The sequence below is a fragment of the Adelges cooleyi genome, unplaced genomic scaffold (genome assembly GCF_023614345.1).
Source record: "Adelges cooleyi isolate 19-005CV unplaced genomic scaffold, UGA_ACOO_1.1 ACOO_flye_CR_arks_rails_tigmint_CR_PRNA_651, whole genome shotgun sequence".
Lineage (NCBI taxonomy): Eukaryota > Metazoa > Arthropoda > Insecta > Hemiptera > Adelgidae > Adelges > Adelges cooleyi.
Window position 1 is genome coordinate 15242188 of NW_026096352.1, and position 72089 is coordinate 15314276.

At 32.4% G+C, this 72089-nt stretch overlaps 5 protein-coding genes across 10 annotated transcripts; 2 read left to right on the forward strand and 3 right to left on the reverse strand.

Annotated features, from left to right (window-relative positions):
- Nucleotides 1-464: 464 nt before the first annotated feature.
- On the reverse strand, nt 465-10061 carry LOC126844660 (COP9 signalosome complex subunit 5-like). 4 transcript variants are annotated; one of them, XM_050583014.1, is made up of 7 exons: nt 9765-10061; nt 6465-6565; nt 4219-4258; nt 3948-4119; nt 3099-3333; nt 2748-2942; nt 465-2470 (listed from the first exon to the last, which is right to left on the reverse strand). In XM_050583014.1, the coding sequence occupies exons 4-7, from the start codon at nt 4100-4102 to the stop codon at nt 2045-2047; spliced, it is 1011 nt and encodes a 336-aa protein (XP_050438971.1). In that variant the 5' UTR covers nt 4103-4119; nt 4219-4258; nt 6465-6565; nt 9765-10061; the 3' UTR covers nt 465-2044. The 4 variants fall into 4 exon arrangements, with proteins under 4 accessions (XP_050438971.1, XP_050438969.1, XP_050438970.1 ...); XM_050583012.1 differs by lacking the exon at nt 6465-6565 and having other exon boundaries at nt 9759-10061; XM_050583013.1 differs by lacking the exon at nt 6465-6565 and having other exon boundaries at nt 9745-10061.
- A 273-nt stretch (nt 10062-10334) lies between these two features.
- Nucleotides 10335-13246, forward strand: LOC126844750 (putative esophageal gland cell secretory protein 6). The gene is made up of 4 exons (XM_050583145.1): nt 10335-10856; nt 11410-11542; nt 11728-12016; nt 12547-13246. The coding sequence occupies exons 1-4, from the start codon at nt 10726-10728 to the stop codon at nt 12645-12647; spliced, it is 654 nt and encodes a 217-aa protein (XP_050439102.1). The 5' UTR covers nt 10335-10725; the 3' UTR covers nt 12648-13246.
- Nucleotides 13247-14271: 1025 nt separating this feature from the next.
- On the reverse strand, nt 14272-15425 carry LOC126844751 (small nuclear ribonucleoprotein F-like). Its single transcript, XM_050583146.1, has 2 exons — nt 15052-15425; nt 14272-14751 (listed from the first exon to the last, which is right to left on the reverse strand). The coding sequence occupies exons 1-2, from the start codon at nt 15255-15257 to the stop codon at nt 14676-14678; spliced, it is 282 nt and encodes a 93-aa protein (XP_050439103.1). The 5' UTR covers nt 15258-15425; the 3' UTR covers nt 14272-14675.
- Nucleotides 15426-41071: 25646 nt separating this feature from the next.
- On the forward strand, nt 41072-49827 carry LOC126844786 (histone deacetylase complex subunit SAP130). 3 transcript variants are annotated; one of them, XM_050583195.1, is made up of 13 exons: nt 41072-41865; nt 43190-43298; nt 43363-43457; nt 43849-44049; nt 44254-44305; nt 45231-45401; nt 46110-46227; nt 47014-47277; nt 47432-47688; nt 48138-48309; nt 48406-48532; nt 49032-49130; nt 49487-49827. In XM_050583195.1, the coding sequence occupies exons 1-13, from the start codon at nt 41734-41736 to the stop codon at nt 49646-49648; spliced, it is 1959 nt and encodes a 652-aa protein (XP_050439152.1). In that variant the 5' UTR covers nt 41072-41733; the 3' UTR covers nt 49649-49827. The 3 variants fall into 3 exon arrangements, with proteins under 3 accessions (XP_050439152.1, XP_050439153.1, XP_050439155.1); XM_050583196.1 differs by having other exon boundaries at nt 48150-48309; XM_050583198.1 differs by lacking the exon at nt 45231-45401 and having other exon boundaries at nt 41074-41865.
- A 7921-nt stretch (nt 49828-57748) lies between these two features.
- On the reverse strand, nt 57749-59422 carry LOC126844580 (snRNA-activating protein complex subunit 3-like). Its single transcript, XM_050582870.1, has 2 exons — nt 58717-59422; nt 57749-58579 (listed from the first exon to the last, which is right to left on the reverse strand). Exons 1-2 carry the CDS (start codon nt 59324-59326, stop codon nt 58071-58073), a joined length of 1119 nt encoding a protein of 372 aa, XP_050438827.1. The 5' UTR covers nt 59327-59422; the 3' UTR covers nt 57749-58070.
- Nucleotides 59423-72089: the final 12667 nt, after the last annotated feature.

Sequence of the window (72089 nt, forward strand, 5' to 3'; positions counted from 1 at the left end):
TACATTATAACAACCGTGCAGTAATTATAAAATATTGTCATTTTTGCCTAATTGTAACATAAACACAAATTAACATATTATCAACTTACAAAAACAAAAATTAACATTATGTGGTTTTTACCATTGTCAACTATTGTAATATTAAATCTTGACTGTGAACGCAGTGTGCATAAATCTGTTAAAATAATAAATATTCCGGCTTTGATCTTTATTTTATTGACTTTTTTATCAATTGTTTACTATAATTACAGCGCGATGATGATTTTAGTTATTATTGGTGTTTGATTTTACTGGAAAATCAAAAGCAAGCTATAATACTATATAATATAAAAAAAATAATAGGTACAGTGTTGTGCAGGGGGGCGGGGGAGGTCGTGAATCTATATGAATTATTACAACCGAATGGATGAGATAAAAGGCAAACAGGTGGATACACATAGTAAAAAAAAATGTTGACTTCAGTATTTTGAAAACATTTTATACTTTATTACTATTATAACATGTGGCAGATAGCATTTATTCGTGCAACAACCAATGTAACAATCTACTAAGAAGTTTTTTTCATTTTAATCGACAACATTCGAGGGTGATACTAGGTTTATTTTTTTTACAACATAATCAGCAACATTTAATTGTACACTAATTATTATATAGTAGTAGGTTTTTATTTTAGTTTTATTACATGATTTTTTGTTTACATACTTAACAGGCTAGTTCCCGCTTACAAGTACAAACCAGTTTCCGGTTTAGGCAAGATAGGTACTAATCTAAATGGATTTTAAATAATTTATTTGATAAAAAAAAAAAAAAAAGAATTCTCAATACAAACAACAATCAAATAGCAAAAAGTATAATAAACAACATTTATAAATTCAAGATGACACCACACTTAGGTTAGGATGACAACCGAACTTGGGTGTAAGAGATTTAGATATACGAGTATTACTTATATAAGACAACTTGGGTCAATTTAAAAACGGTCAAATTTAATTCATAACAGTTTTAGATCGAACAAGTATATATATAAAAAAAAAAGTTGTAGGACGGATTGTTTGTTGCTTGTTTTATTGATACGTTAAATCTGATTTAGTTTCTAGCTACAATGCAAAATAATGATTATTGTTAATTATTAATAGGTTCGGAGTCCTCACGGAGGTGACAACATTGCGTTGTATGCCTTATTTAAACGTAAGAGGCATAGAATATATATATTGTTATTCATGTTTATATATCATTAAATTACATTTTACCTAAAAAAAAAAAAATTTTACCTCTAAAAACTATTTTCTACTAGGTAAGAGATAAATGTATACAATTATTTTTTCCAAATCGGTATCTAGTACATTTTGACAAACAGCAAAATCAATTTAAATACTAGTGTAAAAAAAAAAAAAATGTAAACAATTCATAAAGCGAGCAAAAAACATATATGTGAATTATTTGATTTGAATATTCTTTAAGCCAAAAACGTTTGTATTGTGTAATAGCCGAGAGTTGGTCTTAAATGAATCTTTGAAAATGACGCCATCATTATCAAAATGCATTGTACATCGACGACAAGCGTTTTAGGAAACAAATAATACGTTTTTTTTTTTTTAACAGGTATCGTGTTACTACAAATTTTATATTATATACAATTATTATAGTTTACCATTTAACGAATAGACAAATTTTTCATCATAAATGATTATTGCATAATAAAAAATTAATTTATATTATGTGTTGCGCTTAAAAAACGTAATTTGTTAGATTTGATATTTTTGTAAAATGTTTCAATTTCTGACTTGAGAGTAATTAAATACTATACCGAATAAGAATTTCAGGAAACAAATGAAATATAAAAAAAAAAACCTTACCGAATGCACTACTTAAATACAAAAGCCATCTTTATGTTTAAAAATGTAAAGATATAATATTAGAATAGTACGCGTAGCGTTAAAATGATCGAATTCATTTTTGAAAAAAAAATGCTGTTGTTGTCGGTTATGAGAATTTTAAGTTGACCGCGACATAAATATCGGCAAATGGATTCTGTCGCGCTCTATTAGTTATTTTTCGGTATACTATTAAACAAGAATTCTTTTATAGTCTCCGACATGAGGCCGCACATTATTTCGATTGTGTTTTTATTGCTGTCCTTTGTGGCTTTGGCCATTTTGTCGTCGGCTTTGGGCCGGTCGACCGGGTCGAAGATCACGCGGCCTATGGACAAGGCGGCTTGTTCCAGCTTGTCGGACAGATCGTTGATCTGGCCCGTCAGGTAATCGGCGTTCGTTATCAGGCTGGACGAGCTGAGCGTGTTCACCCAGTACTTGTTCCACAACAAGTCCAACAGACGGCGGTCCAGCGACGACTTGAAATAGTTGACTTCCAACGAATAATACTGATTGCAGTGTACGCCGAAATCGTCGATTTTGTTCAACGGTATCGTCTGGTATTCCGTGGGTACGTCGTTTGCCGGTTTGTAGCCCTGCGACAAAAATATAAATATATAGTAGGTATATATAGTAAATAGTAGTAGCATTGAGTATATATATTGTGTGGTACACTCAAAAGGTGGTGGTAGTGATTAATACAATATGTAATCATCACTATATATATATATATATATATATATATATATTGTGTGGTACACTCAAAGGGTGGTGGTAGTGATTAATACAATATGTAATCATCACTATGTGTTGTTGAAAACGACCACCCCACACGACAATGCGTAAAAACGACAACGACGACAAAAAACGTACCTTGGGGTATGTTCGGAATGCGCCCAAACAAACTTTGCCGGCCGATATGGTTCGCACCGGATCGATGACTATGGCCACAAATGGGTCTTGGAAGTTTTGATTCAACATTTGAGTGGAAACGTCAATGCCCGACAACCAACACCCGTAGCCGGGGTGACTGTGATACCAGCCGATTGCGTTTTCCAGTCGTCCGACCTGATACACCACATTTATTCAATTAAAAACACTTTAACTAGTACCACTAAACACTGTTATATAATTGTATTCAAAATAGTCATATATTTATTTATGACTATTTTGAATTTTTTATATCGGATAATCCGAATTTAATTGATTTCAACACAAACGTACAACTTTGGCCGATTCTATATAGGCAGTCATGTATTCGTAGGCTTGTGCCTGAGCATTGACCCGGGTTTCGGTTCCTTCGACGGGAAGCGCAAACGAATCCATCACGATCATTGTGTTGCCTTCTACTTTGCCGAGAAGAAGGCCCATTATTTCCAAAATGCCGCCGGACCGGGCGTGCATGACCATTTTGAGCAGAGCCAACGCGGATATTTTGATGTCTTTAAAGTAACACGGACTGTAAAAAAAAAAAAAAAACCAAAACAATCGGTATTAGCATAAAACAACTGTGGTGCCAGGTAGTAATACAAAATTCTGTGTATTTTACTATGCTATCGTGCTGCTTATTCATAGTAATAATATATCGATGCCGCTTATGAGAGATTATCAATATGTTTACAGTTCCGCATAAGAACACGTTTGGATTTTTACCGTCAAAAACCCACAAATCAATTCCCTCCCACACACCCCACAACGACTATAAGTTTAATTTTTTTAGCTTTCATTAGACAATTGGAAAAAAAAAACAAGTGTTATTCTAGAAAAAAAAAACCGAGTAACTGCACTTGTGTGTTTCAGTGGCAACGCATAGCATCGTCAGACGATAGACTACTAGAATTGTTTGTGGTGAAACAAACTTTACATTTTTAAATCATTTAGTTGATTTTCTACTATGAAAATTATCCAATATATATATAATATATAATTTCTGTATGCTATGACGGTATGATGGGAGGTTGGTTGTTTGTCTGCAATCAATCTCAGCCCGTTGTATACCAGTATTCTTTACATAAGTTGCTGCGCAACAAAAAGTAGGTTCAGAGATCACACACACAAAGATCAAGCACATACTCTTTTTCCCACGGTTTGGTTCTCAAAATGTCCTGTTGCTGTTGTTTGTCGTATTTGTAAATTTCATCGACCGTGTTCACAGTTTTTATGTTATTTTCCAATTCCCACGTCTTCTTCGCTATAGTCGCCTGAGAGTCCTTCGATGTGGACGCCATTTTAGGAAATGTGTACACTGTAAAGAAAGAAGAACAATAATATTATTATTATTATATTAACGTCGAAGGAGCATACGACGAGTATTTATGTTTTGCAACAAATGTGTATAACTCACAGCGTATTTTTAAACGTTTTGTCAGTCCAGTCAGCGCGTTCTATATGGAATAAAATTTAAAAAAAAAATTAAAAACATGAAAGTGAAAAAGCATAGTATGTTAGTTTATAACTACAATTTATGCATTGTATTTTAAAAAACACACATAAACATGTATACATACATTATATATATATATATATATATATATATATTTATATATTTAGATTGTTTATAATAATAGTAACACCCCATAAAATAGACTAATTTAATCTATTCTTGTGATAATACAATAATGATAATGGAAAATATATATTGTTTATCATACTGGTGGACTGATCGACCTTGTCGTGCACATTTGAGAAAATTGTGTGGACTGTGAATCCGTTGTAATTTGTAATATTTTTTTTTAATTGTCGGTATTGGATTTTAAGATAGCAATTTGTATTTATTAATTTATTTTATTATTATTTGTACATCACACAGCTGGTTACCTAACCGCGTGAGTCGGCGTTTGAAACGATACCGCACAAAATTGCCGATGCCCTAACTTGTTTTATGTTGAACTAACAAATGGGTAAATTACACTATTTACACACCTATTATTGTACTGAATAAATAAGAACAGTCCAGACACAAGTGGGTAGTTTTCATACAACGTGAAAAGTTTTGCCATCGAATATAATAATATTATATTGTACGATATACTCGATGGTGTTGCCAAAGACAGATAGGGTGGTCACAACAAATTAGCCTTCGGAATAGGGCAAAAAAAAAAAAAAATTAAATGGCAAATACACAATGTTTAATAATAATATATTTATACATTATACTATTTTGTACAGTACAAAATATGTACATATTAAATCGCCATCGACACGAAAAAATGTCCTACGTGCCCAACCCATAGTTGTTGGGGCTTTGAAACAACCCCGGATTAACAAAAAAAAAAAACAAATGATCTATACCAAAATATTATTTTAATCTCCTACGTGCTTTTTAGCATAAATTAAAAATAAAGCCTGTCAAGTGTTACCCACAACGAATGTTTAAAACTAAATAAATTTTCCATTTTTCCCCCTACATTTTCCTATGTGATAAAAAATAGGGTGCGAATATTTTTTTTAAAAAAATACTACTTAAATATTTATCACAGATATTCTGTTTTCAAAAAAAGTGGTACAACCACTGTGGTTGTATATTTTTTTTGTTAAATTGTTAATTTTTTTGTTTTTTTAATCGTGTTTTCTGAAAAATCGAATGATTAGCCAACACGAGAGGCTGCTTCGAGAACAAAGAAATCGAGGGGATTCTTCTGTACACCCCGCGGGGTAGTCATGGTAAGTGGTGTAAGTGGTGGTGGTGACACTGTGAACTACAACAACACAATGGCGCGTCTCCAGCTGGTTCGGGGAGGGGTTGGTATTTTAACCCTGGCATTGGCTAAACGACGACCTTTGCGTACACCACCACCCCACAAGCCTGATCAGCTGTTAGCAACTGCTGTCCAGTGCCAACCCTTTTGTTTAATAAAAGTGAGAATTTCCAGTGTGAACCGGAATTGATTTGGTAACTATATACCTATATACACTAGTAGTACTAATGTATAGATTCATCTCGACAGATGCTGTCAAGGTCAAAGAAATATTTTCCAGTCATTCCTCCTGTACTCTCAATACTTTAAGGGAGTAAAATAATATTAAAAATCTTTGTCGAGCCGTACAATTTTTGCACGATGGGCTGCAGCGTTTGGAGCAAAGAAAATTCACTGTCGTCGTTTGAAGTCGGTCGATTATTTTTTTTATTATGCGAATGGTACCCAAATGTATATATATATATATACATATTATATCCCTTCACTGCATGAATTTTTTTTTTAACCAGATGCTATAAATGTACTTAATACTACTTTAAAAAAATAAAAATACATTTTTTTGAGTTTTGGTTTCATGGAAAACGCTAATTAAAGAATTGTTCCAAATATGGAACATTGTGCAGTTAAGGGATATACTAAATTTGGGCATCATATTATTATTACCTATTATTATTAGTATACTAGCCCCATCATGTTGATATTTTATTTTATTACTATTATTATTATACTTAGGTTATCAACATAGACGTCAAGGGCAATGAGCGCTTTTACGGCCGGATGGAAATAACGCCATACAACATGGTGTTCAACCGTGACGACAGCGGACGACAGATCGTGTGGCCGTTGTGTACGATCAAAAAGTATGGCCACGAATATTCAATATTCTACTTACAAGCGGGACGCGTATCTCCCAGCGGCCAAGGGGTGTTTGCGTTCAAAACTAAAAACGCCAGGGGTTTGTTTGACGCCGTCAAACGACAAACGGAGGTACACCTATAGAGCATAGCAAATAACAAATTAACAACACTGATGGTTAGGACGTTATTATGATAATAATGTAATTTAATCCGCTCTAGTAAATCATCCGTCATCCATTTTGAATTAGAGACAGATGAAAGTTTTTAATTTTTTTTTAATTTTTTATTTGCAATAAACGCGGCCCCACCACCAGCCTTGCAACGCTGCTGTGTTATAATAATAATAATTATTGCGGTCGCTTTCTAACCACAAAACTAATATCACCTAACGGTTAGCGGCAACAATTTGTCTAATCTAATCATCTAATACATATATTTTTTTTTTTAGTCCGGCCAATTCGTTAAAAGACAAAAAAAACTGTTGTCTAAGGCTCGCGTCAGTTCAAAACGATCGCATACAACGAGCGGCGGCTCTACACAAAACGATTACGATGAGATTGCATTTGGCGGTTCAATAAGAAGTCTCGGAGAGTTCAACAACATCATCAACGACAACAATAATAATAATAGTAACAATGATAGTGGATCGTCGTCGTTTGACCTCAACATACAATCGCTTGGTGCGGAATCGCCAGAAATCTACATGAACACAAACGAAAATCTAGAAGTACCGTACACCGAAGTGGAAATTGTGGTTCGTGGTCCTCCTGCTGCTAAAAACAAAAGTCAATCGTCGTCGTCTACTCGCCCGAAGGACACACCGAATTATACGACTATCGACTTTGCTCGTACAATGCAGTTAAGCCGAAACATGTTGAAAAGCGTCGACGACACTGGAATAAGGAGAACCAGACACGATACGAACGGCAGCACGCTTAGTGTTGAAAATGAATAAAAGAAAAAACTTTGCATACAAACACACGCAAATCACGATGATTTGTTGTTAATGCAAAGTTATGATTAGTATAACACATAGGTGAACTAGTGAATTAATCGTTTTAGTCATAACATAGGTACTCTAGTGAATTAATCGTACTTAGTCGTAATAGTAGATTTGCCATTATGTCGGTAGTGACAAAATAAAAAAATGTATCCAATGATCTCAGCTTGTTACACACACACACCAAAGCATAGGTTAAATATATTTGTTTCGCTTATTAATTTATATAATATTGTTGTAATTTATATTATAATAAGATTGCTATGCGGTTAACTACAAAATTTTAGAACATCAAAACTATTCTATTCATTTAAGATTATTGTTATTGCTTGTATTATTATTAATAAGATTATAATAGCATGTTACAGAGAGAGCTTGTCGTGACTGAAACTGTGTTTGAGTAGTCAGATAAGAAATACAAATAAAAAGCTAGTTATTAATTATACGGGTTGCTTTATCATTTCATTCAGTTAAGTAACTTTGTATGCAAGTTAATGAGCAAAAAAAATTATAATTAATCACAAATAACCTTCTAGACTTTGCAACAAAATATACATAATATAAAATTGCATTTAGCTTTTATCAGGAATTTAGAAAATATTTATCAAGTTTTACAAAAAGTATCTCAATATTTTTTATCGAAGACGGTTAGCTTTTATTGTAGTGTGGTGGAGTAGTAGAGTATTGTAGTATTTATTGCATTTTACACGGCATACGAAATGCAACGGAAGACATTGCCGTACTTCATTTGAAAGCTAAACAACAATAAATGTTTTAAGAATATATATTTTTTTTATTAAAAGCTCAATAGCAGACTGCTAATGATTATATTAATGTTTGACACAATATTCGTTTCTGTTAGGCTTTCAGAGTTTCGCAAAACTGAAATTTGTACTAAAGTGGTATAGGTATGAACAGTATCGTTTCCAATTTCGATGTTTGTTTCTTTGACAAAATCGGCCATATAATTTTTATATGTCAAAACCAAGAGCGATGTAAATATGTTTTGTATAAAAAAAATACTGTTACTTGGTGCTCAAATATTTCCTCTCGACTTGGCGGAATAGGCGCAAAAAAAACCCCAATGTTCTAGCAATTAAGGGTGCCCTCGGATAAAATTGAGAAAGAAAAACATGGGCCTAGCAATTAACAACTTGCCTATAATCACAAAGTTGTTTTCGCGTCTTATGTACAATTTTTAATAAGCCCATTGACTGCGGTTATAATTAACATGGCATGTTTGTGCAGTACACTTAACCAGAACCAGTACCCAATGTTCAGAATCTCAATGCAAGAAGAAGACGATATTGTGCGAGCACAAAATTTAACATTTTCATACTATATTATTTTATACTGTTTAAGGCTGGTCATTCTGGTTTATTGCTGGGATTTGAGTTGTTATTATTTTAATTACTATGCTAGTAATATGTTTACTCGATAGTACCATGGTCCGGACACAATAAGACGAGGAGTATCATGGTGTGGTATTTGGTAAATTGATATGCCAATCGACCAAGAGAGTCGAACCATGGCCTGGAACGAGGTAAATTTACTAAATAAGAGGTCTGTAAAATAAATGGAAAAAAAAAAGACCTGTTTATTACCTATTGTCTTATTGGAAGGTACGGAGGAAATTTTATAGCTAAAAACGTTCAACAACATAATTGCCAACGTTTACACAGTGTTGAAACTTGATAGCGCTAAACAATGCTTTTTAAGCAACCTTTGATTATCGCATACATAGTGAATAATCACTGCAATTTAAGTAATTAAAAACTGTATCGGTATATTTTGACAAGCATCAGAGTTAAGTTTCGAACATGTCACATGTTCATACACATACACGTTGCGACTATTGAAAATGGTTAAACGTTTGCAAACTACTACTACTACTACTACCAAACTGCGTTTGGCTAACAAACTTCTACTATGTCATAATCAGCGAACGTAGCCAACGCTCGAATTTTTGTCATCTTACAGAACATCTAGAATACACAGCAGCTGGTGTGTGTGTGTGCAGTGTAGATGAACAAATAACATTTACATAATAATATAGACTTTAGTTTGTACGTACTAATGCGGCCGACTAAACGGCATAATAATGGATTAATGAATATCCCGAGACACAACACTCGTTGGCAAAACTGGTCGTTTTGAGGGCAACGTTAGCAGTGCCGTGTGTTTGTGTTTTTTTGGCTAAACTCTAATGACCCAAGGCCGATTGGCATTGTTCCTTAATCTGTTAAATCTGTTTACAATATTATGTATTTACAAACCCCATAAACATCAAATTAAACGAATATTATTAGGTATACTTGAATGTACACACACGTACACGAGTAGATGTCTATCTCATTATCATCGGTGTGGACAGTGGTTGTTTGCCGCAAATCAAATGCCGCCGTTCGCCGCAAAGCTGAAGCCAAAACACAAACGTTTGTCACGCGATAAACAGACACACTATAATATACGACGACGACAGTATCGAAATAGTAGTAATTACTAATTAGTCGGTATTTACACTGGATACAAAAAAATTATAATATATTTCACGCGTTATGAATCCGTTCAACACAATGAATATTGTTTTTTTAACAAAAATGTTTACCTCCACCGGTCACCCGACAATAATGGTTAATGTGGTCGTGTGCACTTGATCGGCTATCCGCTTTACCTTCATCGAACAGCAGCGGCTATACACAATGGTGGTTATCACGCGGGTTGGTGGACGTACCGCACAATGGATATTTTCGTCTATTGTGTGCATGTACCACAGCTTCATCCACCTCCTAACTTTGGTCACCAACCGCGGTTCATGAGTGGTAACCATGGTGCAAAGTTTAGCTGCACATTGCCCATAGCCGTGATAACGCGCATAGTATGTGATAACGTGCCAATAATCCCCCATTGATTGTTTTTGGTCACCTCGGTCAGAATCCGTCAAATGTGTGAATTATTGTGAATAGGTACGATAATATATTTTCGAATAATATTATAGTAATGCGACAAGTACCACCGACGAGTACCGTGTATTATTATTGTTTATAGTGTTGGCCGTTGTCGAGTATAGTTTATAGCGACGGTTAATGCGCGACCAAAAATCCAAAACGTTTTTTTGCCAACAAGACGCGTTGTAGTGTTACCTAGGCAGTGCGTTTGCGCTCTCGACCATTGGTTTTTGCCCATGACTGTCAATAACTGCGCGCTAGACAACGAGTAGAGACTTATCAAGCTATTTGTCAATATAATAATAATCCGTCAACCGAATCCGACCGTCAAAATCGAAAAAGATAACGATGGGAGCAGCGTCATTGGCGGTACTGGTCATCGTGTGCTGCGTGGTAGCGGCACAACTGCCGGAGGAACCGCAACAAGAGCTACTCCATCTGGACAAGGCGCCTCGTCACGAGTTACGCGTGCTCTACTGGTACGTTGCTGCAATTATGATTTCTATACTTCTGAAATATTGCAATACAGCTTTGGACAGAGCGAATGTGCTCATGCCCCAGGACGTACACACTTTAGGAAGGAACGTGCAAATGCTATATTTTATGCTTCATTGTCCATCGTGAACGATCGCTACTACACTGTAATACTGTACACCAGTGGTATTCAAACTTTTTCATCCCACTGTGTTGTATTCACACAGCTGTCAAATTATTGATTACCCACTACTATGGTGCACGACGTGAATCCATAACGTCCACGGGTCACGCGACGCACAGTTTGAATACCTCTGCTGCTATACACTGTATTATTAATATCCTGTATCATGTTCTATCGTTTGTATTGTTTTTCATTTGTTTGCCTTTTTACGAGGAAAATAATATTTCCAATACAAATCATCAAAAACCTTGTCATCATACCTAATTTATATAATCATCAATGAATACTTGGATAGGTATTTTTGTGTAATATCCTGCAATTGACTAACAAAACTTAATGAATTAATTGTTGTTTTTTTTTTCCATTTTACACAGCCGTTCTTGTGGATATCGGCAAGCGTTTGAACAATATGAAAAGATGTTGCACGACAAGTATCCGGGAGTTCTGAAAATCGTTGGTGAAGTACACGACTCTTCGATGATTTCCTTGTTGATAGCCCGACTGCTGGTAAATAAAGCGTTTATACCTATTGTGTTTTATTTACAAAAATATAGATTCGTTTTCCAGAAACGACTCGTTAATGTTGAAAACTGTGACATTAAAAATACTATATAATTTAGATAACAATATCATATGTTAGGCTATTGTTATTTTTTTATATTATGCTTAATGAAATAATGTTTTCGCCACAGGGTCTGATCAAAATGATGTTGGTAGTGGTGATTGGTAGCGGAAAATGGGATGCGATGATGGGATGGTTCAGGCGGCGTTTGCGTCAACACTTTGAAGGAACGGGCGCGGCCCAAAGAAGACGTCTGAGCGATCAGCCTGCCGAAGCGAATCCAGAACTGCAGCCCGCTACCGGATGGCGTCGATGGTGCAACAGTAACAGGTGGACAGCTTGCGTGGCTATTTACGCTGGATGCGCCGCCATTGAAACGGCTTGTGTGGCTACAGGGGCGTTCGAAATGTTTCTAGACGGTAAGTCCTGTGTGTAGACGACTAAACTAACTCGCAAAGACACTAACACGTTAGTAGTGTTTGTATTTGAAACTGAAATGGTAGCGGTAATGATGTTATTTTACGAGTGAGCAGACAAATGCGAACAGACAAGCTTAGGGTGGTCGTAGTAGTTGTGAAAGGTTATTATAATTTATTTATTTATATATTCTTAATATGTATGTAAATTAAAAAGGAATATAGCGGCTGCTGTTGTCTACATTAGAATTGTCGTGTTTTTCTATTCGCCTCTCATGTTTTTTTTTTTAAATTAGGCATTTATTATTGAAATACGATTATTATTCAAACGCCAATCTGTATATTATCCATAATAGTACACACAGATTGTAAAATATTATGATGAAATATGTTGTATACAATTTATTTTGTTGTATACAACATATATGGTACAATAATAATCATTACAATACACACACATTGCCATATTAAAATCTATGTGTAAACGACGTTTAAAATATATTCTAATATGTTTGCCGTTTGTTGTTGAACAGAGATGCCAGTGTGGTCGAAGCTGGAATCGGGCAGAGCACCACAGCCGGCCGAGCTCATAGCCATTATAGACTCTCACTTGGCCATGATACGGGCAAGGTAAACGCGGTCCGTGTAATACGATCGACGAACAACAATCGGGGTGGCCGGAGCAGCGCAGTAGCAATGCGACAAACGACAACAACTGCCAACGAGACGTTATTTTTATTGTTGTTATTTTGAACAACCTTTTGAATTCCTTCTTTGCTTATAAATCTTAATTTCTTGTGTGTCCATACTCTAGTTTATTTCAAGTATCCCGTATTTATACTTATTGTTTGTTTTTTTTTTTTTAATTGGCGTGTTTTCAAATATTTGCAACATTTTTTTTTTTATATATATATATGTATTAAACCATATCTCACCATTTGTAATTGTTAACGTTTTTCATCGATAGTCACCTGTATTATATGACGTACACATCCGGACGGTAGTTTACTCTGTTTGTAAAATAATTTCAAATTAGATTCGAGGAAAACTATTAATCGCACTAAAGCTTTTTTCTGTTTAAAATATGACCAATAGTAGTATAAAAAATAAAGCAATTGCTGTTATTAAATCCACAAAAATGTTTGTTTTAAACACGTGCAATTTGCAGTTTTACACATTATGTACTATTTAATTACGATAAATCCCACGAGTGACTGTAACTTTAATTTTTTTAAATAAACATTTGTCTATAAAAAAAAAAAAAATAGCCTATTACAAAACATTGAAACACTTATGGGTTACCTGACAATTTAATATTTTAAATGAAATGATACCACTAGAGACTAATTTTAGCCCAATTAAAACAGCTCTAAGTTCGCCGTTCATCTGCAAATTCGGCAAAACCGATTGTGTTTAATAAATCAAATTGTACTTGACGTATGTATTGCATCTATAATGCAGGGGAATTTCAGAATAGACTAAATTAATTTAATCTATTCTGTGGCGGGACCAAAATAACTAGGTCATAGTTTATTGTTTTAGCCAAGCTACTCGTTCTATATTCGTATTTACTATGATATACAGTACCAATGGGCAAATTATGGTTTAGTTGCGTTACACAATTGGAGTGTCTAATTGAAAGGGAAGGTTAAAATCATTAACAGCTGTTCTCACACTAGATTCACTTGGACGTTTAATTTCATAGTTCCGTTTTTCATTTTTAATCTAGTCAATTTGTTGTTGAATCCCAATTAAATAGATTAGATAGTTTTTAGGGAGCCGCTTTGCCACATCCTCTCTGTATAGTATAATATAATCTCATTCGGTATGATTTTCATTGAGCATACGACGATAATAATAATAATACAAATCTGTTTAATTATTTTTCTTATAAAGAAAGTGAGTCAAAGCATACTCCCTAAAAACTATCTTAATTTTTAGACAGGTATTCTTTTATTTAAAAGGTCTACCTACAGCGAACAAATTAAAGGGGGATAGTATTTCAAGCTGATCGTCAGCTTTCCAATGCGACATGTACAAAGTAGATAGCTTGAAAATTTAAGGAATTGTTCGTTTAATACTAAAACATAGAAATTTACTGAAGTACTGAACCACCTGTCAAATTTGTAAAAATACATCATACAACATTTTTAATGTTTTTTGAGTACTCTGTGGACATGCCCTAGGATGAAGAGCGCAAAAAAATAATGAATTGACACAAGCTATATATACAAAAAATTATATATTTTTACTGTTATGTAAGTTTTGTTAGTTCATTAGTCGTATACGCTCGAGTTTAAAATAGACGATAACAAGTGGTGTATAAGGACGATTATTTGTGCGTGACGAGACGATTACAAGAAATGTCCACACTCGATTAAATGTTGTGTATTATGTGTTATAAATTAATAATTATAAAGAACGACGCTCAAATAGTCGGTAAGAAAGTTACAAATTTTAAGATAAAAATTCACAGATTTTATATTGTATACTTGGCAAAAATGTTTACATTTAGTTAACACTACACAAACCAATGTTTGTATCTTATTCTTAGAATAAAAAATTACTTTAAACGTTATAAAGTTGTTTGTTATTAAAAATTTACTATTAACTACTAACTAGTGTAAAAAGAAAAACAACTTTTTTTCAAGTGTTGTTTTGATTAAGATTTTGCGTTATCCTCGTCCATGTCTTCATTTTCGTCGTCCACCATCCGAATGTAAAGTATGTTATTGCACCTGAAATCCAAGAAATATAATAACCGTTGCAATATGTTGAACCATATTGAACCATATTTAACAAAATAAATAAAAACCGTCCATTAGGAAGACCAAGGACCCGATGGGTGGATGTTATAGCTCAAGATATCAAAAACATAGAAGAAGAGTCATCTTTTGACGACGCATACGATAGAGAGAAATGGAGAGGTTTTGTGATGGCAGCGATGGCACTTAATGGGCCGATAAGCTGAGGAAGAAGAAGAAGAAGAAGAAGAAGAATATGTTGAACCAAGTAAGATTTGTGTATTGCAAACTTACCGGACCATGATTTCACCGAGAAGAGCCGGTTCACAACCGTCAACAAACTCTGTGGCACTGGCCAATTGTATGTTCATGTAGCTGTCGGTGGACACGAGGAAACCTTTATATTCGTGACCCCATTTCAATTTGACTATGACAGTTTTCCCCATTAACCCGTTTAAGTAGGGTTTGGGGTTAATTGGCATTGACATCATTTTGGACATCGAAACAGAAACAGATTGTGTTTATTAGATTATTAACTACAGCACAGAATATAATTTTATAAAATATAATATAGTTTATTCTGTGATTTAACCGTCACAATATTGTCAGTGGTCACTATTAAGATTTAAGAATAAAAATTAAAATAATAACAATTTTAAATTTACAAAGGCAATACAGATTACAGCCGGTCGGTCAGGCCGGTTAGTCACCATGACAACAATTGTTGACAACAACCGAGTTAAGCAGTAGGGCCAGATCAAATTAACAGTTTAACCATTTATGGTATCATCGTTATTCTACAGTCAGTGCTGCCATAAATATAAATGTAAAAATTCTTTATTTCGTCGTACTGTTGCACCTACTGTTTACCTCAGAAATCATGGCCGACTATCAGCTGTTATTGGCCCACCGCCCAGAAGACGCAGTGTCCACTCCAGCTGAAATAGCTATTATATTATAGAACAGCTACAACTATACCCATTGAGTATAATATATTGTATATTATAATACAATAAAACACACTCAATGCTATAAATATTTGTTAAAAAAATAAAAATAAAAAACGCCACTCGCCCGAACTATAAAGTACGCTGGTGAGATAAGACGCGATAAAATAAATCATTTTTCGTATAAATTGGTATTTTTCGAGCACATACTTCTATACTAGTAAGTAGTATTTAATATAGAAGTCTGTGATTTCGAGTGTATAACAAAACTGTAGAAATTTGGTTTATTTCACGTTTAGAACTATACTCAATATTATAGGCGTGATTGTCGAATAAATGAGATATTATGAATTATCAGTCTTGTTGAGTTTCCTTATCAAACCAAGCTTTTATTTTACCTATAATTGTATTTTATACATTTTTAGATCAGCTTAAAGTAAGTAATGATGGATTATAGAGGTGTGAAGACATATTAAATAACACATTTTCAGTTATACTTATACCTATTTAATATATATATATATATATATCAGTAAAATAATTTGTATCGAAAAATATACCGATATACCTATACATATGATATACGAATAATTTTAGTGTAAACTTTACTGACGCTTATCTACTAAACTTACATAAAAAATGTTGATATATTTTTTAATTGAAAATATACCAATATGTTATACGTATTTTATAAGAATATTTTTAGGTTAAATTTCTATTTAGTTTACACCAAAAATATAAGTACATAGCATTTTAACGGAAAATAAACCAATGTAAATCAATTATATAATATAATATTAGTAAAAATTCGTCAAGCCATTCAAATAATAGCCTATTAGGTTTATCTGGAAGTTCGTGTGTCAGTTCATCAGTAAAAATATCCAAATCACACAATGGTATAAATACTAAAGCAGTAGGTAATGAGTTTTTGAAGAAAAACAAAATTTTACTTATTATTGTAGTTTATACTTCGACAATAAATGTAACTCTAATTTCTTCAGAAAATTTTGGCATAGATGAAAATAACATCCAAAATATTTACATTTTTTAATTACTTTTTGTTTTGCTGTTATGCCACCAAGCTCGAAGTAACAACCAATTGGTGTTGGTTTAAGAATTCATTAATCATATTAAATAATTGTTCGTACGTTTGTTGTTTTTTGATGGTTAGGTGTTAGTGCATACATTGCAGGATTTACTTCCCCTGAAAATCGGCTAATATAATACAAACTTGACAAAATAGAATAGGGACAGCTTCGAATGTTCCATCCGTACACCAAACTGCCGAATCTTTTAATAACTTAAGACCAAATATAAGATTGGGGCCACTATCGGTCGATAAAAATGTTTCATTTATTAAATTGCCTAAACTATATTTAAAACTTACATGTGTATATAATTAATTAAAATTCTTTTATTTATCACCGAAACGGAAATAATCATTATTTATTTCAACGTCGGCGCCATAATGTCCCACCCACCAAAATAGTTTATACTATAAAAACAAATGACAAAGTTTGAACGTTGTTTTGTCGGTATAAAAATAAATTATTTTATTATGTAACTATCCTGCAGAGCCTCCGCCAATAAGGATTTTTTTGTTTTAAAGTAGCTCTTCGCTTTCCTCAAGTAGGTTAAGTAGGTAAGCAACCTTAAGCATATTATAAAGTTTGCTTTAAGTATTAAAGCATATTACAATAAACAATTTCTTCTTATTATTATTATTGTTGTTTTTTTTGAAAACTGGGCTTTGTCAGAGATATTTATTTAAAAATATTATTTGATTTGAATAATGAATTTATGTCAACATATTTAAACAGGAAATTAAAAAACAAAACTCTTTTATAAAATGAAATAAAAATCATAAATTATAACAAAAAAAAAAAACAAGTTCAGTGGGGTCGGGGCATAGTGGGGATGGAGAGGGCACGGGTGTACAGAAATTATTATAGCTGAAAGTGATAAGATCACTTTTAAATAAACACTTCGATGCGAATCTGTAGGTAGTACGTATAAACCACATATAGTAACCTAAAAACATACTACAGTCAAAGTGTAATTTTCCCTTATTTTTTGGTTTTTTCTAAATAAAAAAAAATGTTTGACTACAGATTAACGAAGAAATTGTATATGTTATAGCCCCATTCTAGATCTACCTTTGGTCTAACTTTCATACATAAACGGATAAACCCCTAAAACTTTGGATGAAAAAGCGAAAGAAAGAACATTATAATGGTTTAGGTTGTCAACGTTTGTTAGTAGTATCTTAAAAATATGAATCTGTGTCTTAAGAATGTTCTATACAAATTTGGAACTAATTAAACTATTTTGAAAAAAAGATATGGAGCGCCGTGATTTTAAGTTGGAAAAATGTAAAACTTTCGGTTATTTTTCTGGATTTTAACGGGAAAGAGATGAACTTTTTTTAATTTTTGGTCCAATAAAGTACCTTACAGGTACGATTTCTGATCTTAACAGCTGCTACACGAAGAAATCGGTTCGTTGTCTTAAAAGATATCGTAGGTACAGACACAAACACATCATTGTAAAAACAATAAAGTATCAGCTATCGCATCGAAGCCAAATCTCTAAAAACACATTTATTTAAAAAATAATAGCCCGCCATTATGCACGGACGGATTTTTTTTAAGTACAAAAGTGCTAAGTTTTTTTTTTGAATTCGACAAAAGAATCCGGTCGTGCGTACAGATTTATGGGAATTCCGTTAAATTGGATATCGTTCGGGTTTAATCCGTATTTGGCCGGCCCAAATTCACACCGAGCGGATTTATTTATAGTCAATGTGACTATAAATAAATCCTCGTGAATAAATAGCTATAGGTACGCTATAAATATTATGCACACATGTTATCTAAATCTAGAGTATAAATTATTCGAAATGGGTAGCAACCGAGAAAACCGCCGCGCACGGTTCAAATCCACGACGGTCATCAAACAAAATTCGCAACCCACAAGGCTCGAATGCAAATATCCCGTCGGCCGGGCAACGAGGCCGAAAAGTGCGTGCAAAGCCTACAGCAGCACAGCCCAGATCACCTTGAAGGTATTGATTTCCCCTCGTACTCGCCGCCGTCGTGCCCGTCGCCGACGCGCAAGTTGTGATGTTATAATTTAATATTATTATTACAACAGCGCCTGTCAGAATAAATTATAATTATTCGTGCCCGGAGAGTTCGCAGACTCTCGGCTCCCTCCCTAGTGCGGCGGTGCGCCGCCCGGTCCAAACCCCTACGTTCGACCGAACGCCATTTCAAGAGAATGTGATAATTATAATAATAATAATAATAATAATAATATTATAGTCACCGCCGGCAGTGATGCCAACGGCCGGGCATAACCGGAAAATCTTTATGAAAAAACATTAAATGCTGACTCGAGAACGGTTGGACCGATTTGGCTCATTTTTTTTTTTTTAAATGTTCATAATAACGTCCAAATAAGGTTTTGCGGTAAGAAAAATAGGAAAAAGTGCCCGGAAAAACTGAGTGCTTTTTTCCATGGGAATTTTTTATAACCTCCTACGACTGTATGCATGAATTTGAGTAATTCTGTTTTTATTTTGTTCGTTATGGCGCTGGAAATATTTTCAGCATATGAACTTTCGGAACAATTTTACAAAGGCAAGTCAGAAAATTCGGACAAGATGCAAAAATTCATAATTTTCTCGATCATAACCGCTGACGATAGGAACGACATATTTGGTTAATTATTTTTTATCATTTTCATGTCTTAGCTCGGGCACATAACCGAAAAACTGTCACGAAAGCCTTGTTCCATAAAAACCGATCACGAAAACTGTCACGCTGTTATCTGATAAGAGAAAAGAGATTAGAGATGAGGGATGAGGATGGGATTAATTAAGCGTAATGATAATTCTAGGAGAAGAAGATAGGGGGTAAGAGATAGGAGATACGATATAGGGGATAAGACATAATAGATAAGAGATTAGAGATGTGGGATGGGGATGAATTATGTGTTGTTCACAACGGTCCAACTATAACTAAAAAATAAAATCAATAATTTAACAGGTAATATTCCCTATGAATTGTTTTAGGTCAGATATTATGAAAACACTAAAATATTAGCCAGAAACTTGATATGTTTACTAGCCATCTTAGATACTAGCTTGTTACTGCTTGTTAATATACTATTTCATTATCTATAATTCCACTACTACTCTAAATTTATTCGGTACTTCAACGAGACGTGAAAATGCTTCGTGGTTGCGGACTCGTCTGAAAAATGTTATGTTTTGTTCGTTATGATGAAAAAAGAGAAATTTGGAAAACCTTAAAATTGGAATAATTAAAATAAAATTACAATTGTTTTTACATCGAGTGTCGTGATAAAGGTTTAGGTGTATAATTTGTGGGTACTTTGTTGCAATCGTATTTATTTAGCGGAGCCAAGTCGGGTACATGGGCAGCTAGTATTATTATAAATCCGCCTAACAACGTCGTGCTCCATTCGAGTTATTTTGGAAAATAACCGCAATTTAGAAAATTTTTATTTTTATGCCAAAACCGAAAAGTACATACCAACAATTGTTTTACCATATTTTACTATAGGACTCTTGGTAATTCGGTCAGATATCAGATATTATCAGGGTACCGCCAGATTAACAAAAACGCCGTATTAGGGGAGTTTCATTAAAAAAAAAACAAATTTTAATAGAAAAGCCAATGTTTATTATTTATTTGTTTGTTGTGTTGGTCAAGTTTTTGTTGCCTTTGAGCGCAAAATTACATTTTCATCTCTTTTTCTTGAAGTCGTGTTTGTATTTTTATTCAAAGGCTCGTGTCCGTAACACGTTAAAGACCAGGAGTCAATTTTAGAATTTTACCCTTGGACCAGGTTATTACTACCTGTATTTATTATACATTCGTGTGAGCCACATAGGGTCATATGGTCTGTGGAGAAAACAGTCTGTGCACATAGTCGTTTATGTGTTAACCATGCTGAAATACAGAGAAACTGATAATGCCTGGGAGATGTTAATTATAGGTGTTACTAACTATTACTTGTTACTAGACCGACAATAGTGGTTGTAGTTAATTAAACTTTACATTCTGCAAACATCATTGTTGTAAAGTTTTATCCCGAAACGGACCGACACAAACCCGGGGAAACTTGCGTACAAATAATTGCTTTTCTCGGAATTCGCATTAAAGTTTCTCCTTGTACTCTTAGCAATTATAACTTCTAGAACTTCGCTGTTCAAAACAATAAAACCAGTAATACGCCACAGCACGATAATACCACAATCATATATATAGTACCTACTATAATGCGATAACGCTGTATATAATAATATAATACTATAATACTACAATGCGATATACAGTATAATACCACAAAATACTATATATTGCGATTTAAGATGTATACACGATAATGCTATTGAAAATAGAATTATAGTATTATTATCTATTAGGTATTATACTTGTTGGTATTGTATGCTGTTTATTATGTTATTTGCGCTAAACAGCTTTTGTGACAAATAAATAATGATGATACCGATGAAAGTTTAAAACGGTAAGACGTAACGTACTTGGCTAAGATATAAAAACATACAAAACAATAAGGGTTTGACAAAAAAAAAAAAAAAGGCGTAGATTATGGCACAACAAAAATCGTTTGTACGTAATTGTGTTTGGCGTTAATTAGGGTTAACAAGCGGGCCATTGATTACGATAAAGATGGTGTAAGGATGATAGGGGGGAGGGGTAGTGCGCAACGGTCGAAAGTTGTCTTTATTACCTTTTAAAATTGCACCGATTAGCCAGAATTTATTATCCGAATAATTTTTTTTATTGGGTTGTTTCAATCGAGCATGGCGATTTTGAAGGGGAATGGGTGAACTTTTTAAATTTATTGACCAATAAAGTATGGTTCGGTTTACGGTTTATGGTCTCCACGGGGGACTTGCGGTGCTCGGCGGTATCGGTTCAGCGGTTCGGAAGATATCGTGCGTCAAGACGGAAAAACAACTGCACATTATATTGTAAAAACAATATACATTCTCAGCCACGCGTTGAAGCTAATAATACAAATATTTATTATTGTACCTACTCGTTTATTGGCAAACGTTCGGCTTTCCTCTGAAAATAAACGTGTTGCGTTTTTATTTACCCTCCGACCAAATCACGAGTGTTTCTCCAACCACATTGTCAGTGCAAACAAATTTTGGCAATATGACAAAAATACTCAAACCAACCCCATCTCCATCCCCATCCCTATCCCTTACAACAGCTTTCGTAGGAGTCCGCAACCACGGGAGAAATTTTTTCTCTAATCTCTTATCTCTCTTATCAGTTATTTTATCAGATAAATCATCAGAAATTTTTGTTATGATAAAAACTGTCGATTGTGTGCCAAAGTAAAGACATAAAATGTCAATAAATTACTCATCAAACTATCGGTCATTTTTTGTTGGGATCCATATGTGGAGGCGAGTGCTTTATTTTGCTTATATTGATATTGTCGACGAACAAATCTTTAACGACGTACGTCTACGTCTCAAAACGAAAAGATATAAACCGAAATACTATAAGTAATGTTGGCATGCCGAATTATGAATAGAAAGATGCCACAATTGATTATTATGTATTGGTCCGGGGAAAATGTGAGTATGAAAATTACAATTATCAGATTCTCGAATTCCATAGATCAAGACTTGGACGCTTTACTCGCAACATCAAGAAAAGACTGCGATTTGATTAAACTTAAGTGCTCTATTGCTGTGTAAAAAATATAACGCGCATTTTATTTTGAAAAAAATATATAGCAACTATTTACCAACCTAACCTACTAAATTTCAATACTTGCTATACTAATAAAATGTAGGTATGCTTTTAAATTACATACGAGGTTACGCTTTTTGATTAGTAATAAAATATCGTTTTGCATGTTGCACTAACCTAGGGCTGGCGGTACAACCAAAAATTAGGAAATAGCGGTATTTTGGTAATTACCGGAAATACGGTATTTATCGAAAATAATGTAATTACCAAAATTATGGTATTTAACGAACATTTTGGTGTTTTAATATTTAATACTTTATAAATATTTAATATACTTATAAAGGGATTTTCATTTTGCCATTCATAACTGAAGGTTTAATAATATTATTTCTATACATTATAATTATATTTTTAGAATTTAATTTAATTTAGGTATATACGTATACGTTGTAATGAATTTTGTTGGAGTATGTTAGACGTAAAGCATCTCAGGATTTGGAAATCTATGAACTATAATCGACAGTTAGATTTGATTAAATCTAGGGAAAAAATTACTTTGAATCACTTTGAGGAACGCTGTATGATATGTATCTATACTCTATACACTTTAAATATTATAATATAATAAGCGACCGTTACAAATATTACCACAAATACCAAAATTTTCGGTAAATACCGTATTTTCAGTAATTTACCGTATTTATCGTTGTTACCGGTAATATTTAAATACCGTATTACCGGTAATCAAATATCAAATACAGTTGGGCCAGTCCTACACTACCCCCATATGGATAGTATTAGTAGGTAATACGAATAATACACAGGAAATATTCTCAGGTCTTTTAATCGCCGAATTGTAAGTTTTGACACTGAAAATGGGTATTTTATTTTTTTTATTAATATATTGCGTCAAATATAGATCTATACTATTGGCAAAAAATCTCAGCTTCACATCGAGCCTAAACGTTATTGACAAAACATTGAAACATATATTAAACCGCCGCCGTATCATTGGCACATAACTTAAAATTACAATTTTATTTTGATTTTTGGTCTTCGTACCCTTTGAGGAAGAAATAACATTTTTGGTGTTATTTTAGTAGTTTTTATTTTTTTTTAAATATTAGAAATCGACTTAATACTATATTTTTACTGTAAACCTGAAATTATGTTTATAGGAGAAATGATTACATTAACCTAAAGTTTTCATTCCACAATGAAAAAAACGAAATTACAACGAAATGTATTAAAAAATGTTACCTACGTCTACTTACATTTTATTATGGCTTTAAAGCTCCGAGTTTTAAATACTACCTAGTATCTTCTCTTCTCTTTTCTTACAAATAAAGCCTTGCCTTGTCGTTGCAGAAGAGTTGCATCCTGGGGAATTTATTATGGTACGGTGGTTTCCCATTGCTATCCGCACTAGTCGGGTGACCATTTTTGACGCCAGATGGTTGCCTGCCCAGCTAAAAACACTGCCACAGTAGTAACCCTCTCGGCCAGGACACTGCCAAGCATACTTAGTTTACTACACTTTCGGTAGATAGTATAAAATATTGAAATTTTATGAATTTCACGTTGAGTGCGTTAAAGGTATACCGAGAAAAGAGACGAGAGAGAAGCGTGAGTCTTTAAATCCGAGAGACACTGCGCCCCTTTGGACTTCCTTGTCTATATTATTTGTTCAATACTGCAAACAAATATATGTTGTTAAACAGGAAACAAAATTGACATATATTAGAAATAAGTAAAAAAACTTTTTCAAACTAATTAAATGAAAAACAAAATAATAAAAACAAAAAAAGTAACGACATTTTTAAAAAGTTTTTTCCGTCTACAGTTGTTAAATTTAAAATGAGTGTCGGTCTTTAATTTTTTATCGCATATTATTTTCTTACGTACAAGTAATTTTGAATGTCAACTTTTAAAATCTGACTACTTAAATCATTATTATGCTCAATATTGTTTAGACTCATATTTAATTTATTTGTGGTAAAAACTTGAAGGATCTCGAAGTGCTAAATAACTAACCAGACATTTAGATATCTATCAGTAATAAACAAACCGTAGATTAGTATGAAACAAACCTCCAACTATAAGTTATAATTAGTTTAGTTTGCAGTGGTCGAAGCCGATATAACGACGTCGAACTCGAAATAAAACAAACAGTGGTAAAAATATGAAAATAGCTCGCCTTAACTAAATTTAAAAATTATTTCAAATACCACCAAAAATATTAATTTATTATTGACTATATGTTTACTGAAGACATTATGATATTAATGATAAAAAAAATACCATAAACATTGTCAAATTCCCAGATAAGCCTTTAAAATGTATAAAGCTGTTTTTATAATTTTTAAATAAACTATAGATATTGTAGAAAAAGGAGAGTGTATTATAATAAAGTTTGTTGTTAAGAGTTTTAAGAGTTTTTTTAATTTTGAATGTTAAAAATTCATGTTTTTTTTATACTTTTATGTATAAAAGGATATAACTAAACGTTTTTTTATTTTGCCAATATAACAAATAATAGTATAACAGATAACTAATGGGCTATTTAGAAGAAAAAAAAACAAAATTTGCGTCTCCGCTTAATAGTATTTTTTCTCTAAAAAATACTATTAATTCACGTAGAAAGCGTGATGAAAATTTTAAGTCTTGCGATTTATTTGAGGTTTTAAGGGGAAAAGGGTCATTAAATCCAACAAAATTCCAATTCAGACTATATTTATTCCAGTTTCTTTATAAAAAAAAAAAAGATCTTAAAGAACCGGCGATGAAATAAATAAAATAAAAACTAAACTAAAATGTGATGTATTATAATTCCTTTAAGGTAAAGCAATATATATTATAATGCATTGCGAATACCAACTTTTTCACCCTTCCCCTCCACCTCTCCCTACCACCCCTCGCATATTTTTTAATCTAACGCCTCTGCATACTTTTTATTTTTGTCCTAAAGCGTATTGGCGTGTCTCTGTCCTATGGAGAGAACCCTTCTCAACATAATATGCCAGTTTATCCATTAGTCATTATTATCGACTCCGTTTATTCAAAACACACCAAACTAGTAGTATTCGTCTACTTTTTTTTTTTTTTGACAGATCGCTTGTCCAAAGATTAACTGTTAAGACAGAGAAATAATGATTAACAAGGAATTTTCAATTTCACCAAGTCCATTTTACAATACTATCTCTCAACACACATAAAAGGAATTTAGCATCACCGTATAGGAAGCAACCAAGCTATGGTTTATAGCTCGAGATACTGCATCAGGCATTTTAACTAAAATATATGTTAAAAAAAAAGTATTAGTAATTATGCTGTGTCAATAGGGTATGTTGTGTTTCTCACTCTAAAACGCCAGGATGATTTTAAATATAAAAAACAAGGTCCGCAAATCTCCTATGTTTGTTATAGTCAACGACTCGGCCCATGTCGATTTCCCAAATGAAACCCAAACCGAGCAGGCAAAGTTTGTGAATATATTATCGTGTTTGCTTAGGGGACGTAATGTTTGCTTCTAGCAGTCGTTTACTTAGTAAATACCTTTTAAAACGAAAATCTCTAACCCAACTCGAGTGTCTGTGAGTTATCGTGCTAGATTATAGAGGCACTCCTGTGAGCACATAATATAGTATACTCTTGGGATTATGTAATACACTATGTAGCATAATATTATAATATCGATAATCGAGTACAGAACAGACATGTTTATACGCATAAAGTTTCGTTCATAATCGAACAATCCAACTAACGACTCCGGTAACGAATCACCAATACGGTAAATTACCCACATGAGATTTCCCTGAGGTTTAACGGTTAGGAAAAGAATCACGGTCAAATTTATTACACGGCATTGTTATCCGTTTTGCTCCAATAGATTACGCAAGTTTAAATACGTGCCAGTTGCTCGGTACGTGTCTTGTAGTCACGTAACTACTTTCCGCAAGTTTAACGTCTTCTGGTCACGTACCTGGTTTCCGAGTACAATGTATTTTAGTCACGTACCCGGTTTCCGAGTGTGTTTATTGCGGTAACGTACCTAGTTAACAAAAAGGAGTAGGCCTTTTTGAAGGGACGCGATACCCGTTCAAATGAGATAACGAGCAATTTCATCTGCTCGGTTTGAAAATAAAACAGCCTCATGGTAGGTGCACCAATTTTGAGATTCAGGACACTCAAACTGAAACTGTCCGTTCAGCGATTCCAGTGTTGAACACATACCTTTGTGCCGAGTCCATTACAACTGAGTTAAAAAAAAACCAAACACCACGTTTGAAAGTGAAACACTATCGGTATCGCTATAATGTGTAAATACCAACAGCTCTGTTGAATTTATATCGAATTAACTAAAAACAAGGTTCGTAATGTTTACTACTCCGCATTTCCACCCGTATAAGTGTATATAGTATACGCTATTGAAGCGTGAATGAGAAATTACTAGGTACCATTACTTTGATTGTCGTTGCTATCGTATATGGACATAGATAGAGTAAACTGAAAGACATAAAAATAAATCGTCAACGGTTTCAATAACATATAAACGACAATGTATAATTAATAGATTTTATCGTCACGAAAGACATTGTGCGGTGACATCAGCTGCCGACAGTGTCGTTATCGATCCGTCAACCGGGGTGGGATGTAGGGGACGGATAAAGGAGGATGCGGGTAAAAAGAAGTTTGGGGTGGTTAGGTTGATTTGTCGGCGATAAAGATTTTGCTTTCGTTTCGAGAGCCATTTGAAACAACCTTGGCGCTCTTCAACAATCCCGGCACGCACGCATACCCTCCACCGCCGCCGCCGCCGCCACCGCATCTCTTCCAGCCCGTTGTAGCCAGTCACCGACCGATGGCGGAGCTGGTCCAGTGCGCAGCGGCTGTTCGGTGCCTGGACAGAATTGTTTGTTTTTAGGGTAAAAAATCAATGTCGTATAATATACATAGGCATACACACACAAGTCGTTCACCGTAGCGCCGCCTCCACTCCGCCTCCCGACCACCGTCGTTTATTGCGTTGCTGCTGTTGCGTGTAGTGAAAGTGATCATTGCCGCGGACGTATTCTCTCGGTCATTGCGAGATTCGCGCGCGTCCCTGTAGGCCGGTGGTTGAGAACATTTCGCTCCGAACAATACCCGCTGCGAGTACAACCTGCCAACAGCAATCGCTCCGTCGACGACTGCCAAACTTGCTGCCACATAGGTAAGTATAATATTTTCTATTCAACAATAATATTTTAATTAATAATAATTGAAGGGGTGAGTGGATAAAGGTGTTAGATGAAAATTTCAACAACTGTTCAGGAGGCAACATTTTAGTCAATGTGTTATATTGAAATGCTTGGAACTTTTTTTCATTTTTAAGCTTAACACACGTTTAATTGTCATAATATTTTGCTAAATTGTGTAATTCAAACTAAAAACTTTTGTAGAAAAAAAGGTCAGTTAACACCTTTATCCACTTACCCCTTCAATTAACAACACTATTATGTCAATCCGTATAATAATATGCCGCGAGTACTTCGTTAACAACACAGTAGGCGTTAAAACACCAGCTCGTGCCAAAACGTCTGTAGCGTCGACAAACACTCGACCCTCCGAATTCCTTCATCTCAGCCCTGATAAAAGTTTTGTGGATGTAGTACGCGTTAATTAACTTCTCGGCAACTTGTTATTAAATATGTTATCAATACACCTTCTTCCTGAACAATATCTCACTAGTATTTGGGTGTTATTACACTGACGCGACGCTCACCCGTAGTAATTATTTTTTCAATTCTTTGTTATATTTAGATTTTTAGGCTTGCACGATGGTAGTCATTTATCATAATATGATGAGCATATTATATGTTTAACGTGTCAAACCCTAGATATTTCTACTAAGTATAATGTCGTAAATTAAACCAGTAAGATATCACCAGTTAATCAGTAATTATGTGTATTAGAATGTATAATATGTGTGTAAATATACACTATGTGTGTTAATGTTGCGCGAAATAATTAAATGTCAACACTGGAATATATATGGTAACGAGTATAATTTGTTATTAAATTCCCACGGTACCCCGTTATAGTAAAGTATTAAAGTAATTACCCACATAATACTATACAATATATATATATACTGTTTATTAGTTCGTGATAAATATTATTAAATAAATAAATTGACCTCGTATAATGAAATGCATTTTCAATTATTTAAACGTATCGTCTCGAAATGAACAATTATAATAATTACTACTGCGGACGCGTTATTAAATTATTATAGTATGATATTGTTTAACATACTTTCCGGCATATCGTCTCGTTAATTAGTTTTTAATTTTATAGTTATTTTTTAAATATAGTTAAATAAAATAATTGTTCGCTACATTAGATCATAATTAACCGCTTAATAGATGGTTGATTTTTTTCTCATTAACAATGACTGGACGAGTAGACGGCTTTTAAGCAAACACAAATGTATTTGTACAATGATACGAATACAAAACAAACAGTATAAATATTTATAACAATAATAGTTATTACATTATAATTTCCTATATTTGTTCAGCATAAAAACGGTTGAATACAGTGCAGACCAACAGGTTACCCCGCGTAGCACACATCTCCTTGCGATATATGATGATAGTGTATTCTTAATTATATAATATGGCCAAACGTTTTTTTAGTAGTCTTGTAATATCTGACCTTAATCCATTTACTGGCAACATTTATCAATATTTAACATTTTTCATAAATAAATTTCCGTGGTTCGCTATTAAGCAAGTGCCTACCTAACAAACTCATTTGTCTATCCTTATATGTATCGTTATATCCTAATATATACTTATATCCTTATATATCCTTATGTATTCTTATATATCCTTATATCCTTACATATCCTCATATATCCTTATATCCTTATATATCCTTATATATCCTTATATCCTTACATATCCTCATATAGCCTGTAACTTGATGTATCTGCATGAAGTGTGGATACTCTTAACTTAATTTTCAGAATGACCCTCCATATCCCTCCATAATCCTCCTCCATGACGTCAGCAATGTGACACTGTGACATGTCGAAATTTTCAGAATAACCCCCAGCCATAAGACATACCATGTCAATAAATCAACATCTATGGTCCCATTAAATGTGTACGCATTAACAGTGAACACGCTGTCGATTCAATAATATTATGCATGAATGGTCGCGTCGTCGCATGTTCGATGAATCGTTAACATAATCGTCGTTCGCGACGGTTCTTCGAATAATCGCGTTCCGCGTGCCGAATGGCCCGTTAATTAAGCGATTTAACGGGCCAATCGGCACGCGGAACAGCGAATCACCGATTTTGCCGGAATGCACCACATTAACCATTTCGAAGGCTCTATCAGATTTTATGTACCTACTCTACTGTGTAGTCTGTGCTCTATAATCTAGTTAACAGTTTCCACTACATAGATTTTAGGAGCCACGACAATAATAAAAGTTAACCAAGCCTAGACGCCTCCGAAAAAGCACAAAGGTCGCTTATAGCGGGAACTCCCCCCTCCTAATGACTATACAAATGTCTTGGATAGCAGGATCCCGGTGAGTTAGTTGAACTGTTCTAGATGGCAGATCTTGGGGAGTTTGTATTACTGTTCTGGATATCAGCTCTAGGAGAGTCGGAAATCGTTTGTCAGAGCTTGACTTGGTGTTCAAGTTAATTCTTAAATATTAAAATAGCCCTAAACTGTCATCGGCACACTACAACCCAGTATGGTGTGTTCCGTTAACTGGCGTACCCATCGCAAACCTCACATTACTCGATCGAACATTTTAGTGACATAGATCAGAGTTCTCTAACTTGGTTTTCAACACTTTAGAGAATGACGAAAACTTCCGGAACAAGTTAATTTTCAGCGATGAAGCCACCTTCCATACCAATGGGACTGTAAACGGCCATAACGTATATATATTTTGTTCTATTACATCTATCGTTTTCTGTAGTTCCTCTAAGGCATATTTTTTTTTTTTTATTGCGATACGACTCATTGCCTTATCTAGTATTCTAATAGTAATTGTTATTATCGTACATTTACCGACCGCACTGCATTTGTTTTTCCCCAATTTATACATTACATTGTTGACAACATTATCGGTACTAAAATTATTACGAATGTTCAACTATTTCAGCCGGCGCTCGCTGCCAATCAGTATTCTACGTCGACCAGAAGAAGAAAGCAACAACAGAAGAGCCATGGCAACTCCGACTGAGGTAAATTATTAACACCTATTATAAACGATACAGCTTATTAATGCACGTTTATTGCACATTGCTCATCATTGTTGAACATCATTTATACAATACTTGTTTTATTAAAACAACATACTTTCATCGTTAAACGTGTCCATACAACCACCAGACCTAATTTTTGCGCAAGTGCACACAATCGAAACCGCGGATCTTAATAATTTGTTTTATTATTTTTGTCGTTGTCGACATTGCCAACATATTCGATACCGCTAATTAGTTTTTTGCTTAGTGACTAGTGCATTTGTTTGATGCTCAACAACCACGCGTATCTATTGTTCAATTTTTTTTAAACACAAAATATCCACACGATATTTGTTTACAAGTATGTACAATCTGCACAGACATATGCAGATGCCAATAGATATTTGCCCTTTAACGACAAGACATAAGGATAACTGTCAGTATCGCTACACATGCAGGCGCAGCCTATACTACGCAGCCCATTATAAATTGTTTTTCATCGACATTCTCTCTCAATCAATTGTCTATATCAGGCAGGCCCAACTTGACTGATCGGACCGTATCTTTTATAATTTATTACTCTTATAGAACGTTTTATCCGTTCCAAGTAGCGTTACATCCGCCCTGAATCGCGTTACATACGCGTTACATCTCGTTTTGGTGGCTCACCGTTTTCGGTGCTCATGCTTTCTGCGTAATACGGCATTCTCAACTTCTTCTTCTCCGTCATATCCCATACAAAAGAGGTCAGTCAATAATCCTCTCTCTTCACCAACTCCGTCGGCATTAATTTCTTCACTCCACAAACCAACGCCATATCTTTATGTACCGCATCTATCCACTTCTACCGCTACTTCGAAAACTATCGACATTTCAATTCCTTCATTTATTCACTGAGAACTGTTAAACGGTCAACTAAGAGCTTTGAAAAGTTATTCGAACCGGTGCTTGTTCTGTTCATCGCGCATCACAGATAAATCTCAAATCCTAATAAGTAATAACCTACGTATGTACGTCATATCCAAAATGTCGGGTACCGCATCTAGGCAGAGTAACATTTAAACACCCAATAAACTCATTACAGGAACCGAAACCTCACTGGTATTAAGGTTGGTACCTAAGTGGTATTGACCATACATGTTATTGATTCTATAATTTTTCGTTTCTGGCTTAGGTTCCGGTTTCAAATTATTAGTTAACGAATTTTGTACTTTTGCGAATACCGGTTTTCCAGTTCCTTGAATACCGGCTTCGGTTCCAAAACCAGAATAAGTCGGTAACGGAAATAGTGCTGTAATAGTTATATTATCTAATCGTTCTTGTTTACTCCAAACCACACACACACTAATTAGCTTAATAGGTAGAGGGAGCGATGACACATAGATCCGCGCGACATCCCATTGTTTTAGTAACGACGACCTTGTAGTTATAATTTGCCGACTTTAATACCTTAACACCTTAATTATAAATCTGGAATTTTAAAGAATATTTGATTTAACTTAAACTGCATTATTTTCTATTTAATTCAAAATTTATTATGAGTATCACTCTACAAAAATTTTCGAGTCGATTCACCGAAGATACTAATGAATATCTGGAGACATATGATAGAATATCGGTTGCAAATGGCTGGAGTGGCAGTCAAAGATAAGTTATATTTCCACTGTATTTAAGAGAACAAGCAAATAAATTGTTTAAAAGGATAGAATGAAAAAAATCCTAAGTTGACTTGCGCAGAATTGAAAAAGGAATTTTTAGAGTATTATAATTTAGAGGAGCAACGTATATTGAAGAGACGGTACGTTACAGTAATAAACACCATTATAAATAAACTAACGGAATTGATAATTTGGTTCGTCTTTGATTTTGTCGACTAGTCAGACAAGTGAGACGAGATCTATTTAATGTTATATGGTGTTTTTCATTTATATGCATGTTAGTCTGAATTATTTGCAGATCTGCCAATGAAAATGTGGTTTTGTGACCGTCCTCTTAATTTAAATCGCGTCGTTCCGACGTGTTAAATTTAAATTATGTTTTTTTTTTGTTTTTAATGGTTTCTAGATGAAAATGAACCATCTCCGAGAACGTCTTGACTACATACACTACGAGAACTTTTACGATCGGCCCGAATCGATGCCCATATCGATGTACCAGTTGAAAATGATGATCGCTTACCGGTTATACGGTTCACCGTTTAATTTTCAGCCTGAAATGCCTAGACGTGCCTATTTGAGACGTTTGTACGACGGAGAAGGCGACATGTTCTTGGAATATCCGCTGCAGGCGCAGAAGAACGTCACGAACGCCGTCAACGTGATAAAAACGAAAATTCTGCGCGTCCGCTCGGACGATACCGAAGTGGACGTGGGATTAACGTTTGTGCACACGGTTTGCGCGGAAGCGTGTTCGGTTTGCGCCGATTTCCCCAACAACGACGTGCATCAATGGTTGATCTTACGCATACGCGTTGACAGGAGGCGCACCGTTTTCTACGACGTGCAACACGACGGCGTCTACGAAAAGTGGATCAACTTTTTGACGTGCAACAATCTGCCCAAGGGCCACATGTTCTACATGGATTCGGGCATGTATGTGACGGGCTGCAAGATCCGTCAGCGAGCCACTCCTGCGTTGATAATGGACATACTGAACGTGTCCGCGCTGATCACGACCAGCCTGATGGCGGCGTCCGTCAGCTTCCCGTGCATGTCGTTTATGAAGCAGCCCGCCGTCGTGTTGGCCTCGATATTGTCGGCTTGGTGCAAAGCCAGAGCAACGATCCATCCGAAGGACAGGAACAACAACAACCTGTCGTTGTACATCGACGACGAGCAACAGAGTTGGCAAAAACTGGCCCAGACGTTGATGACTATCGTCGGAGCACAGTTGGACATAGCCAACGAATGGAACCGCGATTCGGCCGTCACACTCGTGTACCAACAGCACATGAAGCAATTGTACTCGTTGGCCGAACTCAATGTCATGCACAACTTTTAAGCCAGCGCATTCGCGTGCTACACCCAATTATGGTACAAATACACAATTACATCAAGTTATTAACAATATATTATCTTATTAACCGTTATTATATACACACACACATACTACGTATACGCTATAAATAATAATATATTAATACACCATCATAGACATATTAACTAGATAGACTGCGCGTTCCCTATGATTACATCCTGTTTGTCATTAACCCCTAATAATTGGTAGTCAATAAAATGGAAACAAACATTTTTTTCCACCAAGCAAACTTCAGGACAATGGTTGTCAAGTTGTTTTTGTTGTTATTATTCCAAAGCAGTTTTGATTAATTATTATTAGTCCACAGAGCGCGCAGTCCATATATTATAATTTGTCTATGGTTTCTATAGGACCAGCGAAATTTTACCTCAAATAGCAAAACACAAATAATTATAAATAATAATTCAGCGCTTTCATACAATCTTCTTCTATTTCGTCGCTTAAGATGCAACACCTAATATCTCATTTTTTTCAACTTTACAGGAGAGCAAAAAAAATCAGTTTCAATTACCATTCAATAACATTATAAACCATGTAACCATTATTCGATTATAGCATTATTTATTTACTTTATTGTGCCCAATTCCTCGCGAAAATTTAAATTAAACAGTGTGGCCAACTTGATTTGGCCAAAAAATGAGATTGAGGTGTTGTATCAGCTTAAGCGACGATTTATCAAAAGAAAAGTTTGCTAGTTTGCTTGTTATATTTAGAAATTCGCGTTCCTTACTCTAAACAGCTTACAAAGACATGTCCCTTTTTTTTGGGTGGGGTGGGGCTATTTTGTAAGGGAACAAAAAAGTGATTTGGTTCCCGTTTCATATTATCAAATCACACTACAATTCCTGCGGTTGCGCCGATGCAACAACAATCAACATAATCCATATTAGAACATATTATATGGTTCTCAACAACAATATTAATAATAATAATAATCATGGAGTGTTTGAATATTTAACCCGCTATTATAATAATATAGTCTATTTGAATCGATATTTTAAATTATACTTATCCACTATAAAAATATTTAAGCGGCGTATATCATATATATGTATACTATCGAGTGAAATATCAAGGTTTCTTTTATTTTCAAAACTTATGGAAATCATTTTGGTATTAGATTAGATTATACACGCGCGCAAAGCATCATAGTCGCTGTCTTAGGTATACTCAACGGTAGACTGTAGGTAACTACCACTATTATAATGGTTTAATATATAAATGATCACAATATCTAATTATCTATATACTTAAACAAAATTACAAACTATTTTACCAACTATAAGTACCTGAGAGTATCGACACTTTGTTGTACACTACCTCACAACGTAATAATGAGTACAAATTTCGTTATAAACTTTAAATAATATAACAATACACGAATATAATACTTATATTGTTAAGGAGTGATATGTATACCTTACGTTGCACTACATCTAAATTCTAAGCTAGTCGCGTGTACAACATTTTTGTGTTTTAAACCGACACTTTTAGCACATTTTACTATTTACACTATACTATTCATATTTTATTATACACATTTTACTATTCACGTTTTACTATTCATATTTTATTATACACTTTTTAGCACGCACAATATTATTTAATTAGCACGCACAATATTATTAATAACATTTTACCTTAACTATTATTATAATAAATGTTACACTGACGTCGATGTGGTTTTTTTTCTTATAATATTATATTATTCGATTTCACTCTTTTAAGCACAACAATTAGGATTACCTAATAAATATTATGGTGGATCTAAATCATACAATGCACACACATACTCTACTTAGCTAACTTACTCGAGCATCTTTATTATTTATGTAACTCGGTCATAATAATATTATCTACTACATTTAGTCAATCGAGTCAACTATTAAATTTATTATCGTGTTATCGCCGCAAATGACAATTTAACACCAAATTCGGTCCCGAATTTTAAATATTTATTAACCACGAATTACATTTCAAAATATTTAAAAATTATATTATAAAGTTTATTATGCGTTTTTATAAGATTATATATCATATAATAATTATCAATAATATTATGTACGTTCTATGTCATTACAACGACAGTTTTTGTGTCTAAAATTGATGTTTTTAGCTTGTTGGGAAAAAATTGAAATGAACATATATTATGCTTATAATATACACTTATTATGATATTAAAGGCATCTAATAGTACAAATCGTAGTAAATCGTTATAACACTCACAGTGGACATAATAAAACGATGTAGATTGTAGCGTTTTCGATATACATTTTCATTATCTATTTTTGAATTTATAATATTAATCTAATATTTAATTGTACTTGAAATCTACGTTTTAAAATATTTATTCAACCAGTTAATTATATTCAAAATATACACTTGAATTATAATATTATATTAAATTGACTTAATCCATATGCACTTAAATAATAAACTGCACCGCATTATCGAGTGATACATGTTATATTTTTATCGTTTATTTTTTTCTCTACTAGAAAATTACTTCTTAAAATTCATCAACCTACCTCTCGACGATAACAACCAATATATTCCATACAACCATAACGTATTATTTACTATTATATAACAGTAATGTTATTGTCGTTTTCCAAAGTATACGCACTTTTAAGTAAAATTTAAAATTATTATATTATATCATAAACCATTATACCTGTCATAAAGCATATTATAATATTATTATGTATGTATACCAAACTCTATCTTTACTTTTACCATTTTGTTGATCATTTATCATGTATTATTATCTAGTCAAATATATTTTATAGTGTACCACGACTTATTGCCCATTGCATATTTTTATTGTATCTGCGTATTCATTTTTGGTTATACATTTTTTTTTTTTTTATTGTTATGGTCAAAATATAATTCTTATCAATACCTGACAATGGTTGCGTATACTTGTGAGACGAATTAAGTACAAATTCGTCGTCTGCGCACGTTTACCATATAGTTAAATCATTAAAATACCCATTATTATTACCACTTTAATGGTAACTGTTTAACCATTAATAATTACAATCTACTTTATCCTGCAGGTTTCGCGATAATGTCCCCCAATCGTCTAAATAATAATTATAACTACTATTACCGAGTGTTTCTTTGGAAATAATCTAATAATTATTATAATAACTTAATTATTTAAAAAATATATATAAAAATATTATTATAGTAGGTACACTCTCGTCTGTACTTATTAACTCTTAACTTATATAAAGATTTATTATAATAAAGTAGTTGATATATAATATTATTGTTAGCATACTTTTAATCGATATATTATTGGATTTTACTTAAAATATTATTAAAGTTTTCACCGTCAATATCATATAAGCACATACACACAAATCATAATATTATATTATTGTAATACTTATATTATGTCTTAATTATCGGTATCAACATTGTTCTAGTTATTGTATTCACTTAATATCATTACTATGTTATCATTGATTATACAATATCCAAATGAGCAAAAAATAAAACAGATAAGCGGTGACATTATCAAAAAGGGCGACCAATTTTATGCGGTTTTCCCGCCGTCAACAAGGGTACTTTCATCAAAGTTAATGGACAGGCGGTTCGTACCTCTGCCGATGACGGGAATTCCCAATAAAATCGGCTGCCATTCTTGTGTATAGAACCGCTCATCTGTACGTTTTAAAATCAACGGTATTATGTATAATACAATCATATCAACTATAATAATCATTATTGTAATTACACGCAGTATACTTAATCTGAATCAAATAATGTAATATTAACCTATCAACTTAAAAATGTTTAATAAAAAAATCTCATTTACAAATCTTCAATATATTCTGTTATTATTATTCTATTTCCATTCCTATAGTCCGCTGCTTAGGCATGAAATACATTTCAGGACACGAAGCCATGTTGAAAATTAACGTTTAAACGGTTTCTAATAACCGGGTAAGTAATAATTATTATCCGGGAAAAAGGAATAATATCATTCCCAAAAGGTGTGTTCAGCCCCCTGAAAAATGTCTTCAAGCACTTCGAAAAACTAGAACTTCCAAAAATTTACTTTTCGTTCGAGTGACAAACGAAAAAGTATACAACTACTTTTTGATTTTTGTATTATGCATTGTTTAATAAATTGACTTAACAATTAACTGTATATAAATTATCAAGAGGATTGAAAGTTGTCTGTTTTTTGATGTTTTAAACCAAAAAGCCTGACAAAACTTCGACTACTTAGGATGGTTAATGGCACTACTTCACTGGAAGTAGAACTCCACACATGTTTTGTATATATTATATATATATATATTACTCGTATGTATGTATTAAATATTAATACTCCTTTGGTTTATACTTATAACGATTTTTTTTATCGTTTAAATAAAAATGCCCTTAGACAATTAAAAAAACTTAGGTGGTCTGATTTCAATTCTCTTAACTGATGTGACTTTTTTGGCTATCACTTTACTAGGTCATGTGGGAAACGGATTGTTTGCTTTTTCTATGTAAAAAATTGTTTTTCAATATTAAACAAAATATGCAATTTTCAAGTACAACTAAAACTTTGGAACAAGAGGTGTCCGACGATTTATGACTTCATATTTGTAATCAACGTAAGAAACACTATTTTATGACAAAAATAAATGGTGTCCGGTAATTTGTTTCAACAATTTTTTTAATTTTAATTATTTAATTACAAGAAACTGAATTTTTTAAATAAAAATTGGTTTTCTACAAAACCTAGAAAAGGAATCATAAAATTCGATATTTTCACAGAATTGAAATCGGACTATCCTAAATAAATGTAATTTTATCAGGTTTTTAGGTCTAAACTCTAAAATACTACTAAAATGCCGCTTGCTCGTTGAACAAATTGTACTAGATAAAAATATTACCTCGAAAGTTATAAAAATTAATTTGTAAATAAATTGACACGGTCAAAATGTATTAAAACCCATTTTTTCTTAAATATTTCCTATATATTAAATTCCTTAAAACCCGTTCGCTTTCAATCCTTTTGAGCCCGTATCATGTAATAAGCAAACTATACCTACCGCTGGCAAGTCTGCAGATAAAAAAATAAAAATTCTAAAGCTAAAAAAAACCGACTTACCTATTATTATTAATATTATTATACAGGTAGATACACAATATTCCACTAAAAAACACAAATTTACAATAGTTATTAATTATCAGCTTTATTACAAGAAGAGCCACAACCGTGGTCCATGTCTTGTACGCGGTCAGCTGTTGTTTACACGCCAAAAGTCGGCATATACCCAGGTTATTTAATTGGTAATCGGCCATGTTTTACATAATAATATTGTCTACTAGGATATTATATTACTATAAAACTACTACGGAAAAATGTATTAATACTAATTATTTTGATTGATTAAAAAAACGGCTTTTTTAACCCAAGACAGCACTGTGATCCGACGTCGGCTGTGATCAGGCAAGTGTTTTGTTTTTGTTTATGGCCTGGCAGGTAAGATCGCTTTTTTAATCATTTATATTAACATACAGTTTCTAGATGTACAATCCATACCCGCGCAATCTTTAGTCATTAGGTATGCTCAGACGTCAAGTCTCGCGGTAGTCAACAAAAATATCTTGGTACTGTTAGTATTACAAAAAACTATATATTTTTTTTTACCGTAAACCGTTGGAATAATATATATTTACTATAATTTAATTATGTAAGTATCGGCTACGGGTAATAATGATAAGAAAAGCGCATAGCAGTATATGAAATCGAGTGCTGTGCATCCATATGTGTTGCCTAAACCGAACGCCGCGCTTTTTTTTTGCTATCAAATGTCTATTAACGCCGCCTTCAATGCCCAATTTTATAATATACAATTTGTTTTATAATAGATTCAATTTTCAGGAATTTGGGAAAAACATGTAAGCAATAATTTGTGTATCCAAAAAAAAAAAAATATGACGCAAATAACATCTGGTAAATAGCAATTACTTCAATACCTACGCATATGTAAACAATATAACCAAGCTTAAAACACAAAATTACACAAACATATTTATTAAATTATCACGCTGAATCCGAATTTGGCCTCAAAATTATTCTATAGACTTTTTTAAATCGTCTTTTAAGTAGTCAAAAACAAAGTTATTTTTATGTTCAAAATAAACTGCAATCAATTCTAAATTATTTCCAAGTTCAAAAATATAATTATTTTTTGTCAAATCTGTTAGTGGAAATGTTTTTTTTTAAAAATTACTTAAAAACGAAATCCAAGAAAATATACATTGCAATTTTGAATTCGAACAATTGAAAAGTTTGGCAAAAGGAAAGTAATTATGTTAAAATGAAAAAAAAAATTAAAATGCATATACACTTTTGTTTGTTCGAGCTGTAAATTTGGAAAAAATGTTTTTTTTTGCCAAATAAAAAAATTCTTTGGTAATTTCACATAGTTTTTGTCCCTAAAAAATGTTACAGCCGCTAGAACTAACAATGAATTTTTTACTTAAGAGCTCGAACAACAATGTGCCCCTTCAAATGTCTACTTATTTGAAAGGGATTCGCATAATTTCATATTTTTTTCCAGCCATTAGCTATGCGAGATAATAAAAACAAAAATGTATATACTATTAACTCCAGATACTAATAGATAATAACTCTAGAAGAAAAAAATCTGGAAAAAATTAGGAATTTTTTTTTGTTATTTTTTCTAACATGTTTTTCTTTTATTAAAAAAACTTAACTTCCACCAGACCCATAATAACAAACATCCTAATAAATAATATGTATATATTATACATATATATATTTTTAAAACATTTGTTTTGTGTTGGTTGTTTTTTTTTCATTTTAAAAATATGCATGAAACTACAATTTTTTAATACTTCAGTAATTTTTTTTTTTTTTTGGGAGGGGGGCGGAGGAATATTAAATTTTGAATGTTTTGTGTATCACATAGAGTAGTATAATATCTTATATATTAGTATCTTTACATATTTTTTACCCTAAATTGTTCATATTGTTTAAATTATTTTCACATAATAAATAATAATAACAATAATATTGTTTTTTGATATTTTGTTTTATCAATACGGAATATCGTGCGCTGTCTGCTTGTACAATCTGTGAAATAAAAATATAACTCGTCCGTTGTCCACCGACGGCGCTGGCGGTCATCCGCGCGGCGGCTGCGGTAGCGTAGGACGTAACCGCTCTGGCGGCCGTCGTCCCTCCTCCTCCTCCTCCTCCTCCTCCGACCATCGACCGTCGACGGTAGCAGCCGCTGCGGCCGCCGCTAGCGTTCTGGTCGCAGCTCGGTACATGTGATGATTACGGCCGCCAATCGCCGCCGTGTGTGTTTGTGCCGCCGTCGTAGTACGTCGTCCCTGATACGAATTATTCGAGTCGACGACAAACCGCAATTGATTCCGCCGCCGCCGCCGCTACAGCCGTCATCGTCGCAATTTCAACGTTTACCGGTTAAGTCGTAGCGTTTTTTTTTTTTTTTTACTAATTTTGTTGGCATTTTCGACTTGACGAACTGTACGTGTCACGGCACTCGATTGTGACAATACGTCCGAACGGTTAACGCGTTCTCGCTCGGCCTATTCGCGAACGCTGTCCGTTTTGTCCGCGTCCTCGTTCCAGTAACGATATTCCCGAAAACGCTCGGGCGTTCTGTCGCTGCCGCCGCCGCCGCCGCCGTCGCCGTGTACGCGTAAACAAAACCCGCCGGCCATAGGCGTTTTCGTTTTGGCGCCCACAATGTCCCGTCGTCCGACGTCCGCCGTCGTCGTCTGCGCGTCCCACCTTTCCGTTGTCCGTTGCGTCCGCCAAACGAACGCGCTCGGATTGCGTTAGGGCCGTTGGGTTCCGTTCGACAAAAACAAAACAATATTATCTGTTTGATTATTCCGCCGACGACAACTGTTCGGCGTTAACCGGTGTCGCATTCGCCCGCGTCAGAGCCGTTTTATACTATGAGCGATTTCGCGGAACGCGTCAAAGATAACAGAAACACTGCCGTGCTGAAACATCCGTACACAGGTGTAGGCGCCAAAAAATTGTTGCCGGACGCCTCGAAACACACCACCAAAGACCCGCCCTCCAAAGTGAGTAGAAAACCTTTTTTTGTATTCCGTTGTTTGTTGACCATTAATAATTAGCATACTATTGGGACTTGACGTGCCTTTCGGTAAGTGTGTACCGATATAAGATTAACCAACGACCTGTTTGGGCGTTGTCTTTCCTCTACCGCACCAACAACTAGTTACATCAACGCTACGTTCGTCCAGGCGATAGTAACAATGATTTTATTGTAACTCGCTTCCTGGTCGTCACCAAATGGAATATGTCGTAACTCGCTGTTGTCGATTAGCGTCTTGTTGTCGTTGATGTTAACGATTGGGCTCTAAAGCTTTGATGGGATTTGCGTTGGAAGGGTTTGTTTCGTTTCTTTAAGGTGTTGTTGCCATAACCATGGATAGTGTGTAGTCTAAAAACATTTGTATGATCTTTGTATTTCAAACAAATCCCTTTTTTTTTTTCTATGTATTTTCTACTGGTTTCGAGATAACGTTTTATTTGTGTTTTGTAATGACATGTTGAAATCAATTATTAAATATAAAAAAAAACCATCCATAATTTGTGCGTCAATTAATTAATGATTTTTTTTTTTCAACTACATCTTCCTACTTGGTTTACTGCCCTGTTTATATCGTGATAAAGTTTTATAATATTATGTTGTTGTTTTCTATTTTTTTCAAAACTCTGTCATGAAAAAAGCAATAGAGGTGCTTATGACTATTACCAATATTATCTATCTACGATTGTAATTAATTACTCCCGTTAACAAATTTTTATAAACATATATTATTATATTACCTCCTAATCTATCCGTTGTGATAATCAAATTTTGTTTTCATAGAAAAAAATCTTATGATGAAACTAGGTATGTTATTGTCTGAGAAAAAAATTGCACGCCTGATAATAATCAAATTGTTATCAGGCACTCAAGGTTTTTCACGAAGACTTCAACTTAAAACTTGAAATTGTTATGTCTCGTTTTAGTGTCATTCGCCCTAAGTTTGTTGAATTTAATGTGTAGAATGATTGTGTTAAAATGGTTTTCTACTGTGACAAATTTTACTCATTCGTAATGTAGGTGCGTTTTCTTTGTAGTTACGCATAAAATGTATGTTGTGTATCATTTGATTTTTGCTGTATAAAACTGTCGAGCTAAAACAACATTTATGCTTGGATGTACACAGTGTACAAATATATTATTATTTTCTAAGTATAATTTTACAATTACAACTGTGTAAAAAGTATGGTTTTGTTTAAATTTTGCAGTTGACCTACTAAGAAATTGGCTCTGTTAATCATATCATTATCGTTTTCATTGTTGTGTATTTGATCGATTTTTTGGTTTCACAGGGGTTCAGACGGTGTAATTCGCCGTCGCGTGTATTTGCGGCAGTGGCAGCAGCAGCAGCGGAAGCAGTACAGTTGTGCAACGCGCCGTCATCGAATTCAAAATCGTCCAGTGAGTATACTGATTATAGTTTAACCAGAATGTGTGCTAATTTTGTTAACGTTTTACATTACAGATGTACCAAAACTAGCGCTACGAGACCGTATAAGCGATGAAGTCAGCATTTACCCTGTTCTCCTGCAACAGAACAAGTCACTGAGCGCATCACAGGTACGTGTGTGTGATTGCATTATTGCAACAAAATTAAACAACAACATATTGTATATGTTATAATAATTTAATTACTATCCGAATTATTTATGCATAGCAAATTCATCAAGAAACCATCTCATGATGGCAACATTAGGCTTTCAAGGCCTGTTGGGCTATAAAAAAAAAATATATATATATATATATATAGATATATGTATGGATAGTAATTATTATTTAATGTAGACAAGCTGTGTGTATATTGAAATACCCGCTTAACTTTTTTTTCTAATGCTTCAACACGGACAATATAATAACAACGATATATCGCTGTGGTTATTGCTTTTGTGGACATTTTCCACAGACATTTCTGTTGCCCATATCTGTACGATGTTATTGTTTTGTTTTACAGTCGCATAGAAAAGGTGAAAACCTCATGAAAACTATAGGACTGGTACCAGCCCGATCACCGATGGCGGCTCAATCACATAGTCGTATAATCGCGTCCAACTCGCAACGCACGATCATGGAATCTCAGAGCACTCCACCTCCACTGATCCTTTCATCGGCGCCACACGTCATCCATACGACCACCGAAATAATTTCTTCAAAGGTAATTGGAACGTTTTAACAATTACTATTTCATGGCAATGTGTAAAATATGTTGTGCCAATTCAAGGTGGTCGTTTTGTACACAAAAAAAATAGTAATAATTAAGCGAACATCACATTTTCAACAATCATTTCTTCTTCTATTGTACTATTCTATGATACCAATATGTACTGTTATTAATAGTAAAAATATGTTTTTTTTTCAGGTTGCGCCCGTGTATCCTGTGGCTCCACATTTGTCGGTGATCAATAAGACGAGTAAGTTTATGGTCGTCCACAAACTTATTTTTGCCTTTACAAATACTCGTACGTCTCGGTCCAAAAAACCTACCATTTGTACCATCTTCAAAATCCTTAATGTTTCAATCTATACTTCATTATCGTCGTAGGGTTGTTTTGTAACAAAGACTCAACACGTTAGTGATGTTATTTTTTCCGCTTTCATACAGGTCTATTGTTATCCACACTACTACCTACGTATTCAGTGTTGTGTACATGGTATAGATAAGTGACTAATTTATGTGTATAAATTGAACGTTTCAAAGTATAGGCTGACGACTTTGAATAACACAATGACCAAGCCGTTTAGTATTTTTAATACAAGCTGGAGTTCACCGTAATATAATTTTAGTTATTAATTACAATTTTGAAACTATATGTAACAATAATGTTGAAATAAACGCCTTAAACTCTGTAAAAATAAAAAAAGTTAATATCGTATAAACAAACAATTGGTGGCGTACTTCAAAGGTCGACGGCCAAAGCAGTCGAGCTCTGATTTTTTTTTGGTAAAAAATAGTAATAAAATAAGTATAAATATTTCTCCGCGTCGATATAATTGTCATCCCATACAAAAGTGAAGACGTGCTTTATATAAATACGCCTTGGCAAACTGTTGCAGAGTTAAATGGCAAATTACTTTGCAGAAATAAAGCACCGTGCAGAATAATACATTGTGGGTAACTAGTAATTAAATATATATATATATTTTTTTATGTACAATTATTGTTCTTAAAACATGATTGTAAATAATCATTGCCCCCAACTGAATGTAAATTAAAGAGTTGTCAAACAGAGTTAAAACAGTAATAATGGAGTAAAATATTGTAACGGCTATACATTATTAGTTTTTTTTTTCACTCTACCGCCTTAACAATTTTCAAATTTTTGGATTTTTTTTTAGGAACTTACAATAGTAAAGTGGCGGTATCTAAGGCACCGTACACCGGTGCTCGACGCCAGGCCGTTGTGTCCGGTGTGGTACCGGTTTATGCTCAGAGTGATTTCGCTTATTATCCTCCCAAAAGTTATCGCCAAAAAACAATCACTAGTAAACCAACAGTTGTTGTTCATGGTAATGAATTATTATTCTAGTACAGTAGAATAATAATAATAATATTGTTGTAGCTGTAATGATAGTTAGTGGCATTGTACGCTTTTTTCGTTGTCCTCGCCGCTGTTGTAATCTATTATAATAATTCCAAAATTTATTTGTAGCGTTTATTATTATTATTATTTTTTTTTTTTGTCGATTGGAGTACAAATAAATATTTGGTTAAATTAGAAAAAAATCATTTTTAATCCAACTATTTAGTTTCCAATAAATAAAACTCGCACGATTGTATTCAATTATATTACTTGCACATCGTTGTACTGAACCAAATCCAATTTGAAATCAACACAGCCACTGTCATTAATGATGTACGATTAGCTACTCTCTGCATGTGTGTTACTCATCGTGTAAGCTAAACGGGCCTTGAAGGTCTAACGCTGCCATCACAAGATGGTTTCTAAAAGAATTCGCTATCCGGAATTGCATGCGCAGTACTACGATTTAAGTATATTCATAGCCATGCGCTAAGCTACTATGAATACAATTTTATTTAAAGATTTATTGTTTTTTATTCGATTTATTATTATTATAAAGATTTACTGACTTGTACAATAGTAAAACGCTTGTATTAGTAAATGCATTTTATAATGACCCCTTACCTCAAAACTTTGATTGTTTGTTATTATGCAATGTGTTTCAGATTTTAATAATTTTTTTCTTATCATAAAGGTTCCGCTCCGGGCTGCAGCGATGATTCAAACGTCACCGTGACCAGTGGTAACCAGCATTTATTCAAACCAATCATATCGCCAAGACCTAGCATACTGAGGAAACGCGACGCCGACGGGTAAGCAAACAGAGTTGTATAACAAATTACCCATTTTTAAACATATATTGAATTGTAATTAAATGAATTGTAATTGTAAAGTGATTAGAACTTCGAGGAAGGTTGCAACAATTATAATAAGCTTTTATTCATACACATCTGTGTGTGGTTTATTAAAAATATAAATTTACTTGAATAATACTAAAATAATAAATAAAGTATTAATTTCATCAGCTGAACTATACTCCTAAAATTACAGTTTTTAGTACATTTTTGTTTCAACAAATTTAACTAACAAATAGGTCATCCGTCTTTCCTAATGGTATTTTTCCATTGTTAGGTACTAATAGGTGAGTCGACGGCATAATGAAAATATTTTTCCGATACCTGGTAACCGTTGATCCACTTTGACATAACAATCTAGAAATGTATTACGGGTCAAAGTGTAAATTTGACTAGAGAAAATGTTGCATATAGTAAAGCCTTACTTTAGATCTACCTTTGTTCTAAGTTTTAGATCTTAACTCCTAAAACTTAACTCAAATAAGTTGATTTCTAGGGGAAAGAGTTAACAATAGTTTTTTGGCTTGTTAGTAAATATTATTATATATTAAATTTTATATAATTTTCTAAAAAAATTTGGAACTAATTTAAAAAATAACAATTTTTTATATCATCATATTATTGTATAGGTATTATTACTGCAATGTAATTTGCTTTTGATCTTTCTAATGTTACATGTTTTCTAATGTTTCTATGTTACATGTTTCATCATAACACTCACATGATTGTTGTTCTGTTTTTTAGAGTTTTGAAAGCTCAAAAAAATCTTATACCGATTCTCACTAAAACTGACAACGAAGAATGTCAGATCGCTGAAGAAGCGCTGCCCAGCCGAAACGGTTATGGTGAGACGACCATCTGTCAGCTGCCGTCGCCGTGTGTCGAAGTGCCCATTCTGGTTCCTCAAGTGACCGAGGCTGTATTACCTCAAATCGCTACATTGCAAAGAGTGCATTCGCACATGATGATCGATATAAGCCCACGCAAAAAGCCTCGTAAACAACTGTTGTAAGTCACTGTTGTAGTTAAGCATAATACCTATAGCGTTTACTAAAAGGGAAACTAAACCTTATTGTTGTAAACGCCGTAGTACGGTTTTGTTAAGTGACAAATAATCCAAAACCGCTGTATCGTTAACAACACACCTTTGTCTCTACTGCAGGCCGGTCAACCAAGACAGTCCGTTCAAAATTGTCAGCGACGATATGGAATACGTGGTCGACAAAACCGCGGCGAACAAACTGGAGAAAATCGAAGAGTATACCGAGGAAGACTTGCCAAACGACGACTGTGCCGACGGCGATGCGGAAGACGAACTGGAAGACGAACTCGACGACATGGACGTGGACGACGACTGTCCAGCCGACGACGATTACGATGAGGACGAAGAAGACTACGGAAACGATTTTGGCGATGCTGGTGTGTATTGTTGTTATGCAGTATTGCAATTATTTTACATAGCAGTAGAAAGTATATGGCAGTATGGGGTAGATTTGAATGTGTGGCCACGAGGGGAAGATTTTAATTTAATTTAATTGGTATTTTTGTGTATTATGATTACACAACACAATACATTAAATTGTGTGACCTAATTAATTTTTGTTTTTTCCCCGATATCGATAACACAGCAAGCAAGCAATTCTATCACAAAATATGTGCTCCGCATTCAAATCTACATTGTATCATATTATCTAAATATGATTGTGTATTACGATCGATATTATTGTGTTGTTTTGTAAATATTATAATTTTACTATGGTTTTGTTTTTTTATTATTATTTGTATTGTTTTATTATTATTATTATTATTTGCTTTTAACGTTGTGGTTTTTGTATTTTTCAAAATTGTTAATCGTTTTTTTAATTTAGACTCGTTTCCAGGGTTTGATTTTTCCAAAGCTGAAAAATCATACTTTGAAGACGGGAAAATATCGACCGACCTGAGCGACGCCAGCTCCAACTGTAACCCGATGAACAAACGGCCTACGCTTTTGGGCCGAATAAAAAACACTTGGCGCGGTCAGTCGCAACATTTCCAAAAGTGAGAGACTGTTATAAACATTAATTGTTGCCTTTCGCAGCATCAAAAGCTATAACTGAATCGTAACTATAATGTACTATCGGTGGTTGATTTCAGGCACAGCGATTTCAAAGTGAAAGAAAACAAAAAACAATTGGCCGAAATGCAACAAGCCAAAAAGTGGCAACCCGAAAGTCGATCCGGATGGAAAGTTCAACGTGTGTTGAAACAATTTGAGGAATTGGTGAGTTTTTACAGAGGTTATGTACAATTCTGGGGTGTACCTACTTGAGTTGGGCAAACTTGCAAGCATCGCTGTTGAAAACCGTGTATTGATTTTATAGTCATAGGTTTCGTTTAGGGCATTTTTGATAGTAACAGATTTTTGGCGAATAGGTTAAATCCTTTTGGCTCAGAGGTCTAATGCAATCTAGTGTAAAACACTAGTATACAGGTTAGAAATAAAATCAGGATAAAATAAATGTTTAAGTTATTAAAGAAGGCCAAAACAACACCATGTTTGCGGTTTCAATATTTTATGTGTAATTAACACTAAAAACTTGCTATGGAGGACAAGTTATATATTATCCGAATCATGTTTAGACGATAAACTTTGTTTCATTTATATTTTACTTTACGGTATTTTAACGATGATGTTGGTAATGCTACACAGATAGTTTGGTCACTAGATTATAAAAAAATGTTATTTTTGAAAAATAATAATACATATATTATACTTTCAGATCGCAGCCGAAGACGGAAGTATTGAGTATTTGACTGGCTTTTTACAATTGATAGAACGTCATTATAGCGATCAAGACTATATAATCGAACTAATTAAAGTATGATATTATAATATGTTTATATAACAATACATTTTTATTATATACTATATTTATATTGTATTATTATTTGCTAAACCTACAAAACTTTTATTTTTATCAAAAGTGCTATTGATTTCTTTGAAGAAAAAAAAATCACTATTATTTATCAAACAAACAATGCAATTTCTAAATTTCACAGTTGACACCATTTGAACGGTGACAACAGATATAAAAATATTTAACAGTTTTGTTTGTGCTTAATGTTTTTTATAATACTACATAGTACATAACATGTTGTAAAATATTGTAATTTACGGTATTATACATCTTTAAACATCATACTCATATATTTTTTTGTTTTGTCATCTGTTCAGGACAATATCCAAAGGTGTAAGGTGACCAAAGATCAACTAGAAGAAATTACTCGTCAATTATCAAAAATATTCGAACACAAACCGGCCATCGACGACATTGCCGAAAAATACGGTCCCAAAGACCTTAAGAAAAAATGTGTTAAGATATTTATCAGAACGTAAACAGTATGTGTTTTAAGTTTTCATTGAATTTAACTTCATTTTTTTTCTTTTTTTTTTATATATATATAATTTTATATATACATAATATAATATATGTGTATGTATGTATATTTATATAAATAAATAAACATATATAAATGTATATAGATTATACATTTATATGTGTATATATGTAGTTATTTATATATTTATTAAAATTATATATGCCTTTTGTTTTTTTTTTTCGTTTTGTCTTAATTTATTTCTATAAAAAAAAAAGGTTTTTTTTTTATTTTTTATTCAACTGTTCTACTAGTGTACATAGTACATAACATGTTGTAAAATATTGTAATTTACGGTATTATACAGGAAAATTAATAATTAATTTTTTATCACTTCTATGTATCTTTTTTTATTTATTTTTTGCTAAATACTTGACGTAATATAATATTTTCAATGATATGAAATTATGTTCGACAATTTTTCTGTAGTGTTTTGTTCGACGAACCTATCGGATAAGTGTAACATAATAATAATTAAGCAAATTACTACTGATTTGTTATTTAAAATACAAATTGCTCAGGTCCAAATGGTTTGAAATTTGGTTTCTAAGTATCTAATAGGGAAAAATAATTTCATTATTTGTATTATTTATACTTTGTTAATTATCGAATGCCAAAATATTGTGTTAAGTATTATCGTAAAACTGAAGTGTTATATTCTGAAATATCCTTTCGGTAAAATTGTATTCGAGTATGTTTTAAATACTTTTTTTTTTTTAAATATCCATTATGAATGAGTATTGAATACTCTTTTTCAAATACTTCTTTTTTCTACGATTTAATGTTTTCTAAATGAACGATTGCAGCGCATTATTGAAAAAATATAATAAATAAGACAAAATTAATTGTTGGTTTATTTATGTTGAACGTTAACAACCCCTTTACACTCTTACCCGTTATTATTTAAGATAGTCGCATTGACAAAAGTTGTTTTTGTACGTTTTTCCTGTAAAATATTTAAAAACAACTAATTGTATGCCCTACTTCCAGACACCCAATCGATTATCGTTAAAGACTACTAAAGACATATCAAGGTGGATAATAAATGATATTTTGTTGTATTGAGCTTACACAATAATATATATTACTAAATGAAAACTGAAATTACTGTTTAGGTATGAAAATCAAATTATACATTATATATAAATTATATATATTTTTTTTACTAGCTAATTTAAAGTAAACAATAGATACGCCAGAAAATGACTTCTACAATAGAGAAACAACTTTAAAAGTTTTATAAATAAATAAATAGAAAAACTTAGTATTTTTTCATCTTACAATTATTTTAAGAGGGCGTCGCACCGCCCATTTTTAAGGAGTAAAGTATAGGCAATTTTTTACAAAATCTTAATTTAAAGGTTAAACTGTGATGTGTAATTATAGTTCAATAACTAGGACTCTATTTTGGTAGTTAATTTATTTTTTGGACTATCATAGCATCCTTGAAAGCGATTTAAAAATGTTTTTTCATCTCAACTTGTTTAAGCAGACTGAAAATAACTCGCTTAATTTTGGATTTAGAGTAAAAGCACCCATTATAAAATTAAAAGAAAACAGTATTTCGGAGTGCAAGACGATGCGTTTTTTTTCATTATTCTAAGTATAACGCTCAATACATAGTTTAGAAATAACGACTGATTTAACATTTTTTAATGACTGTAACTTTCCAAAAAATTAATTTTTTTTAAAAAAATACCCTCCAGAATATTGTTTTCTTTTAATTTTTTAATGGGTGCTTTTACTCTAAAACCAAAATTAAGCAAGTTAGTTTCAGTTTGCTTAAACATGTTTTTACCACTGAAAATCACCCGGGCGACGCCCTCTTAAGCATGTTACAAATGGCTACTAGATCAATTGTTATCAATATTGCCTAGCCTTTGCCCCTTAATAAATAGCGCTTTCCGTTCCCCTTAAAATGATTAGACACCGACCGATTCTAAGGAGTCGAGTATAGGCAACAATTTTTTCTAAGTACTTTCTGAACTGACAATTGATGTGTGAAACCACATAAGTGTGTTTCACTGTACCCTACTTGTATATTTCAAAGAACGGAAATCGATTAGGAATATAATAGCTTTTACAAATATTGGCTGTATGTTTCAACATTTAATTAAACTTATAGTTGTAAACTATTCTAATACAAATATTATATGCACATAAGTAAGACTTATGTTTTGTTAATTTCAAAAATATATTTAATTTCTATTAGACACAAATTGAATTCAAGTAAAACACTTAATGTCTGTCTGTAGTGTAAAGATTGCTTTTTAAATAATTACTTTATTTTTATATTTATTTACACTGTTTATTTAAGTTCAAACTTTCAATAAATCTATTAGAACAAAAGTTAGTTATTTAATTTTTGAATGAACTTGAATAAGCTAGTAAACATATTTTACCTTTTGCCCGATTTATATTCACAATAGCTGTGGCGGGCAAACGCGTTGGGCGAAATTCAATACAGTGTCGCCGCGATGTTCTATCGTTTGGTCGCGGTCAAACGTGTGGCCACACTGATGTGTCGTTTCGAATATGGCGGACAAGCCGTCGCCGCGTCTCGTGTACACAAATTACCGTTCGCAACCATTCGTTACACGCTTGCCAAATTCAAAAATGTCAGTCGGACATTGTATATGTTGTTGTTTCGTTGGCCACACTGGTGTGTAATTTCCAATATGGCGGGAGTCGGTCGCGTCCCCGCTTCTCGAGTGAAAACCGATCAATATACATTGGTAGGTCATTCGCGTTCAGTTGTATCGTTTCGACGTTGTGCGTTCACCACACTTTACCGGATATATTATTTTATTATATTAATTGTAATATAATATTCTATACTTGGTCCTTCGACGGGTTTAGTGTGTATCCATTTACAATATAGTAAATTCGTAATAGTGCTCCTCAGACATGCCAGGCGCGTTCATCCGTATGCGTCCCGACAGGGAAGCACCAAATCAAGAGATGTCTGCTAAGGAGCGCCTATTCATGATAAGTTGTTATATTTTAATAGGCCTGACAGGCCTTGCGATACGCATTGTTTACTTGTACATAAGGAGCAGGGGTGTTGCACTTCATCCAGAAAGTTAGATCACACAGTTACATTATCGTTTTCATACCTACTTTATATCTTCTACCTAAGCTTTAACAGGTATGCGGCCGCTCTGGCAACATACTAGACTCGTCCTCCTCAATCAACTCAATTCCACGGTGGTGAGTTCAAGGGAAATTCTCCTTTAAAAAAAAAAAATTACTTAAAACATGCGGTGTAATTTATGGTGTCTAATATTCCAGCATTATTCTCAGCGGTTCATCCTCTTCAACGTTACATTCAATATTGTTGTTTTCAATAAACATGCATGTTTTAATGTACGCCCTATCATTGCACAGTCTTGTAGCTCTGAAGACATACATCTGAAAGTTAACCATACAATAATATTGCAATCAATGGAAGCTTTTTGATATATCCAATTTTTAGTAGGTGTACTTTGCTATTTCAATATTATAAAGCACAAGTATTGTCTAATAATAATGGTTTTTCTTTTTGCTGCTGTATTTTAGATCGTTGCCTCCTGTTGTTCTCATCATGCCAGTGGTCTGCGAATCGATGCATAGCAGCTGTAGCTGTTTAAATCAACCGCTTGAAATTTGCCAGCAAAGTGTAACGCCTATAACCATTATGTCCTATATTATTAAATAGGCGTCGTGAATGGTTCTCAAATGCAATGATATTAGTTGGCAAAATCGTAGTTCCTACCAATAGAAGTTATATGATGTAAATTTTCATTAGAAACGATTGCTAAATAATGATTAATTAATACAGTTTTATTGTAAAAATAATTTAATTTCTCTTTTTCAAGATTATGTGGGAATAGATTTTTGACATTCCAATTAAAATTATTGTGTTTTCAAATCCTAATTGAATTTCTCAAATGTTTAAGTATTCACATTATTTGTTTTCTTAAGTAGACGAAAGAGTTATTCAAAAATCGACTTCCACAATTACTTGGAAAAAAATATAAAATATTAATAGATCAAATATTTTTACTTAACTAAAATCTGATCATTCTAAATAGGCGTATTTTTTTCCAGGCCTTTAGGTCTTTATTGATTTCTTGTAAGAACAAAATGGCTTTGACTTGTAGAAAAAAATTGTATACGTTTAAATTTATACCCCGACATAAATATTGCCTATATAAAACCCCTTAAAACCCGTCCGCAATAGTTACTACATACTTTTGATCAATTATTGACTTAATCGCAAATTGTTTAAAAGAAGCTGACTTTGTTTTATTATTATTATTGTAAAACCCGAACAAAATTTTGTTTATACAATAGAATATAACACTTACTATCTGTTGGTAACAAAATATGTCATACTTAACAAGTTTTATCATTTGTACATCACTTTTTAACAAATTAAAATTAAAAGTTTTATATACATATAAATAAGTTTCTCCCATTGTATTTTATTTTGTGTTGTAAGAAAGAAAAATCATATAATGTCGTTAATGTTTTTTTTTGTGTGATGTAAAAAATACTTATTTAAAATGTTTCAAAATTACATTTTTTACTTGCGACATTTATATAAATGATTCAATCGTATTAGAGTTTACATTCAAATGGAAAGATATCGACCCTTACAAAAGTGATCATGTATTGTAATAGTTTAGTTATCGCTGTTTCCCCTATCATTGAATAGTCATTAATTAATGAAATATTATATTATATTGTAATAAAAAATAATATAAATATTATATACCTACTATGTACATCCCTACAAAGTTATTTAATCATTGTTTTAATAATTATTATTAATAAATATTAACCTATTAACTTAAAATCCGTCTAAGTGGGTTTTTGTTTTATACCGCTCTAGACCATTTAATTTTTAATCAACATTTTTGCTTCTCAGCCACTCCTGTACTACTGCTTTTCGGCAATTACAATAGTGTTCATATTATTATTAATCGTTTAATAAATAATAACTGTATAGTAAACTTATTGCAGTGCTGAAATTCTACTTTATTAGAATATTTTTGAATATTTGATTAACTTTTTTTTGCAACTACCTAAAATTCTTAGTAAAAATCTACATTATAAAATTGTAATTTTCTTAATTATTACTTAATTATAACTCTAAATAGTTACAAACAAATTAATATTCATTATTATGTATTATAAAGTACCCATAAGGTAATATATACAAATGTTTATGTATCACATATTATATGATGTTTGTACAATAAAATACATCTAGTGTACTATACCTACCTAGTATAGCTAATTTTATTCTATTCTATTTAGATTATTGTATTAAGGTGATTGAAAGCTGTCTGTTTTTTTTACCTTTTAGGCCAAAAAGCTAAACAAAATGTCGACTACTTTTAGGTTTAAAATACCACCTAAACAGCGTTTACTCATTGAAGAAAATGTACAAGTTAAAAATAAAACTAAACATATTCAAATTTCTCTGTTAAAAAATTGCCATAATCGAAATTTGTTAAAACCCCTTTTTCCCCCATAAATATTGTCTATATAAAACCCCTTAAAACCAGTCCGCTTTCAATCCCTTTAATACAATGTAGTAAGCATACTTACTATTTTATTGTACTAACAAAATAAAATAGAATATTAGAATAAGTACAAAATATTTAGACCGTAACAAAAATTAAAAAATGTTGTTTGATTATAACTCGAGATAATGTAATTGAGTAATACAATTTAATCATGATATAAACTTTAAAGTGTAAATTAATGATAATATATTGGACAGGATAAGTTTAATTAATTTATTTTTTAGATTTGGAATTTCTTTCAAAACTGTAGCAGTATGTACAAATAATAAAATAAATATTTTAAATAGCTGTGTATAGTTAAATTAGTAAAATATTTATACTTATTGGTCCTATCCTGATATAAAAGTTAAACAAATAGAAAAGCTAAAGCAAATTCTTTGTAAATAATAAACTAGTTAAATGTAACAATTGTAGGTAGTCATCACACTAATTCAAATCGATTCATAAAAGTAAAGATATTATCAGTTTCTTTTAAAAAAAAATGTTACCACCTTCATAAAGTTGTAATCTATGGTAAAAAATAAAAACTTTATGTCTTGTGGGATTGAATTATTTATTTGCCATTTTTGTATCAACCGCGACAAAGTTAATTAGTATTTTAGCATTCTAATCTGTGATTTTAATTTGTCATAGAATCAACAATAATATTGTAAGTTCCTCAAGTATATGATATCTTGTAAGTAAAAATCATATTATTACTACTCACAGATAATTTAGAAGTACGTTATAATTTGGATGAAAATACTGAAAAATCAATCATTTTCTAAATTAAATTTCAGATATGAATAAACATTATGGCCATGTCTTGTCTCAAAGTTTGTTTTGGAGTTCTGTTTTTCATAATCACGATGACCGTTATTTCGAGCCATCCGTGCAGTACCGTAATATTTGATGACGATAACGAGTACTGTCGCATAAACAACTACAACAAAAACATTAATTTTTATAAACCGCCTAAAGAGCCAATTGTAGAATTTTGATTTATGTCAAAATGGTAAATTTGACTTTAACATATTTCCATTCGTACAATCTTATAAAATATGTTTTTTTTTTATTAAAATAATAATAATATAAATGTAAAAGTTTGTGAAAACTTGCAATTGTCATTAAATTAAATGTCTTTCAAATCAAAAGATATCTACGCTTATGTATAATGTTCATTAGCCAGTACTGGTTCTAAAATTGATCGTTACAGACACCAAATTGAATTTCAATTTTAAAACAATAAGTATCACTGTCCACAGATGTGTGCTAATAATAATACTAGTTGAAAACAGTTTAAAATAATATTATTGACTAATTTATACATTATAATATCTACAACTTAGGTACAATTTAATGTATGTGTGACGAGACCAACAAAATAAACCAGTTTCTACCCCTTAAAAACCACACTCATCTGAAAAATCCTAATAGGACCATTTTTTTTAGCATATTCAATACTAGTAATTACATATTTTGTTCTAAAGCCTAACGCTTGTTAAAAATAAAAAATAAAATTACATTCATGTCGTTTACCAATGTTATCATAGTAATTTTAAGCACTTCTCTTGGGGTTAAAAAAATCAAAGTAAAATCTTAGTAAAAGTTTTAATATTTTGTTTTGTGCTACTATTAAACAAACTTACTTAATTTCTCAACATATTGTCTTAGGTCGTATAATGAAAGATGAAGTCTCTAATCCTATTGAACCAACATATTTCCATCCTTTTAAATAACCCATTACAAACAGATTGATAACTAAAAATTGAAATAAACAGAATTGAAAAGATCACAAACGTTTTAAGATTTAAGTATTTAATGTGATTAGCCAACTGCCAAGTACCTACTTATCACTTTTCCATTGTCATTGCTTAAAAAACATTGTTATCAAAATTCGAACCACATTGATTTACAGTAAAGTTCAAACAATTTGAATAATTCATTTTATTTTAATACATTTCAACTTTGTCCTAACGTTTATAATGCACATCGATTATAGTTTTAAAATTTTGAACATTAAGTTATTTGATTATAAAGTTCTACAATCTAAATTTCTCAAATGTATGTAAAATTTAATGCGAAAACACCTTTTATGTTTTAATTTCAAAATATATAATATTCACAATTTTTTTATTATGTATAGACAAATACATATAAATAATTAAATAGGTATATAATATTATTTTATATTAATATTTTTAAGTTCTAGGCAAATTGACTACAGCTTTAACATCCCAACTAAAAATATCCAATCTATTGTGGTTTTTGTAAATAAGATGATGTCGGCACTTAATTCAACTTTCTTTGGTGATTTTTTAAGTATCTCTTATAGATGTAATGTGTAAGAATTTATACAATTGAAATATTGTATCTTATACATACTTAAACTGTACTAATAACAAATTTTTTAAATTTGTGTAAAAAGAAAATAATATATTACAAAAATTCAATTTATTTTCACATGTCAAAATCATAATTATTAATATAGGTATCCTATTTTTTCAAGTTAACGTAGTCATTTTCTTAGTAAGTATAAAGTAAAGTAAGTAAAAAAAAAGTACATAAAAGTATAAATTTTAGAAATACTAGTACATTATTTATTTTTAAAAGTAATACATATTTTTCAAATTACCATTTAAAACTAAATGGTTGTTATAAATAAATAAATATATAAAGCGAGCTGCTAATATTTTGTGATGCTGGTCGACACAAGCATACCACTAAATCGCATTATTGACATAAATATATAGGATTAAGTTCTATATTTAAAATTTAAAAAAAATAGTTAATTATTGTTAAACTTAGTTTGTTCACCATTAATGTTTACTTTCTACATTTCATAGCCCTATATGCTTTAAAATCGCCAATTTTTTTCCCTGTAGAATCATAGTTATAAGATAAAAAACAAGATTCGCACATATGGTTAACAGTGAGAGGGGTTCGTTTGTTTTCACTGATCATAACAATGCTGGCCATGCATTTATTGCAGTATATGCAATTTTTCAACCTATCTTTTGCTGTACAGACAATTCTTGGATAATTGATTTTTCCCAAACAATCGTTGGTTTGAGCAAAACTTATATCGTTAAATATAAACAGATGTTCGCATCGCCCTAAGTGTTGATAAATGTAAGGTTGTCCGATACATACTTCCAGATCCAAAAGTTGTGTTTCTAAAGACTTAACGTCTTCAATTGGTTTTCCATTTTCTTCTGCCCATTTTTTGATAGTGTCTGCATGTGCCCTGTTGATCCCTGGATACAATGAATCCACATATAAAGTATTGTTTATGTAGATTAATCCATGTTTTAAATCCGAGTTGTTTAAATACTCTAAAAAAAAATAAACAAAAATTAAAATATAAATACTACAATGATATATTAGACAAGTAAAACAATAATTGATCTGACAAAGCCACCAAAATATTATAATTTTTAAGCATGTAAATATACAATAGAAATTTGTTTACCAAAAGGTTTGTGAGTACTTTCACTTATGTCACCACTAATTTCACTGTCCTCATTTTCACATTTGATTGCTTGTTTGATATCCCGAAGAGTTTGAGTTTCATGAAATTGAATCACACTATTAAAACGTGGGATAACAGCTTCGTCTGGATTTTGATCGCTTGCCCAATGAAATGGATAGTATACTGAAATGGAAATTAATACTGTCTGGCCTGGAACTATAATGCCATGAGGAGAGAATTTCGGAAGAGGTGAATACATCCTTGTTCTCTTAGTTTGATATAAGTCACCTTTGGGTTTTTTTAGTGTTTCGAGATCACCATCATCAGTATCGTAAATAGGTAAAAGGCATTGTGCATTTAGGCAATCGGGGGAATCAAAAAAGTCTTGAAAATTTAATTTTTCCAGCTTGGCTTCACAAAGTTTAATTTCTTCCCGGAGACTTGCAATATCAGCATTTGGATTGATTGACTGAATTTTTGCAAATATCTTACGTTCAGTGACTTTGGACACTTTAATTGGAGGCATTTCATAAGCGTTTTCCGTCTTAAAACGTCTAATATTAATCGATTCCGAAAAATAACCACCGGACAATTCATTGCCGCACTCCATGAATATTTAACTTAAAAATTATAAGTTTATAACACAAAATATTATACAATATTAATAAATTTTATTGTTGGTTTAAATAATAATATGTGAAAATTACTTAATATTAGAAATATAAAAATAATAACAAACGCCAAACATGTAAACAATAAACACTACTGTCTCTGATAACAGCTGACAACAACAACTGTGATCCCTGGTAAGTAATTTAACCAAACAAGCGTTGACCGCGACTGCCGTTAGATACCGATGATGCTCGTTTTTTTTGGATTTTATGAATTTTTGCATGTTTCTTTTATTAAATTTTTATCCGTAAGCTTTACCAAATCAATTTGAAATGCATTTATAGTAATTGTTGTTTTTAAGAAATTAGAGCAATTTTTAGCAACCATACCACGGTTACCATACATTGGTATATTATTATTATCTATATCTGCGATGGTAATTGTTGATAACGATCATACGATGGTCGATGAAAAAAAAAAATGTATGAATAATAATTTTTGGGATATATTTTACGTTTGTAAATATTTTTTTAATAATCACAAAAATAGATATTTCAACACTATTACTAGTTAATTGTGTTTTAGGTTTGAACGGCGCAATAAGATATTTATTAAAAAAAACCTTACTATACACTGATAGCTCTAACAATGTATACATATCTTCTCGAATAATTGAAAATAAAATCTTCGTCTTTTGGGAAATAAAATATGTACGTATAATTGAATACTACACAATTAACTAACGTACGAAATAATAAAATGCTGCATTGTACACTGTTCATTTATTATTAAAAACTATTCATTGTAAAATTAATAAAACTCGAAAAATTTGAATTTTTTCTATTTATTGTAGATATAGGTAGTTTGTATTTAGATATCATATGACATTGAACATTCGTCATTTAAAATAATCAAAGGAAAAACATGTCATAATATTATAAACGACCAACTATCTAATTATTAAGCATTGATATAGATAAGTACTATCAGTGGCGTATTCATAATTTTCTTTTAGGGGTTGATGCAAAAAAAAAAGTGTTGTCACATAACCCCCTTGTATAAGTATTGGCCGGACAGAAAAAAAACTGTTTGTTTAAGTATATAGTTTGTTGTTTTCGAGTTTCAATGAGACAAAATGTATATTTACAAAAAGTACAATTTCAAAAGTTTGCTTTCCATTGCAACACAAGTGTAATATAGATCTCTATAAACGTTTAATTATTAAGTAGACGCCACACCGACCATTTTTAAGGAGTAAAGTATAGGCAATTTTTTTACAAAATCTTATCTTAAAGGTTAAACTGTGATGTGTACTATGAGTTCAGTAGTAATGAATCTTTTTTTAGTAGTTAAAATATTTTCCGGACTATCACAGCATCCTTGATGGCGATTTAAAAAAAAAATTCTGTTGAGTTTTACGCGGATTAATTTTTCTCAGGCTTCATAATAGTTAAGGAAAGAAATTCATACATATTATTAATGACTAAATTATCTGTGTTCCATCATCCGTATTTTTTCGATATACCTAATACACAACTAACGCTATATTATTTTAAAAAAAGTCCTTTCTTAATCAATTAATTATTCATTAACTGGTTGAAATATTTAAAAAAAGGCGGTGGTAGAACACAGACAATGTTGTTGTGTATATTATGTGAAAATTTGGATTCTTAGTTTTGATTGCAGCCTTTGTAAAATTAATCGGCGCAAGGCGGGTTTTTTTTAAGAAAATAACAGGTGTGTGGCGCCTCTTAAATACAATATTATATAATAAAATGTTAAATTTGGTGCGATATGTCGTCTAAAACTTCTAAGTTAACAGTAATATTTCTATAATTACAATATCATTTACAAAAAATAAAAACTGGGCTAGGTGATTTTGAACCCTGAACGACCCTTGTAAATACACCACTGGGTACTATGGCTTACGCTGACACGGATTTCCGTTGAACGATATAAGCTTAAAGTTAAAGGCATTGTATTAAGTATATTTTATAATGATATTGTGTTTTTTTGTATTTGTACTCACGTTATCTTCTAAGCCACTGATTTCTCGGTGTAGCAAGTAGCAACTCTATAGATCAGGAATCGTACCAAGAAGGTACTTTATTGGGCCAAACATTTAAAAAAAATTACCCTTCCCCTTCAAAATCGTATATATTATGTATTTTAGTCTGTGAACCTTTCTCACTTAATCACTTACGTTCAATACTTTCTTATTGTGCTGGTTTATACTGTGCTTGGGTTAATATTATGTACTGGTTTCAGGTTTGTATCATTTTAAACATAGTGATTAAGAGGGCGTCGCACCGCCCATTTTTAAGGCGTAAACTATAGGCAATTTTTTACAAAATCTTAATTTAAAGGTTAAACTGTGATGTGTAATTATTAGTTCAATAACTAGGACTCTATTTTGGTAGTTAATTTATTTTTTGGACTATCATAGCATCCTTGAAAGCGATTTAAAAATGTTTTTTTCATCTCAACTTGTTTAAGCAGACTGAAAATAACTCGCTTAATTTTGGATTTAGAGTAAAAGCACCCATTATAAAATTAAAAGAAAACAGTATTTCGGAGGGCAAGACGATGCGTTTTTTTCATTATTTTAAGTATAACGCTCAATACATAGTTTAGAAATAACGACTATTTTAACATTTTTAAATGACTGTAACTTTCCAAAATATTAATTTTTTTAAAAAAAACACCCTCCAGAATTTTGTTTTATTTTGTAATGGTGCTTTTACTCTAAAACCAAAACTAAGCAAATTATTTTCAGTTTGCTTAAACATGTTTTTACCACTGAAAATCACCGGTGCGACGCCCTCTTAATATAACAAACGTCTATAACGGACCACCGTGTCCGACCGTCAACTAAAAGGTGGGTTACCTGTACGGATCTTACCTGTACCGTTTGTGCAGGTAAGAAAATATGCATGCTGCTACCAGGATCCGATGAGACGAGCCGCCAGCGATTGGCGCCGTTGTGTAAGGTATGGGAAAAACAAGTAGGGACACCAGCCCGCGCGGTAGTAACTACTGGTGCTGCTGTTTGAAGTCATGAACTCCTGGTACTCGGTCACGCGAAACAAACACCCACATAGGTCCCACAATGGACACCCTGTAGCGGGCAAGCGTGAAGAAACAAGTAAATACAATGTAGTAGTTAGTACTAATAATATGAGGTTTTTTCCACATTCACATTTGTATATACAATTATAATCCAAATTTATAATATTTTCACATTATTGTTTTACACATAATTTTCGAACTACAATATTTTATATTAAAATAAAAAAAGTGATTGTCCACCGTTGTCCACCGACAATTAAAAAAATTGTTTTACACTTTCACACATTTGTTTAAAGAATAGAATAGCAGCTTTACTGTTGACCCCTTGACAAGACAATCAACAGATAGTCAAATGGTCAACAATATAGCTGCTATTCTATTCTTTAAACAAATGTGTGAAAGTGTAAAACAATTGTTTTATTTAAAACAATAATTCGACTATTTTGTACTTGGTTAGAAAATACAAATCTGAACAACTAGATAGCTGTCAAACAGAATTTAACAAATTCGGACTCTTGCAATTATATGTTAAATAAAACAAGATAGGAAAGTTATTTATAAGAAATTTGTTGAATATGTAAGGTACTCATCTCTGAGAAAAAAATTTAAATTTATAATTACACTAATTATTTTCCAAATAAGGTACTCAAACAAAAAATTAAATTAGGCTGATATTTTATAACATCACAAGATATATAAAAGATATAGCAAGAATCTACTTGGGTACTTATAGGATACTTATAGGTACTTATAGTTTTTAGGTAATTAATATAACTACAAAAGTCACACATCAATCACACCGTATACAAACATTTTTTGGTATTAAGTAAAAAAATGAATGAATATTTTTGTGTTTTTTTTCGCTAATTTTTTTTAATAAACTCTTAAGTTGTATCTTACGTATACCAATACTAATACAATAGTATAGCAACTCAATAAATTAGAAATCGTACATAAAAGGTATTTTATTGGGCTAAAAATTAAAAAAAGCCACCCCTTCCCCTTAAAAAAAAATATCTTTTTTTTTTCAATGCTATTTTATTTGATTGCATTTTGAACGAGTTTTTATTTAAATGCAATTTTGTTTTCTTAATGTTTTCGACATTGAAATTTCAATTTATTATTAATTTCAACAATGAAATCATAGCTATCATCAGTTATCTCTATAATTACTAATCCATTAATTTTGATCTTGGTCATAGATATACATTGTAACCAGATGACAAACTCCGTAAAATCGATTAACAAAAATTTGAAACCGACAGCCATTTGCTGGTGGTCCAAAAACGATAGTTAAATATCGATACTTTTGGTATTGACATGCTAGTTTCATAGTCATATCGATATCACTGTATACAAATATCGATAGCTCACTATGGTTTTCCTTCACCGTACATAAAGGCTATATACCTGCGAGTTGGGTAATAAAATAATGGATGTCCACCAAGCTTATCGCCTGAGAAAAATGTGATAACAATAATAGATCGCAACGTTATATATTTCAAAAATCAAAGTATAATTATTGTTACTAAGTATCAAAAACGTGCTGGGGCTTAAACGCGTTGTAATAAATCAACTGTGATTACTATTAGGTGTAATACAGTTATTATTATGACTGCATTTTAATTTTTATATTCATAGATGGACATAATAATAAATGGACTACCCGGTGTTCAGGTAGCCGATTGCGCTCTGTGTTCAACGTTTGAGCTATATTGTGTACTTTTTAAAAATAAATTTGACATTGTTTAAAAGTTGTATTTAATTTAAAAATCATTTATCACTTTTATATACTATAACATTTATCACTTGTATTTAGATCAACTTATGATCTCCCCACACGGAGAAGCGTAGCCGTTTATTATTTCCAAAGTGGCGGCCACCGGCGTGCGTTGATCGGCCAACACGGTTTTTTTCGTCGCGCCAATGGCCACCACATTGGAAAGCGACGCCTACGCTTTCCGTTACCAGACATGGTTATAAGATCGTGTTTTGGACCGTGGTTTGATTACAACAGCCGCGGTCAGCAGGTCGGTTATACGGTTTTCGGTTGTACCGCGGTAACGTTGTTATCGACCGACCGGCGGGCGACACCCTAGTCGTGTGGTCGAATGATCGGCCATTTTGTAGGGAACGATGCATTACAATAGCTGCTAGTGTTACAACAGGGGTCGCGTGGAGGGTGCCATGCCCCTTGGCTGGAGCTTGGGATTAAAAATTTAAACATATTAACTACTACGGTGTAAATAAAAACCGTGTTTGTATTTTTCTCATTGCCCGTCGACGCTTCGCGTTCATTTCTGTTGTTATTGATTTTTATTTGTTTCGCAAACCTTAGTCAGACTGCAAACGGAATCGGCAAGTCATTGAACTTTGTTCTGATCTGTTCTTCGCAATAGCAGCTGCTCCCCTCGTGGGTATGTACCTATTATAATAAATCTCCCTGGTGGTGGCGATCAATGAAGCTGTTCAAGGGTAGAGAGGGTTCAGTTACATACATTTATTGTACACAGAGTTGATTTGTGCATCGTCCACGGCCTGGTAAATATTGCCGCCCAAGTCTGCTCTCGAATGCTGTGAAAAAGGGCCGCGTTAAGGTGAGTTTTAGATTATTATTATTTTTTAAATGCACGCACATAATATAATAATATATAAGCTACGCCATGATTTACACGATTGTACATGTTTGCTTATTTATTACCGCCGGGTTTGCACCGTGCACTTGGATTTGCTCTCAAATATTAAAAAAATATTTTAAATTTTTTACAAACCGTTAAATGTTTCAATGAAATTGTGAAATTTATTTTGTTACTGGTTAATACCCATTTTTGTAGCCAACAACTCAAAATTATACAACAGAATTTTTGTTACAATGGACAACACGATTTTTAAACAAAACCCAAACAATGATAGTAATTTGTTTAGGATTTTTTTCGTGGAATCTTAATTTGTTTCTCTATCATCTCCATGTTCTATAAACAGTGATGTGCTATATACAGCGTGTTCTGTATTAGTGATAGGAATAATCGAATGAAAAAATCGAAACATTCGATTATTTTATACAATCAAATGTTCCGATTGTTTTTTCGATTATATAAATAAACTAATAGTTTAAATGTTTAGAATTTTTGGGCTTTTTCATATTTTTTCACCTACCTAATGCTAATTAATAATTATGTTGGTAATACATAATGCAATCGGTCTGAACACAACATATTTTAGCTTTTTGTAATAAACGAGTGAAATTCTAAACATAAGGTGCCTGGGGGCATTCATAAATTAAAATGTTAAAGGAAATAATTAAACCATTTGATAACAATCAATCTATCAATGGTTAAGTGGCCTAAAGTTGTAATCCAATTTTTCTCAAAATCGTTTTATTTATAAATTGGGTTAATTTGGGACCGAATTTTATAAGTTAAATACCACTGTAAACATGCTTTTTTGGAATTTTAGTTTTTGTGTTTTTAGCGAAAGAAGGTTTTTTATAGTGCGCAATATAATATATTGTAACAATTCCTAAATTAATGGGACTTACAATTAATATTTTATCGTGATCTTGAAATACTTTAAACTGCTCTCCTGTAAAATGAAGTTTTTGGGTTTGGCTTCTTAGCGATAGATATTTAAAAACCATTCTACTAATCAATTATTTTGACATCTATTATTGAAACCATTCGATTGTTCGCATCGCTGTTGTACATCCAAAAAAGGTTTACAAAATTCAAAACAAGTCGCAAAATTAATGTGACGCTTTGAGTTCTCGCTTAATCCAGAAAGAAAATTAGTTTTGTAAGTAGCTTGGAAATTTGGCTAAAAAAACAAATTGGTGAAATTCTGAGACCAGATTTAGAACCAGAAAAATCAAAAATGAAATTAATACAATTTGGTTCTTCTTCCATAAAATGTCAAATTTCGTAGTAGGTACAGTGTTATTTAATACTGTTATCAGTTGTGTTTTATAGATTGATATTTAAATAAATCTTTCTTATTCTCCTCCGTCTTCACCTTAACTATTGTGAATGGCACATCATCTTCGCATAAACCAAAATTCCACACACGAGTATATCATCCTTGATCGCATTCGACCACCTTTTTTTCGGTCTTTCCTTTTACCTGTTTTCTCCTACGTTTATTTTTATTGCCATTGTTACTGATTCCGATTCTTTTCCCCTCATAACCTTCCCAAACCATCTAAGTCTATTTTCCTTCATTTTGTCAGCTAATGGAGCTACGCTTAAGCTACCTACTACGTATTTGTGTCTTGTCAGAATTTCCTGTACCAAAACTTTATCTTCTGCAAACATCATGCACGTGTAACTGTTAGTTCTTGTTCCAGAATAGGTAAAAATCTGTGTGCCGATATAAAATATGTTGTACATACAATTAATTTGACGAGAGTGTCTTTTTTTAGATTTTTATATTATAAACAATTTTATAATTTTATTTTTTTATGTAACAACAATTATTGTCGCGTATCGAAACATAAAGAAACATTTTCTGTTTAGATGGCAAGAACGAGGTGCAAAAATAAAACTGACCCGCCACAAACAATACCAAGCAAAAGCAATGTAGGAAGAATTCGATTTGAAATTATAATGTTTTTCTACGCTTGTATTACCACAGTCTTACAGCATTTTTTCTTATACGGAGTGCTCTGGTGGGTGACTAAGCCACCGGAATACCTTTCAATGGTAGGTGGCAAATTAATTATTGGTTCATATAAAATGAATGACTACACTGTATCCCATATAAGAGCTGTAAAGCGCAAAAGCTTAAAGCTATTTTTTTTTTTAGTAGTGCTATGCAAATAACGTACTTACGAAAACACATATTTTGTGTTATATAAGAGAATGGTTTGATTCCTATCCCAAACTGTATGTAGTGCAGCATTAAAGCAAATGAAATAAATTTCTTGAAGAATTTTCAACATTGTCGTTTGTCGTTTTTCTTGTGTGTCATACTTTTAGGAATTCTTGTAAAATTTGTTTTTTTTTTTTGAAAAAATGCAAAAAAAAAATCAAAACGCATATTTACATTACTACTATTTTTTTCGAATTGTATAGGTGCTAGGATAAAATGATTGATTATAATTATTGCAGTCTTCGATGGTTGTTTACCCAAGTTTTGTCATGGTGACAACTATAAATTATGCTACATTAAATCCTTAAATGGACAATGGTAGTTCGTCACCTTAAATATAGGTTTCACTTTATAACAATAAAAAATATTAAATTATTTATTATTTTTACCTACATTGATAAACTGACAATTTAATGATATACCGAACCACTAACCACCTACAGGTCATCTACTGGTAATTATCATTTATATGGGGAAAAAGCCAACAATATAATATAGTCATATTTATTTATTATTAGTCGATAATAATAATTATTGTAGCTAATAAAGTCGGTGTTGAGTTAACTGTTGGTTTGTATTATACATTTAAGAAATTGTCATTAATCGATCATGAACCGGTCAAGTTTATAATGGTTATGCATAGTCGAAGATTGGTTTATTGCTTGGTCATTTGGGTTGCCCGCAAATTGTTGTACAGGCTAAGCAATTGGAAAACTTGCGCCAAGCCGTTGTTGAAGTAAGACGATGTTTTTATTTTCTAGATTTCTATATAATATCTATATGTAATTTTTTTTTTATTATTACCGTAATTGTACTTACTTTGATTATTTATCTTTTTCAGATTAGTTATGGCGCTTATATTTTTCTCGATAATAGGCATACTGACGACAAGAATTTTTTTAAAATACGGGTATTTCTCGGTATTGTTTGTACTTGTGCCGTAAGTTATTTTTGTATCTATATGTATAACACAGGAAATTGTTTTCGTTTCTAGAGTCTATCCGGCGATGGTCACGAAATAGATCTACATAAATACATGTATTTTGTGATGCGATCAACGTGTGATCCATCCGGGCAAGACATATTTCAAGCGAATAACTATTTAAATTCGTTTTCAGCTTTATTATTTATTACAAATTCTATGGCTTCAACGATAAACCATTCTTCCGTATGTCCTGTAAAAGTAGTCATGCTGGTCTTGTCTTTCACAACGAAGCACACAGTAAGTTTATACTGGATTAAAAAAAATGTTCTCTCAAGCATAAGTACTGATGTCTTTTAAACATAGGTATGGAAATGGTAGGGATAGGTGGCAGAATCGCAACCACCTAAGCCAGAATTAAAATATCTTCGGAACTATAAGTCCTAAAAATTTCGTTATTTCTTGAAGTCTAAGTATTATGTTTACAAGTTTCAGATTTTAAAACTAAGTAAACTATTTATGTATATATAGTAGAGTAATACCAATCACCGGAAAATACCTACATGTAAAATTATAGACAAAATACAAGTTCCTAAAAATCATATGAAGTATTGCCCATGTAACATGTTATCAGTACAAAGACATTGTATATTTATTGGAAATATTAGTTAGGTTAGGCCGTTATTGCCCCTTAGACACTTTTTTTTAAATATATGTGTTTACTTAAAAATTATAAAACGTAGATAGCTTATGAGTATTTAACTGCAATCTTTGTCAATTTTAGTTATAAATAAAAAAAGTCAATATAGAAAAAAATAAAAAATTCTTACTTCGAGATGATTTTTAAATTTGGAAAAATATTACATCAAAAGTGATAACGAAATTTATAATTGTTGAAAAACATTTTTTACTATCTTAAAACATATATTATTAGGTTTTCATAGCAATAGTTATCAAGTGCATGTATATCTAAAGAGATATGCCACTGACCGTCACTCCCTCATATTCCATTCATACACAATAGGCCTACACCTACTTTAACTAGTAAACGAAATCATCACCCCCAGACCCCGTCGTTTTTGCCAATGTGCTACACAAATTTAATAACACCTATCCACATTTTTTTCAGTTATTTATGCCGACACTCATAAGTGTTCAACAATTCCAAAGGTAATTCGTTCAGAAGTGGATCTCATGAAAAACGAAGGCACCTGGAGGTTGCAAAAATTGTTGTTCTCGTCGTTTCTCACGGCTTATTATGCCGGTATTTTGCCAATATTATTTATACCGGTATGTACGCATTAAGTATCAGGGTGTCCCACGATAATTCGACCTTAATTGTTATATCTAAAATATATTATTCACCCATGTACATGAGTTTTCTGAAGATTGACCATGCAATGGGATCAAAACGGTCACAACTAACGACATGTGTAGATCCGAAAACTGTCAAGACTGAAATCAACGTTATGTCTAATATTCGAAATGTTTTATTTATTCCGAAAAAACGTGTATACCGGGATCTAAGGAACTGTTAAGAAAAAAAAGCAATTTTTAAAATATATAAGTTTCTTTTGGACAAATTGCATTGGTCAAATCCTCATTGGACACTCTGTATTAGTATTATTATTATTATGACGATAATATATCGAAACAACGATTTGCCAACTTAAAAAGCGTTATAACCGAAAATATTATGTACTATCGTTATTTCAGAGTAAATTGTATTACGATGGTCGTTGGGCGTTTTTGTTTTCCTTATTAAACATGGTTACGGCGGTTTTTATGATGAGCCCTCGTTTTTTCTCACAAGAGTAAGTATATGTGTCAGGATGGCTGTCAGGAACGTGACTTGTACAGCACACAACCTGCTGGTGTACTAATCATTTTTTTTTGTAAACGTGTAATTTCAATTTTTTCATTTTTATAGGTATTTTATGGAATTGCACAAGTCGTCCTGTCACCTGGGCAAATGGACAAAAGTTAAAACTTATCGCTTGCACTCCCCGATTTATATGTACGTATTTTGTACTAGTTTGTAAATTATTATCTTTTTATCCAACTGTTGATGATATTAATCTCGTCGCGTATTTTGTTCTATACTCGAATCCACACAAAGATGGTCGGATAAGAAAGCATGGAAACACGGAAGTCTTGTGCGCCTCGAAGGGGCACCGAAAACCGATGTCTACAAAGCTGTTGGCCTAATGACTGCGGCGATACCGGAAAACAAGGCACACATAAAATTTCATGTAATAACAAAGCATACAACTATTTATTTTTTTAGTATACCTTTCCGTGTTAATTTATTGCAAACACATTGGTTGTATACACTATATATGTTACGGCGAAATACATTATCTGGTAAATGCTGACAGTTACTAAGAGGTGCAACTTCGATAAAACAAGTGGGAGGGGATTAGGCATTGAAATTACTGTTAAGTTTCATCGCCATAATACTAATAATTAGGTGCACCGACAGTTTTTTGGGAGTGCAAGCACACCCAAGTCTTTCTAAATTGAGCTTATGATGTTCAAATTTACCAAAACGAGCAAATTTAATGTACGAACCCTTAATCATTATGATAACCAAATGGATTTACAATTCACACAGATACTTTATATATATTTAAAACTATAGGGTGTACCAGAAAGCAGCCACATTTTGAAAATTCTATAACTTTTTTTATATTTGTCCAAAATAAAAATAACACATACCATTGTGTTCAAGAGGTCATCCCTGCTCGCCCTACAGGCCATCAATTCTCAACGTCCATGAAATTTCGGATGACGCGTTCGCTGATTTCGACGTCTAGATCACCCATCATTCGCCCGTTTTCCGTGGCCACCAAGGTCTTGTGACCTGACCCCCTGAGACTTTTTCTTATGGGGGTACGTAAAGTCAAGAAAAATGACCTCCTAAACACAATGGTATGTGTTATTTTTATTTTGGACAAATATTATAAAAGTTATAGAATTTTCAAAATGTGGCTGCTTTCTGGAACACCCTATGATATATATAGGACGGTAATTTATACTGAAGTAGAAAAAATTACCAAAAGTTTTTTTTTTAAAATAATTTATTTTTTGTAATAAAAACTCCCTTTTTATCTTAATTTAAATTTACCCTAATTTTAAAATGACTACATAGATTATATATCTATATTTAAGCTAACATTTTATAATATTTTTAAATAAAAAAATTATACTACAAGAACAATTGATTAATTGTAGAACGTTTCATTTAAAATTTCAATTACTTTGCCAACCGCAAATTAACTACAATTTTAAATAATACATCTTTAATTTTTGGCTAAAAAGAAAAGCATGGGCCTTATTCAACAAAGTCCCTAATACATTTATCCAAACATTTATCAAATAACATTTCAAATAATGTTTAATATTGTACATTTTTTGGAAATTTAAATTTGGTTCAATTTTAGTGTGTGACACATACATTTCATAATACTTAACTCAATGAATTTGGACTTTGTTGACTAGGGTGACCTAGATGTCCGATTCCCAATATATTGTATTGTCAACCAAATTGAGTGTATTTGCCAAGTTTCTGTCCTCTACGACATCGGGAAGTGGGTTTAATAATTTTTGCAAGATTTCAAAAATACCTATACAAACGTACGTACGTGTTAGCGAGTTAAAGAAAATCATGTAAAAAGCGTACCACTGGTATTGAGTACATACAACACGAGTGCAAACAACAATAACACTTCTAGACCTGAATTTCCGCCATTTTATCTTCCCCTTTCAAGACAGTCTCCTCAAATGGTTTTAATATATATAAGTCCATATCTATCCATATCTAAACAGTCATCTTGTTTTATTTTACACATACACCGAATTTGAACGTAGACTATGGTGATTATCAGACATTAACTAAATTAATTTT

What these genes read in the sequence shown, in the direction of transcription:
- LOC126844660 (XM_050583014.1), bottom strand. Translation starts at nt 4,102, where the DNA reads ATGGCGTCCACATCGAAGGACTCTCAGGCGACTATAGCGAAGAAGACG. An exon ending in ATATAGAATCGGCCAAAGTT is followed by an intron (nt 2,943 to 3,098) that starts GTACGTTTGTGT and finishes GTGGTGTATCAG; the next exon opens with GTCGGACGACTGGAAAACGC. An exon ending in CATTCCGAACATACCCCAAG is followed by an intron (nt 2,471 to 2,747) that starts GTACGTTTTTTG and finishes TTTTTGTCGCAG; the next exon opens with GGCTACAAACCGGCAAACGA.
- LOC126844750 (XM_050583145.1), top strand. Translation starts at nt 10,726, where the DNA reads ATGGGAGCAGCGTCATTGGCGGTACTGGTCATCGTGTGCTGCGTGGTA. An exon ending in GAGTTACGCGTGCTCTACTG is followed by an intron (nt 10,857 to 11,409) that starts GTACGTTGCTGC and finishes CATTTTACACAG; the next exon opens with CCGTTCTTGTGGATATCGGC. An exon ending in GTTCGAAATGTTTCTAGACG is followed by an intron (nt 12,017 to 12,546) that starts GTAAGTCCTGTG and finishes GTTGTTGAACAG; the next exon opens with AGATGCCAGTGTGGTCGAAG.
- LOC126844751 (XM_050583146.1), bottom strand. Translation starts at nt 15,257, where the DNA reads ATGTCCAAAATGATGTCAATGCCAATTAACCCCAAACCCTACTTAAAC. An exon ending in CTCGGTGAAATCATGGTCCG is followed by an intron (nt 14,752 to 15,051) that starts GTAAGTTTGCAA and finishes CTTGGATTTCAG; the next exon opens with GTGCAATAACATACTTTACA.
- LOC126844786 (XM_050583195.1), top strand. Translation starts at nt 41,734, where the DNA reads ATGAGCGATTTCGCGGAACGCGTCAAAGATAACAGAAACACTGCCGTG. An exon ending in CCGAAATAATTTCTTCAAAG is followed by an intron (nt 44,050 to 44,253) that starts GTAATTGGAACG and finishes TTTTTTTTTCAG; the next exon opens with GTTGCGCCCGTGTATCCTGT. An exon ending in AAACGATTTTGGCGATGCTG is followed by an intron (nt 47,689 to 48,137) that starts GTGTGTATTGTT and finishes TTTTTAATTTAG; the next exon opens with ACTCGTTTCCAGGGTTTGAT.
- LOC126844580 (XM_050582870.1), bottom strand. Translation starts at nt 59,326, where the DNA reads ATGGAGTGCGGCAATGAATTGTCCGGTGGTTATTTTTCGGAATCGATT. An exon ending in AAGTACTCACAAACCTTTTG is followed by an intron (nt 58,580 to 58,716) that starts GTAAACAAATTT and finishes ATTTTTTTTTAG; the next exon opens with AGTATTTAAACAACTCGGAT.